The sequence below is a fragment of the Hibiscus syriacus genome, unplaced genomic scaffold (genome assembly GCF_006381635.1).
Source record: "Hibiscus syriacus cultivar Baekdansim isolate YM2019G1 unplaced genomic scaffold, ASM638163v2 tig00111105_pilon, whole genome shotgun sequence".
NCBI classification, from domain to species: Eukaryota; Viridiplantae; Streptophyta; class Magnoliopsida; order Malvales; family Malvaceae; genus Hibiscus; species Hibiscus syriacus.
The window spans coordinates 4190287-4262375 of NW_024062987.1; the positions used below are offsets into that span (position 1 = coordinate 4190287).

Below are 72089 nucleotides of genomic sequence, written 5' to 3' on the forward strand. Positions count from 1 at the left end.
AAATGTTAATGGTGAGCTTGATAAAATGGGAAAGGAAAGCTGAATACGTTCATAATAAAAGGAACAAATTAAATAGGTGGTATTAAAAGCTGGATGGATTTTATCTTGGGGTTTTGTTTCTCATCTTTTGCTTTTTCTGGTTGTTAATGTTTCCATCCTTAAGTTTGTAAAACTGTTTGATCGAATAAAGTAAATGTGAGTAATTGATCCTTCTAGTTGAAGAATGTGGTATAAATTGTAAAATGGAAGTATCATTTCATTTGGAGGCTGAAACAACTAGTTTGCTTAGGTAAATGGGAAACTACATTTGCTGAAACCTCCCCCTCTGAGATCCAAACAATGTAATTTTCTCTCTTAAACAAATATGGCTTCATTTACTTTGCAAAATTACTGACTAGATTCTTTGTAATTTGGGAGCTCTTGTTACTATCTAATAGTTATTGAGTGGTATGCAGGGGCATAGCTTGGGAAAGGGGTGGGTGGGTGGGCTGGCAATTGCTCTGGCCCGTCCAATCTTATAATTTCATCAATTTTTTATCTCTCCTTACCCCACTATAAGATTTCTTGCTCTCATCCCCAGTTGTATGATTTCTAGTTGGCTTAGTTGATGATTGATACTTGCTGAGGTTGTTCATGATTCCACAGGCAAACTCGGCTTCAGGAATGGATGTGCATGATGATTGTAAGTTGAGGTTTTTAGAACTGAAGGCTAAAAGGACCAACCGCTTCATAGTTTTCAGGATCGAGGAAAAGCAAAAGCAAGTCGTTGTGGAGAAGCTTGGTGAACCTACTGATAGCTATGAAGATTTCACTGCTAGCCTTCCAGCTGATGAGTATGTTAAAAGTTTCAAAGTTTGGCAACCAACTTTGGAAAATGTTTTTTCAAAGTTTGGTAAATGTTTCTTTGAAAAATGTTTTTCAAAGTTTGGTAAAATTTTGGTAGATGTTTGTTGAAAATAGGAATGGGTAAATTCACTTTAGTCATTGCACTTTAAGGTATTTTCAAGGATTAGTCCCTAAGTTTCTACTATAAATACCCTTACCCATTTAGCTTCAAAATCATCCCAAAACATTTCTTTCTTCCTATACTAGAGAGCTTTCTTGTGAGTAGTGAGTGTTTTGTAAACACCTGTAAATTTTCTCTCTTAGTAAAAGATCTGCAGCAGCCCGAAGACGTAAGCACAATTGGCTGAACTCCGTTATCAATTTTCGGGTATTATTTTTCTGCTTTTATTTCGCATTCTCACTAATCTGGTTATAGGGAAATTACTTGTACTCGGTTTATTTTCCTAACAACTTGTATCAGAGCTTTTGGTTGTGAATTGTGTCAAATTTTCTGCGAGGTTACTATTCATTACTATTCACGTGAATAGTGAATTTTGTGAATAGTGAAATTCGGTCGGCGATACGAGTTTGTCGACGGTGGTGTTCTAATATACGGTGATTCGCAAGAATTGTCAGAAACGATCCAAACGAAGCCAGATTCGAGTGGGAGCGATGGCTACAGACGAAGGGAATGTGAAAATTGAAAAGTTCGATGGTGCGGACTTTGGCTCTTGGAAGATGCAGATTGAAGATTTTTTGTACCAGAAAAATCTATATCAACCTCTCTCAGGAAAGCAACCAGAGGGCATGAAGGATGAAGATTGGGCTCTTCTCGACAGACAAGCCCTCGGAGTTATCCGACTGACGTTATCCCGCAATGTTGCTTTTAACATAGCAAAGGAAAAGACCACGACGGGTCTTATGGCAGCTCTCTCCAGTATGTACGAGAAGCCATCGGCCTCAAACAAAGTTCATTTGATGAGGCGATTATTCAATTTGCGGATGGCGGAAGGGGCATCGGTGGCACAACACCTAAATGAACTCAACACAATCACAACCCAGTTGAGTTCAGTGGAAATTGAGTTCGATGATGAAGTTCGAGCTTTAATTCTCTTATCATCTCTACCAGACAGTTGGAATGCTACTGTTACAGCAGTCAGCAGTTCGTCGGGAAACAACAAATTAAAATTCGACGATGCTCGGGATCTGGTATTGAGTGAAGAAATTCGACGAAGAGAATCGGGTGAAGCATCAACCTCCTCAGCCTTGCACACGGAGTCTAGAGGGAGAACTTCAGAAAGAATATCAAATCGTGGCAGATCAAAATCCAGAAGGGGCAAATCAAGAACAGGAAATAAAGATTTTACCTGTTATAATTGCGGCAAGAAGGGTCACTTCAAAAGAGATTGCCGAGCACCGAAGAAAAATACCGGCGCACAGGAATCTGCCAACATGACGGAGGAGATAGGTGATGCCATGATTTTAAGCGTCAACAGTCCGATTGAATCATGGATCTTGGATTCAGGGGCATCTTTCCACTCCACCCCATACCGAGAAATCATGGAGAACTATGTCAGTGGTGATTTTGGGAAGGTTCATCTAGCTGATGATGAAACCTTGAAGATCGTCGGAAAAGGAGACATCCGACTAAAGCTACCAAACCAGACCACCTGGAAGCTGACAGGAGTGAGACATATTTCTGGCCTCAAAAGAAATCTGATTTCTGTTAGACAGCTTGATGGAGAAGGATATAGTACAACTTTTTCAGGCTGTGAAAGGAAGATTACCAAAGGAGCACTCGTCATTGCTCGTGGTAAGAAGACCGATACTCTCTATGTAACCTCAAATTTAGAGAATATCATTACAGTAGCAGATGCTGATGGAAAATCAAACCTATGGCACCAAAGGCTCGGCCATATGAGCGAGAAAGGAATGAAGATACTTCTGTCAAAAGGGAAGCTGCCGGATCTAAAGAATGTAGATGTCGGACTATGCGAGGATTGCATCTTTGGAAAACAAAAGAAAGTCAGTTTTACAAAGATTGGCAAGACTCCCAAGGCATAAAGGTTAGAATTGGTTCATACTGATGTATGGGGACCATCCCCTGCTCCATCTCTTGCAAGCTCACTATATTATGTCACCTTCATCGATGATTCAACAAGGAAGGTGTGGGTTTATTTTCTGAAGAAGAAATCAGAAGTCTTTGATACCTTCATAAAATGGAAGGCCATGGTGGAAAATGAGACTGGTTTGAAAGTCAAGCGGTTGAGGTCTGATAATGGAGGAGAGTACAGAGACAGTAGTTTCAGAGATTTTTGTGCAAACAATGGGATCAAGATGGAGACAACAGTTCCCATAACACCGCAGCAGAATGGCGTAGCAGAGCGCATGAACAGAACTCTGAATGAACGTGCCAGAAGCATGAGGATACATGCCGGATTGCCCAAATTTCTATGGGCTGAAGCTATCAACACTGCAGCTTACTTGATCAACCGTGGGCCCTCAGTTCCTTTAGATGGCGGAATACCAGAGGAAGCTTGGAGCAAGAAAGAAATAAACCTTTCACACTTAAGAGTGTTTGGTTGTATTTCTTATGTACACATAAACTCTGCTGAAAGAAGTAAACTTGATGCCAAGTCCAACAAATACGTCTTTGTTGGTTACGGTGGTGATGAGTTCGGTTACCGGTTTTGGGACTACGAAAATCGAAAGATCATCAGAAGCAGAGACGTCATTTTCAATGAAAATGTGATGTACAAAGATAGGTCAACCGCAGAATCAAGTAATACCGAAGCTGAAACAAAGGAATTTGCTGAGTTCGAGGAGATTTCTGGAAATGATGTTCAGATCAATCCTGAAATAGTTCAAGAAGAACCACACACACCAGAACTGAGACGCTCCTCCAGAATTCCTAAACCAACCCAACAGTATTCGCCTTCTTTGCACTATTTGTTGCTGACTGACAATGGTGAACCAGAGTGCTATGATGAAGCAATGCAGGTGGAGGATTCAGTCAAGTGGGAGTCTTCCATGAAAGATGAGATGGACTCGCTTATGTCAAATCAGACGTGGGAATTAGCTGAATTACCACCAGGCAAGAAAGCGCTCCATAACAAGTGGATTTACAGGATCAAAGAAGAACATGATGGGAGAAAACGCTACAAAGCAAGATTAGTTGTCAAAGGTTTTCAGCAAAAAGAAGGTATTGACTACAATGAAATTTTCTCTCCAGTCGTAAAACTGTCTACAATCAGACTGGTGTTGAAAATTGTAGCTGCGGAGAATTTACATCTTGAGCAGTTAGATGTAAAGACAGCTTTCCTTCATGGTGATTTGGAGGAAGAGATCTATATGAGGCAGCCAGAAGGCTTCATAGAGGCAGGCAAGAAAAACCTGGTATGCAGGTTGAAGAAGAGCTTGTATGGTTTAAAACAAGCTCCTAGACAGTGGTACAAGAAGTTCGATAGTTTCATGAGTAGCAGTGGTTTTACCAGATGCCAAGCAGATCATTGTTGCTACATCAAGAGGTTTGACAATAGTTTCATTATTTTATTGTTGTACGTTGATGACATGCTCGTTGCAGGCTCAAACATGCAAGAGATCATAAACTTGAAGCAAAAATTGTCGAAGCAGTTTGCTATGAAGGATCTGGGCGCTGCAAAGCAGATTCTTGGGATGAGGATCAAGAGAGACACAAAGTCGGGGACTTTGATGTTATCACAGGCTGAGTACATCAACAAAGTACTCTCCAGGTTCAACATGCAAGATGCTAAACCAGTAAGTACACCTTTAGGTGTTCATTTCAGACTCTCCAAAGACCAATCACCAAAGACGGAGGAAGAACGTGCACACATGGTGAAGGTGCCGTATGCCTCAGCAATTGGAAGTTTGATGTATGCCATGGTTTGTACCATACCAGATATTGCTCATGCAGTGGGAGCTGTTAGCAGGTACATGAATAATCCGGGCAAGGTGCACTGGGAAGCAGTCAAATGGATCCTCAGATATCTTCGGGGTACCACAAACAAAGCACTTTGTTTCAAAGGTGGAGATATGATACTGACAGGCTATGTAGATGCTGACTTAGCCGGAAATGTCGACATCAGAAGGAGCACTACAGGGTATGTCTATACTCTAGGAGGAACTGCAGTGAGTTGGGTTTCTCAACTACAGAAGATAGTTGCTCTCTCCACAACTAAAGCAGAATATGTCGTTGTTACGGAAGCCAGCAATGAGATGGTTTGGCTCCAAAGTTTCTTGGAAGAGTTAGGCAAAAAACAAGAAAACAATATCTTGTATTGCGACAGTCAAAGTGCTATCCATCTAGCAAAGAATCCGTCTTTTCATTCCAGGACAAAGCACATACAATTGAGATATCATTTTATCCGGTCTCTTCTGGAAGATGGCATGCTAGAATAACAAGACCAGACATGTTGCTTCATTGATCGAGGTGTGAAGACATATTAAAATCAGTCTTCAAGTGGGAGATTGTTAAAAATTTCAAAGTTTGGCAACCAACTTTGGAAAATGTTTTTTCAAAGTTTGGTAAATGTTTATTTGAAAAATGTTTTTCAAAGTTTGGTAAAATTTTGGTAGATGTTTGTTGAAAATAGGAATGGGTAAATTCACTTTAGTCATTGCACTTTAGGGTATTTTCAAAGATTAGTCCCTAAGTTTCTACTATAAATACCCTTACCCATTTAGCTTCAAAATCATCTCAAAACATTTCTTTCTTCCTATACTAGAGAGCTTTCTTGTGAGTAGTGAGTGTTTTGTAAACATCTGTAAATTTTCTCTCTTAGTAAAAGATCTGCAGCAGCCCGGAGACGTAAGCACAATTGGCTGAACTCCGTTATCAATTTTCGGGTATTATTTTTCCGCTTTTATTTCGCATTCTCACTAATCTGGTTATAGGGAAATTACTTGTACTCGGTTTATTTTCCTAACAGAGTATGATTTCAACCGCTATGAAGATATGCTGTGTATGACTTCGATTTTGTGACCAACGAGAACTGCCAGAAGAGCAGGATATTTTTCATTGCTTGGTAACACTAAGTTTTTATCTTTGTGACGTGTTCTTTTCATGGATTTATCCCGAATTGCTTCACTTCTATGTTAACATTTTGTACATGAAGGTCTCCTGATACATCAAAAGTAAGAAGCAAGATGATTTATGCCAGCTCAAAGGACAGGTTCAAAAGGGAATTGGACGGTATCCAGGTAGAGTTGCAAGCTACCGATCCTACTGAGAGGGGTCTCGATGTTATACGGAGCCGCGCCAATTAATAATGTATCGTCTACTTTGAAATGCGACTTTATACTACCTGGTTCACATAAATGTAATGTCTATAGCAACTTTGGATATTGGAATTTGGAATTTGGTTTGATATTGGGTTGCTCTTATATCTGTGGATTCATCTGGGGTCGGTGTACCCCCTTTGGTGTCATACTTGCTGACCAATATATGATGGTTTGTTGGGGTACCAATTTCTTCACAATGACTACTTCTTGCCTCTACCTGTATTGCATAAAACATCAGCTGCAATTATGTATTCTCTGTCCTTGTAATTTTGTTACATATTAATTGGTAAGAACATTCGGAAGTTATCACCCAAAGAGTGGAAATGATAAAATTACTTTTAAAACATAGAAGACTTATATTTTAGGAGACTGAAGGGTAGAAAAAGACGATTTGAATAGAACAATTAAAAAAATAAAAATGATAAATAATTGGTATGAAAGGAATATTAGTGATACATAAACTTTTATATTACCTGCATTTGAACCATCCCAAATGAATTATGTCCTTGAGATAGGGCATCCTTGACTAGATGGGACAGCTTTTGATGGTGCCTTGACTAAATGGGAGAGTTATTGATAGCATAGGTATATTGCATTGTGTACGTGTCAAACTTATAAAATCAAATTTAAGAATTTCCAGGGAAAAAAAAGATAGTATAACCCATCATTTTTCAGTTTGTTGGGAATGGAACAATGCAAAACCGGTCGAACCAATCCTGTCCAGCCATGTAAATCAGTGTATTTAAGTTGGGGTCGGTAAACCGTCAAAGCTTTTGCTTTCTTTTGGGTAGTCAGCATAGAATGTCTGTAGAAGAAAATCATGCAGTGGTTTTTCAGTTTAAACTCTTCAGTGAACACTTTTGTTTTTTGATTCAAAACAAGGTTTATTAATCTTTTCTTGTATTACATCAATTATAAATGGTTAGTAGCAATTATCAAACGGGCCAAGGGAGGAACAAATTATGAATCATCATCACGTAAGGGAAACCAATAAGGGGAGTAGAAAATGTTAAATGGAATGTAGGACCCAACCGAGTTCAAACCGGAGATCTCTTGATCTGCAGTCCAATGCTCTACCAGAGGGTTATGGACCCATTTGATCTTAATTGGCAAAAATCAGAAACTAATACCCAAAGAGCATAAAAGGAGATAGAAAAAAAATATGAATGATCACACAGAGAAGAAATAAGGGAAGAAAATTAAAATTGAAACAAAAGCTCCAACTGGGTTCAAAATGGTGATCAGGAGTTAGATAGACCAATTTAACGTTTATTAACTAAAGAAAGGTCAGAGAATTGGAAAAATATGAATTATCAAGTATGGGGAAAAAAGAGGGGAATAGAAAACTAAAGGGCCCATCCAGACTCGAACCGGTGACCTCTAAATCTGCAGTCAAATGCTCTACCACTGAGCTATGGCCCCATCTGGCATTGCAAAAACGTGTAGTAATAAACTTTAAGTATAAAAAGGAGTTAGAAAAATAATTAACAAGGTCCAAATGACGTCTTTAATTGCAGTCCCATGCTCTGTACCAGAGAGCCTTTCGCTTTCCATCAACAGAAAGGTAAATCTATATATAGTAATGGCGTGGCGGAGGCACAATGCCTAAGTATACAACCAGGATGGAACCCAAACCTGATATTGAGGGCAGGGAATATTTAAACGTTAAAATTGGGAAGACAAAGGTTAAATTGATTAATATTTGAAAAACTAGTAATTTCATGAAGTTTATGCTCATATGTTTAGAATCTTTCGACCAAAAGCAAAGGCTATTTATATATTAAAAGAGGATAATGTTACACTTTTAAGAACCCTAAAAGAACGAGAGGCTGTAGCAGATGGCTCACATTGCAATCTTTACCTAAGAGCAGTGCCCCGGTATTTGCTTCCAAAATCGTTTGAATCCAGATGTTTTGCCGGGACCGATTGGTTTCCAAAAAGGAGTTGTGTGACATGCTGCAACAGAATCAGAGTGTCGAAAAACACACAGCCAGAGCAAAACCATCTATCTGCCATCAGAGTATTCGATCAGACCTCACCATCCCATCAATATTCTTCTTACTCTGTCCACAAGCTGATTTCGAGCTCGATTGCTTGTTAATGGAAATTCATGGCTGTCGTCCAAAAGAAATCTGTAGACTTCCTGTAGACATTTGTTTTTTACCGGATTTTATATTTTTATTTTTATTGTATTATTTATTTTTTTATTTATTTTTTTTTTTATTATTATTAATATTTTTATTTTTATTTTTTGTAGGCCCCATATACTACCCCACCATTACCTCACTCACTCAAACAATACCCAGCAACCATGTTTAACCCCCAACGTATCACAACTATACCACTACACCACTACACCACTAAAAAATCTGACCATAATCCCTGGCCATTACATACCACTTCATTTCCCCTATATATTCAACAAACATGCTGCTTTAAAAGGGGGGAAGACACAGACGAAAAGGGGTGGAGGTAAGGTAGTTTCGTTGGGTGGGGGGAGGCATGCACGTGTTCTTCATTTTCTTTTCCCCTTAATTTCTTTGCTCAAGCCCACTGCTCTCAACTTTTCCACACTCCACTATCTCTGCTTCCATTCCGTTTTTTGTACTATTTTTTGAATTAAGAAGAAAAAGGCTGATATTTTCATGTTAATAGTTTGGTGGTTTTAGTTGTTGGTGGTGATGGTGGATATCTGGTGCGGAGTTATGAGCGAAGGCGAAGCATCATCACCACCGTGCGAACCCAGTTCACGCTAAGTCAGGAGATGTATAATGGCATTTAGAAGGTTTAAACTCATTGATTTTGCACCTTCCGAGGCCGAGAATAGCCGGAAACGCCACAAGTTCCAAGCTTGCTGCCGCGTATATTCTAGACCGTGGAAACGATGGAGATAATTCTTCCAGCTCCGATGTAGAAAAATGAAAATGACTCCGCCACCGTTGGCTTCCACTATTTTGGTGTCTACGACGGTCACGGTTGCTTTCACATGGCGATACGGTGCAGAGAGCGTTTGCATGGACTGATGAAAAAAGAGTTGGAGAGTGAAGACAAAGAGTGGAAAGGAGCGATGGAGCGTAGCTTCAGGCGCATGGATAGGGAATGGATAAAGTTGAAAGAAAGTATGGCGGCCGGAGCTAACTGCCGATGCGAGTTACATTCTCCGGAGTGCAATGCCGTTGGATCCACCGTCATTGTTGCCGTGGTAACGCCTAATAAGATTGTTGTTTCTAACTGCGGCGATTCCAAAGTTGTTTTGTGTCGTAACGGCATCCCCGTTGTTTTAACGTCCGATCACAAGTTGATAGATCTATCTCTGGTGTTAGTTTGAGGTTCAAGTTGCAACTTCACAAGCTTGAGTATACTGGTGGAAACCATCGAAAAGCCATCACGTTGTTGATGGCATCAAGTACTCGGACAGATGCCGCAATGTCGAGCATGTTTAACAACAATCTGGGCAGCAACACTTTTCTTTACTTTTATATTTCTTTGCTCTCCCTGCATTTTTACTTTTACACTTTCTTTAATTTTACTTTTACAATTCCTTGCATTTTTACATTTCGTTATGCAAATTTGATATGGCAATGGGACGTGTTTTTTACATTTTCATTTGGTTTTTTTTCTTTTGGTTTTTAAATTTAATTTTTTATTTTAATATTTATTTATTATTTCTTATTTAACATTTTTGACTTTTTAGGGATACTTTCAATCGATCAAAGGTAAGTAATTGGAATCAAGTTTTTAAATTTTAATTTTAATTTTCGCAATTAAAGACAACCGACAAATTAATTGGTACCGAAAGGGCGGTTCAAGGGTGCTAATCCTTCCTTGACCGTAACCGACTCCCGAACCAGACACATTTCTGGTATAACGTAGATTAGGTAAGATGGTGCCTGACCCACCTAAATGTTCTTAAAATGGTCGGTGGCGACTCCTAACCCAAACCATTTAATTTAAGTCGAAGCCCAATTCCGGGCACAACCGAAAAACGGTTCCGACAGCTTGGCGACTCTACTGGGACAAGTAAGTGAGTCAGGCCGAAATTAATTTTCGGTTGTCTTTTTAGCGAAAATGGTAAATTTAAATTTAAATTTATTTATTCGATTCCAATTATTTACCTTTGATTATTTTTCAAATAAATAGTTGTACTAACATTGTTTCAATGATTTCAGATTTTCAAAGTTTCCATCTAAGGCTCTATACCCGAGCTCCGAACCCTATTTAAGTGAGGGTAAAAGTGACACATTCGTGTGAATTTATTCACCGCACAGGCCTAGCAAGTAGCCTTCGGGATTCATATACCTTATGTCTTCGTGTGAATTTATTATCCGCATAGACATAAGGGAATGTGTTCTCTCGAGTTTAACTTGGTCCATACAAGCCTGTGATGAGTTTAGGACTAAGGGTCTGGCAAGCCCAAGGGGGCACCAGCAAGGAGAACTCGGGTACCGTTTTTTAGAACCTAAACCGGGAGACTATGGAGAATTAGAGCCTACCCCAAAACCTCATTCAAAACCCTAGGCTACTTTATTTTCTGCTTTACTTTTTGTTCAAAGCATGTGAACTAGATATCATGCGGTTAGGATTAATTTTTTGTAAATACATCTTTGTGGGTAGAAAACATGTTTGGGTAGGATTACTATCTAATAAAAGCATGCTCGGGTAGATATCATGTGGGGTAGGACTTTTATTTTTCATGATTATTTTTTTATTATTTTTACCTCACTAACTCTTTTTATTTTTTCTCTTTCATTTTATTTTCATCATTCACATCATTTAAAAGAGGTGTTGATCCACCAAAAACGTGTTAGTTAAGCATGAATAATCTGCATTAATTGACAAAGGGGTTGTAATATAAGAGATGAAAATGCAGAGGACAGTCTACAAGGCGACTATGTGTCATATTCAATCCAGAAGACGTGGTGCCCACAATTGAAAAGTATATAACTCTATTGCATTATAAAGGACTCATAATGAACTAGATCTACATCAAGTACAATGAAAGTCTATATTTGAAGAACTGATTGGCAAAGGTTACAGGGGCAAGACGAGAAAAAGGTTATTGACCCGGAAGCTCCTTTCGAAAACTACGAGAACAAGATGGCGAAACCCTAGCTGAGCTGAATGCCATTGCTCACGAATTCAAGAAGCAAGCTTCGGATAGTTTCTATCGATGGAAGGCTCCAATGGTGTTGCCGTTAGGGAACAGACTCAACAAAGAGTAGAAGTCGGAGGTGCAGTCCTTTGAGACTTTTGTTTGGGGTAAACAACTCTTCATTTGTACGGTTTATCCAGAGAAGCCAGAGTGGTTCGACAGGTTATTCAACCGATGACAGACGAAGGCAGAAGACTAGTCAACATGTCAGAAGCTGTCAGGATATTTTTGTCTCTTAAAAGATAAAACATTTTTGTCCCCAATAAAAATTATTTCTAATAACAGACACATTTTTTGGATCAATGCCTCGAACATTGCATGCATCATCCATTCCTGCATATTTTGCATTAATTTTCTATTTTTTTTTTACATTCACATGTCTCATAAAAAATGAGAACATTTCGATGTTATGACATATAAGGAGCTTTACCAACATTTGTTTGACGCACATGTGGTGTCACCATATCCAGAAAAGTCCATGAAACCCCCGTACCCCAGGTAGCATGATGAGAACGCTCATTGCGAATATCATAGCAGTGTCCCAGGGCGCACTATCGAGAACTACTCCACATTCAAGAGAATCGCACAGAAAATACATAACAAGAATTGGATCAACTTCAAACTCGGGGGCATCCAAGTGAGGCAGATCATTTCATCATTTAAGGCATTATGTTTGAATTTGTTTTTTCATTTTTTTCTCAAGATTTTGTAAGGACTTTTAATCAAATTTATGTTACTTTAATGATGATGAGTAATGAATCACATTTACAAACTTGCAATTCTTTGAATATCAACTGAATTAAGAAGCTTTGTAAATGGTTCAAAGTTAAGAATCTCTGACAAAGTAACATGATTTAAAACAAGGACTTTGACATTACCCAAAATATGCACTTAAACATCGTACCCTGCTCTTGCAATTAACCAATATAACCATTTCCTTTCTTATGATGCGGACAACATGGGGCATCCTTTTGCATATGACATTACAATGCTTTTTATTTAAGACGTACAGTGATGATAATGATCTTCACATATGGAATAGTCGAGTAAGAAAATCTAGTTTAGGTCAGTTGCTTGGAAATTGAACTCTAAAGATGAGATTCCTTGACTTTTAACAACACATAGGCTATAACAGGTTCTTCTTGACAATCTTAAGAAATTAAATCCGTAAAAACTGAGCTATTCCGCTAAGGCAATTGGTTATAGAGGAAACTCAAAAGCCTTGGCTTTATGAATATATTACGTTTAAACCATGACATTGCTCGGACACTTGGCAACTCGGTGTTTGCTCCACTGCTATTGTCAGGATGAAGACTTTGTGATGAGATGAACCCTTCAATTAACCTGATAAAAGTGATTATAATATTAAGTTATCCCTCTAAAGCAATTGGTTAAACGCCCCGGCTTTATGGATTCAGCTAGTCAGATAATGACAAATTAAATCAAATTTATCTAAGCAAGAAATTTTCGGTAAAAATAGACTAAGGGAGTTAAGGAACACCTGTTATAGTCAATTTCACACGAGCACTCAAGAATTTCATTTTTAGACCGATATTTATGCACTGCCATTGTTAGAGGAGCCTACGAAGCTTGAACAAATGGAAGATTTAATAAGACTTAAATAGAAGGTCTAGTAATTGATCATGCTAGTTGCGTCATTTTTTTCGCACCCAATTAAAATGCCAAACAAAAAACATGTTGCAAAAAATGACATTTTGGGTGACTGAAACCTTAGAGAGGAGGCCAATCTAAAGCCAACTCATCCATTTGAACATTTGTCAAAGAGCTGTAACTCTGAAAGCATTAAAAAGAGCTATTGATTCATTTGATATACTTTGAACCCATGTTTACAGTTTAATTCAATTGCGAACAATATTTTTACAACATTTTTATCATTTTCTCTCCTAAAACAAGAAAAATGAGAAAAACATTTTCAAACAGAACAGTCTCAGATATGACAGGTCTGTAAAGCCAAAGCTCAGAAAAGAGAATGGGGCACGATCGATTCCAGGGACCATTTTGGCAGACAAAACACGGGACTCCAGTCCAAGAGATAAAACATAATTCATTCATGTTGCATGCATCTTAGACATACTTAGGTGCAGCACATTTATCATTTTAGCATACAAGATTTTTACAGCTTTTAGAGTCAAATTTTAACTTCAGGATGAAGGATACTCGATTTGCAAGCGCCTTTAAATAACGATGGTGGTTGCTTAACTCAACAGTGAGAAGCTACACCTCAACCGACTTGACATATCTACAGATATCAGAACCAATTCAGATCAAATCCAGTTCAACTCAAACTCAACCATGAGCAGCATGTTTCCAGTTAACACTTTCAAGCCAGATTTCAATTCCACGACGGAAGATATCCGGCTGACAAAATTTGGCGAAAGGGGCCATCATTCATTTAAAGGAAATTTACATCACAACTTAAGTCAAGAAAAGTTGTCTGTCAATAAACAACCTTCCAATTTCATTCAGAGTCTATTTCAACTTCGCAGCGAAGGAAATTGGACTCGAAACAACACAATTTGCTCGAGAGTAGATTTCAACTTCACGATGAAGGATGTCTAGCTCAAAGTCAAACTTCACAATAAAGGGGTCATCCACGGTTTCAACTTCACGACGAAGGGAATCGTGTCCACCCAACATACAATACTTGGATTTCAACTTCACGGTGAAGAATATTCAAGTCAAGGCTCAACTTCACGACGAAGGGGCCATCCGCGATTTTAACTCCACGACAGAGGATATCGTACCCACACATCCACAATTTAAACTCCACGACGGAGGATATTGTGCTATTCGGGGGCTTAACTTCACGACGAAGGGGCTTCCCAATTTCAGAGCCAATTTCAACTTCACAACGAAGGATATTGGACTCAAGACAGCACAAGCTCAACTTCACAGCGAAGGGGCGGCTGACTGTCAACAAACAATTTCCCCAATTCTAGAGACAATTTCAACTTCACGGCGGAGGATATTGGACTCGGAGCAATACAACTTACTTGGATTTCAACTTCACGACGAAGGATATCCAATTACCAGTCTCAACTCCACGACGGAGGGGCTATCCACGGTTTCAACTTCACGACGAAGGGAATCGTGCACACAAGCAGTATCCATCTCCATATTTGGATTTCAACTTCACGATGAAGGATATCCAACTCAAAGAATGAGTGTCTGTCAATAAACTTTCCAATTTCAGATCCAATTTCAACTTCACGACAAAGGATATTGGACTCGAAACAACACAACTTTTATTGGATTTCAACTTCACGACGAAGGATATCCAATTCAAGGCTCAACTTCACAATGAAGGGGCCATCCACGGTTTCGACTTCACAACGAAGGGAATCGTACCCACCAGCAATATTCATCTTCAGGAACAAGCAGATTATCGATCGCCTTTAAGATCGTTTCTCTCGAAACAAAGGGTCGTCTCGCTTGAGACTAATGTACTCAAAACAAAGTTTTGTCTCTCTTGAGACAGTTTCCCTTGAAACAAAATCTTTGAACAAATTTCGTCTCCCTTGAGACAATTTCTTTTAGAACAAAGTTTTGTCTCTCTTGAGACAGTTTCCCTTGAAACACCAATCTTTGAATATATTTCTCTTGAAACAAAATTTTGCCTCCCTTGAGACAGTTTCTCTTGAAACACAAAAAAAAACCTTTGAAAATGTTTCTCTTGAAACACCAAACCTTCGAGTTCGGCTACGCTCAGCTCCAAGACACATCATTTGCAGCATAGCTTAAGTCAAGAAGAGCTATCTGCCAACCAAAGACATGACGAGTTCGACCTCATTCAGCTCGATGACAGCGATGAACTACTTTCTGGAAGAATTTTCAAGCCGAAATCTTTAAACCGAGAAGAAGACAACGGTCCAATTCCAGGAAGATCAATCACGTTTGAGAAGACCGGACAAAAACTTGTTGTCTTTTTCGTCTTTGCCCTATTCTTGTTAACACAAGAATGTGCAAAGAGGGGCAGCTGTAGACACCTGTTTTTTGACCGGGTTTTATATTTTTATTTTTATTGTATTATTTATTTATTTATTTATTTTATTATTATTATTATTATTTTTATTTTTATTTTTTGTAGGCCCCATATACTACCCCATCATTACCTCACTCACTCAAACAATACCCAACAACCATGTTTAACCCCCCACGTATCACAACTATACCACTACACCCCTAAAAATCTGACCATAATCCTTGGCCATTACATACCACTTCCTTTCCCCTATATATTCAACAAACATGCTGCTTTAAAAGGGGGAAGACACAGACGAAAAGGGGTGGAGGTAAGGCAGTTTCGTTGGGTGGGGGAGGCATGCACGTGTCCTTCATTTTCTTTTCCCCTTGATTTCTTTGCTCAAGCCCACTGCTCTCAACTTTTCCACACTCCACTATCTCTGCTTCCATTCCGTTTTTTGTACTATTTTTTTGAACTAAGAAGAAAAAGGTTGATATTTTCATGTTAATAGTTTGGTGGTTTTAGTTGTTGGTGGTGATGGTGGATATCTGCTGCAGAGTTATGAGCGAAGGCGAAGCATCAGCACCACCGTGCGAACCCAGTTCACGCCAAGTCAGGAGATGTAGAATGGCATTTAGAAGGTTTAAATTCGTTGATTTTGCACCTTCCGAGGCCGAGAATAGCCGGAAACGCCACAAATTCCAAGCTTGCTGCTGCGTATGTTCTAGACCGTGGAAACGATGGAGATAATTCTTCCAGCTCCGATGTAGAAAAATGAAAAGGACTCCGCCACCGTTGGCTTCCACTATTTTGGTGTCTACGACGGTCACGGTTGCTTTCACGTGGCGATACGGTGCAGAGAGCGTTTGCATGGACTGATGAAAAAAGAGTTGGAGAGTGAAGACGAAGAGTGGAAAGGAGCGATGCAGCTTAGCTTCAGGCGCATGGATAGGGAAGGGATAAAGTTGAAAGAAAGTATGGCGGCCGGAGCTAACTGCCGGTACGAGTTACATTCTCCGGAGTGCAATGCCGTTGGATCCACCGTCGTTGTTGCCGTGGTAACGCCTAATAAGATTGTTGTTTCTAACTGCGGCGATTCCAAAGCTGTTTTGTGTCGTAACGGCATCCCCGTTGTTTTAACGTCCGATCACAAGTTGATAGATCTATCTCTGGTGTTAGTTTGAAGTTCAAGTTGCAACTTCACAAGCTTGAGTATACTGGTGGAAACCATCGAAAAGCCATCACGTTGTTGATGGCATCAAGTACTCGGACAGATGCCGCAATGTCGAGCATGTTTAACAACAATCTGGGCAGCAACACTTTTCTTTACTTTTATATTTCTTTGCTCTCCCTGCATTTTTACTTTTACACTTTCATTAATTTTACTTTTACAATTCCTTGCATTTTTACATTTCGTTATGCAACTTTGATATGGCAATGGGACGTGTTTTTTACATTTTCATTTGGTTTTTTTCTCTTTTCGTTTTTAAATTTATTTTTTTATTTTAATATTTATTTATTATTTCTTATTTAACATTTTTGACTTTTTATGGATACCTTCAATTGATCAAAGGTAAGTAATTGAAATTAAGTTTTTAAATTTTAATTTTAATTTTCGCAATTAAAGACAACCGACAAATTAATTGGTACTGAAAGGGCGGTTCAAGAGTGCTAATCCTTCCTTGACCGTAACCGACTCCCGAACCCGACACATTTCTGGTACAACGTAGATAAAGTAAGATGGTGCCCGACCCACCTAAATGTTTTTAAAATGGTCGGTGGCGACTCCTAACCCAAACTATTTCATTTAAGTCGAAGCCCAATTCCGGACCCAACCGAAAAACGGTTCCGACACTTCCCAATGGCGATCACTAGCTGAATGTCTTCCAATTTCAGCCTACGGCAACAGTAAAGAAAACACGTTCACACATGCTAACGTATATATATATATTCAACCTTGATATGAGAAAAGCCAGAACAAAAACAATAAATCCCAAATGTAAATCCTTTAAACGAGAAAATGCGTATCCCTAGCATTTTAAGAGCCAATGTAACATCGTAAAAAACTCGTGGCCTTCCCTTTCCAGATGACTCGACAGGGTTAGCAACCAAGTGTTCGGTATCAGGGCCTCGGTTAACAATAATCACTCGGAACGGATGAAGCATCCTCCTTTAAACGAGAACATAAAACATTTTGATGCTTGGGGTCCACAATCTTTTTTCCATTTGCTTGCCGAATGAAAAGGTCCAAATTCCGGTAGCCTTTCACGCTTGAAGAGAATCTACCATGAGCGATCTACATGATAAACAACAACCAAGTATTGGTAAAATGCAAGCACTGCCAGACAATAAAGCCAAAAAATGTGTATCAAAGTTACATTATTATCAAAAGAAATACTAGTGATTCAGTCCGAATAAATTTAGGGAAATAAAAACATCCCATTTTCATGGCTTTCCAAACAAAAGAACCACGATAACAAAGGCACAATAGAGATATACAGGAGAGTCCAGAATCTAGAGATTGATTAATACTAACTTGATTCCAAATATATTAAGCATGTCACAACGAGAAGGTCGATACTTTTCATCTTAAAAAGTAACTCTAAAGAAGCTGAATAACAGCAATCTCATGACTGTTACCTGAAAATCAAAGTCTTTTGACATCCTCAGAATGTCGTAAAAGAGTCCTTTCTGATCAACACATTGTATTTGAAGCAATGTATGAGCAGGGCTCAAACAATTATCTACAGTGTCACTGGCCTTCTTCGGTGTCATCAGATCAGATTTGAGCACCTTTGAGCTAGCTTCTTTTCTAGCCAACTCATAAGTAAATAAATCTTCTTCAACTGCTGGAGATAGAGACGGCAACGCCTTCAGGCTCTCATATTCAGGCCCTGCCAACTGAAGCTCGAAGCTGATACAATAATTCCCCAAAACAGCAATCAGATGCTCCTCGGTGTCTTCTCGTCTCTTTTTTGTATCTAAAAGTTCCCTGTAATGAAACAGTTATGCATAAACAACGGGTAATAAAAAATTTCCACCAGGTTAAGCAGACCTGACTCAGGAGACAAGGCACATCAATTGCTTAGCCATATGGTTAATAAGCAACCTTTTTAGTCCAAACTATAACTTATTGAATTGTTGGGCCTAGTTAATTAATTTGTCTAAAATAAAAAGGAATGCCTATTTTCTGAAAGTTAGACCATATAACAAGTACAACGTATTACTCCGTTTTGATCGTGTATATACGAATCTCTACAGCACAACATCTTCATCTCGATGTCGGCTAAAAATTTACAAGATCACACATCTTAATCTACCAAAATTGACCAATCTAAAAACAACATTCATAGAGGTCCAAAAGAGAAATTAAGCAGTAAAAAAAGAAATTAAACAACAAATTATCATATCGAGTCATCATAATGACATCAAAGCTTTGTTTGGTAGAGTGAAAATTGGAAGGATGAAAAATTACAGAGGTAGAAAATTGGTGTGTTTGGTAGGAAGGATGGAAAAACTGAAAGAAAATTACATTTTCTTTCCATTTATTGCTTGGTAAGGAAGAAAAGTGAGAGTACAGATAATTAAGCTTTGAAAACTACATATTTTGAACTGACTCCCATCCCTCTCACATTTTCTCATATTTTCCTTCCAAATTGGAAAGAAATTTGGAATGATTTGTTTTTACTCATGAAAGTGGAAAATGGTCATCCTCGTTTTCTTTCCTCTCACTTTTCTTTCTTACCACGCACACTCAAAATTTATTTTCTTCCCATTTTTTCACTATCTCCTTCTATCCTTCCCTTTTTCCACCCAACCAAGCAAAGCCTAAGAGTTTGTTATGCATCGCCGGTTAACATGTGCCGACTCAAAACAAGGTCACATCCCATCCGTGATGAAAAACAAGTCAATTACTCTTCCATCCGGCGTTGTCATAACTTCCACTCTTTGAATTGAAAACTCGAGGTCTGAAAGTATCCTGGCAACATCTATACATACGAAATAAATAACATCAGTTACCTACTTATATAAACAAACATAGTGAAAGGATCATTCAAAAAACAGCAACAAAAACTAAAAGAATTCTTGCTCCCTAACCGTGGAGTAATTCCTTGCGGTTCAAGCAACAGAGTTTCAACAAATAAACGGAAGAAGAATATAATATTAAGGTAATGAATCAGCTGCCGACAACACTTGTCGTTTTAAGAATACAATATTCTCTTTTTTATTATAAAGATAACATATAATACTCCAACCATCTTAACTTTAGTGTTATTTTTGCTTTTGCATGAAATAAAATGATTTAGACAATTAATTTTTTAAAGGAAATAGACCTCTTTAAAAACCACCTCTAAACTTAAATAGGAGGAGGAAAAGGGTGCCCATAATATATATTACTATTAATAGAGAATATCCAATAACCACTTTCAAATGTTAACTAGAACTAATCCCAAAAAAACGCCCCACCTTGCAACCTATCAAAAGAAAAATAACAATACCATGCAATAGACCATAACATTCACCTCACAAGAATAATTATCCAATACCAGCCTTGGCAAGAGAATCAGCTAACATATTGCAACTGCGTCCCGCCGGCGGAGATTCTACCACTTCTGCAAGCTGAGACTGGTTCCGCCGAGTCCAAGCCGGCAAATGTGATTTAGTTTTGTATTTTAGTTAATAACCTCTGTTACTCTCTTTGTATTAAAAAAATATGTTTAAAAGATGATTGAAAATTAAACTGTTGTTATAGAGTAAATAATTTATATTATTTAAATACTAATTGACTTTACATTCAATGGTAGTCTGGCATATTAAAAAATATTTTTTTAGGCCGAGTACACATATAAGTAGGGTGTGTAAAACTACCCGACCCGGTTGACCCGACCCGTCAACCCGGACCTAAAAAACCGGATAATTTTCTAAAATAAATTACTCGGCCGGGTCAGGTACCCGACCTGACATTTCCCGGGTTGGGCCCAGGTCACAATATCTAGTTTTTCCGGGTATTCGGTTACCCGAGTACCCGGTTAGTTTTTGTTTTTGTTTTGTTTATATATATATATATAATGATTATTTATATTATGAATTATTAGATTTTGTATTTCGAACTTTTAAATTTTATGTTCGGATATTAGAGTATGTAATTCGAAGTTTCGAACATTTAAATTTGTGTATATTTTTTAAATTAATAATTTGAAAATAAAAAAGGGTATCGGGTACCCGATTACCGGGTACCCAATTATTGGATACCCGTAATATTTGGGTCGGGACACGGGCCGAGAAATCACCGACCCGGACCGACTACCCGGATTTGCACGCCCCTACATATATGTACTAACCACAAAAATTATTTATTCAAAATGGATACAAATAAAATTTTAAAGTGAACACATCAATAAAACAGACAATTACCTTAAGAAAATTTAAATTTTAAAGTAAACACGTACCGATCTTACACTCTGAGTGGATCCACCACTTATTAAATCAAATATTCAAATAGTAAACAATTTCTTTTTATCAAAAACTATTTATAATCTGAATTTGATATCAATTATTTAAATTTGATTTTAGTGTTTAAGAAATTACTTTTTTATTCCAATTAATTATCTATATATTCTTTACTTAAAGAACAAGAGTCAAATGTTTTTTATAGAATTAATTTTATTCAAAATAGGAAATATTCCAAATTATAATAAAAATTTATAATCACAATCGTAAATTAAGCACGTAATTAGGAAAACTTTCTATAATCATTGAAACAAAACTGACAACCTAAAATCACGTAAGGACCATACAAGGAAATATTAAATTTAACTAAGAAACTCGAACAAAGATAGATACAAACAGATCTGATCGTATTAGCAAACGAACCACAAAAGATAATCAAGTTATTGAAAGACTACCGATAAACCTCAAATCAAACTTGATAAATCATCTATATATCCGATTACACCATTTAAATTAATCTGAGTGAAGTATCAATCTATTAAGTGCTATGCAAAGTCAATTAAAAAGTAAATCAGTTATAAATGTTACTTGGCGGGGTTTCATCGTTCTGTGGCCGTGGAGACCTGGGCTCGAATCCCGCAGCCACATACTTTTTATTTTTTCTCTTTTCTTTCAGAACATAGCTCCCAACGTCGTCGTTTAACTTCCGAAGATCTTTCAACTAGAATACACAGGACAGGACTTGGCCCCTTGCATAGATTTGTTGGCTCATTGCCCGCTGTCATGGAAGCTCAAACGAGTTTTCGACCGATAAAGCAGTTTTTAATAGAAGACCAACTATTTAAATCTTTATCTTATTTACAAATTAAAAGATAATATGTATTTCTTTCAATACACAAAAGTGGAATAACAAATAGCCAAAGATGAGGAAGCAGCAGTTTGTAGGATTAACCAAATTAAGACGGAATCCACTAATTATTTTGTTAACATCTTCTGTTCAAATTAAGCTATAATTTTTTAAAAGACTACTCCATATTAGATGGTGTATTTTGAAAACAGATATGAAGTTTATTTGACAGAATTTCTATTGGTCTATCATAAAATTTTATTGTTTAAGACGTAGATTTCTTATCAACCAAACAGAGATATAATGAGATTGTTTTAAAAGATAAATATTGATGATAAAAGATCCAATTTCCTTAATAATTTTATTCTACTACGCCGAATCTTATCTTATGGAGTATAGTAAGAACTTTTTACAATATATCTTGTTTGGAAAGGAACATTCGATCAAGTAATTCATAGGACAGAATCTACCACAACTAAAGAGACATAAACTTGCATATCAAGTCCTACAAAGAATGAATGATGTCTATTTAAAAGTTACTTGTGTCTAGGGTCAGTTAATACTTTTATTGCATTATTTTATATATTGGTTATTAATATATTATTTTTGTCGAGGAACTTTGTGAGCGTGTCATAGTGAATTTTATTAGTTGGGTTTACAAATAAGTGTTAAATAATCAATGAAGATTATTTATCGACACTATTGAAAGAATGTAGTGGTAAAATAGAGTGTTATTCTTCTTATAATTTTTAGATTCGAGTAATTAGGTCTATAGGGTGTGCATGAATTTTTAATGGCCGAAAAAGATTTTAAACAAATATTATTTTATAATTAATTTATACTATTAAAAATTTAATGTTGTTCATGGAGTACCTCTAACTACTATTTTATTAGGGTGAAATTTATATATTAGTATTGAGAATTTTACATTGTAATTCTATTTAAGTTAGTCTTCACAAAAATAAAAATAGTTAATTAATCTAAATTATATAAACAAACTCTTTTTTTCTTATTTATGTCTTGGTTTTTTCAATAATTCACCCCACATCGCATGGTACAATTAACATAATATTTAACTAACTATTTATTTTTGAAGTTTACAAACTATTAAATTTGGTCATTGTGAAATTGTTTGGAATTTATAGTAAACAGATAATTTTATTCCCAAAACAAGTCAAACATTAATTACACGAGTGCCTAAAAGAACTTAGGGTAAATTGTGTTTAGTACTTAAACTATCAGTTTCGGTCCGTTTTAATATTTAAACTTTAATTTTTTTTCAAAATCATACATAAAGTTTAGTTTTTGTTTTATTGTAGTACTCTCGTTCAAAATTTAATGTTAAGTTTATGAAAAAGAATGAAAATTTAGGTACTAAAATGAACTATAACATATAGTTTAGGTACTAAATGCGTTAAATTTTTAACAACGATACTAAAATGAAACAAAAACTAAATTTTATGTATGATTTTGAAAAAATGAAAGTTTAAGTATTAAAAATGATCAAAACTGATAATTTAGGTACTAAATGTATAATTTACCAAATAAATTAGATGTAAATTATTTTTACAATATTTTAAGATCCATTTTTTATTAAGCTAAGGTGATTACAAACTAATATATGTTATAAATCCTTTTAACTATTTAATAATGAACACTCAATCAACCTACTGCAATCGCTGGTGCTCAAACCTGTGATATCTAGAAACAACAACGATTCTGTAGTTGATTTGTGCATTTTAAGATCCATTTATAATTCCCAAATTAGCCTTGTTCAAAATCTAAAACTCAACTAAAGTGTGAAAAAAACATAAAGTAATAAGAAATGAAAGGCAGTGAGACATCACTGTCCTTTTTATTTGTGAATTTGTGATCCCATCCATGTGACTGTTATGTTTCCCTCCTCGAATCTAGCGACCTATCAACCATAAAATATAAACCCTTCTAATTTCTCATTTTAATTGTAATTTCTTTGAACCACAAAAAATAATTATTTATAATTTTATTCTACCAAAAGAAATTCTAGAAATATATATTTTCATAATATATCATTCAATATATACATGATAATATAAATGATAAGTTTTTAATATAATAAAAAAATGAATTGTTAGATTAAAAAAGCATTATGCAGTTTTTACTTCAAAAAATTAATATCAATCTTACAATTTTTATTCTAAATCATTTTATTAATTAGAAAATAATTTAATGTAATTCATAATTAAAAAAAACAACCCTTTTTATGGATACATCCTCGGTTTGATTGTAATTTGCAAGGAATAGATTTTGAAGATTCCAGATTTTGGATTCAAATATAATTACATTTGTGTTCGTTTTATATTTAATTTAATTTAAAATGTATTATATATGAATTTTATATCTATTTATCTAGTCATATATTATATATTTTTTTTTTGAAAAGGGTAGTTTTGTATGTTATTATATATTGTAATGATTTATATTATAATTTACTTGAAACATAAAAAAATTCCTTTTAAGACTTTTTTTTACTACTCTTTGTCCACAGAAGTGGTTTTATAAATAAAACTTTATAGTTACCAACAGGTGCATGATTTTTTATTTTCTATAAACTATAAATATTTTGAATTTATTTATTTAACGATTTAGATAATAATTAGTTTTATCAAATTAGATAAAATTGAAGAATAATAAAATTCTCCCATTACGTATTTGAAATTATTGTTGGAAATTCAAACTCAACATGACAATTTGGAAGTGCACTAGCACATGTCAGTAAGAAGAGTTTAGAAATCTTAAATGTGGCAACAAATAAAACAATAAAAAATAGGTAACTTGGCAAATGATAAATCATAGTGTCGGCAAGTCATATTTTTGAGAATTGAATTGAAAGCAAATCAAGACAAGCAAGAATAAGGCGGCAGAGAAAAATTGAGAAGCATCCAGAGCATAATATGTCGGTTTATTACAACTATATATATGTATGGATGCCATATGAAAAATACAAGCGAGAAGTGAGGAAAAGAGAGTAACGAGAAAAAAATTAGAGAGAATTTAAAAAAAAGCTTAGCAAAGCTTGTAAACTAGCAGAAGCTAGTGTCATAGTATTGTAATATTGAGGTAGTGTCATTGTAAAATATTTTGTTTCATATCAATAAAAAGTTTTAGTGTTATAAATTACCGAGTGCCCATTTACGCTTCCAACAAGTGGCCTCAAAGCTTGGTTCAAGTTTAACATAGTGGAGAAGATGGCCAACATGATTCAACCTTAAATCCCGAGATTGAAAAAAACAAATTACGGCAATTGGAGCATTCAAATAAAGGCGTTACTAGGCTCTCAAGATTGTTGGGATATCATCGAGGATGGTTACACGAGCCTGAAAATAAAAATGAAAAATACATAAAACATCGATGATTATATTAACCGTGTGAAAGCGGTCATAAATGAAATGAAAAGAAATGGCGAATCACTCGATGATGTTAGAGTGATGGAAAAAATTTTGCAGTCATTGACAAGAAAATTCGATTATGTGGTGGTGGCAATCGAAGAATCGAAAGATTTATCTCATATATCGATCGATGAGCTTGTGGGTTCACTTCAAGCCCATGAGCAGAAAATAAAACAAAATGAAGATTCTGAAAATCTGGAGCAAGCTCTACAAAGCAAGATGAATGTCAACGAAGGAGAAGCTAGCAGCAACTACACACGAGGTCGAGGAAATCGTGGTGGTTATCATGGAAGATACAGAGGAGGACGAGTTACTCGTGGACGTGGTGGTCGATCATATGGTACCAATCAAATGTGTGAAAGCAATCCAACATCAGGTCGTGGACGAGGATTCAGAGGCCGAGGTAGAGGCAGATATCAGCAGGGAAATAAATTCCAGGTACAATGTTATAATTGCAATAAGTATGATCATTACATTTATGACTGTAGATCTGCTCCTAAACAAGAAGAAAGAAATAACGTAGCAGCAGCTCAAGAAGAAAAAATTGAAAAATCTCTTGTATTCCTCACTTATAAGGAAATGAGGAATTCAAGAAAAATATTTGGTATCTTGATATTGTGCCAGCAACCATATGTGTGGTCAAAGGGAACTGTTTGTGAAATTAGATGAAACAGTCCATGGGCGAGTAACGTTCGGAGATGACTCGCACGCAGAACTAAAAGGAAAAGGCGAAGTCATGATTACTCGGAGAAATGGAGAAAAGAAATATATTTAAGATGTTTATTATGTATCTGCTTTGAAAAGCAATATCATCAGTCTTTGTCAACTCTTGGAAAAAGGATATGAAGTGCAGATGAAAAATCGCTCGCTTGCCATCAAAAATAAAGAAGGAGAATTGATAGCCCAAGCTGATATGACTCGAAATCATCTCTTTATAATTGATATCGAGTCGGGATAAGTCAAGTGCATGAAGACCGCAATCAAAGATGATTCATGCCTGTGGCATCTAAGATATGAACATCTTGGATTTTCTGGTTTGAAGCTGTTATCAAAAACAAACATGGTGAAAGGACTACCAGAGATCAACCCTCCAAATCAATTATGTGAGGCTTGCATCAAAGGAAAGCAACATAGACAAAGCTTTGAAGTTGGTAGATCCTGGCGTGCCCGAAGACCGCTGGAGATAGTACACACATATATAGCTGGTCATTTTGACATACCATCACTTGGAGGTAACAGATACTACCTAACTTTTATTGATGATTTATCAATTATGTGAGGCTTGCATCAAAGGAAAGCAACATAGACAAAGCTTTGAAGTTGGTAGATCCTGGCGTGCCCGAAGACCGCTGGAGATAGTACACACATATATAGCTGGTCATTTTGACATACCATCACTTGGAGGTAACAGATACTACCTAACTTTTATTGATGATTTTAGTAGGAAATGCTGAATTTACATCTTGAAAGAAAAGTCAGAAGCGCTGGAAAAATTGAAAGAATTTAAAGCAATGGCAGAAAAACAAAGCGGTAAATATTTGAAGACACTCAGATCAGATAGATGAGGTGAATATACATCAAAGTTATTTGAAGAATTTTGCGAGGAGCATGGCATCATCCATCAGCTAACAGTCAGATACACGCCACAACAAAATGGAGTTGCAGAAAAAAAGAATCGCACAATTCTTAACATGCAGTTTACCTATTGAACAGATGTCCAACAAAAAGTGTGAAGTATATGACGCCAAACGAAGCATGGAGTGGTCAGAAACGAGGAGTTGGACACCTCAAGATTTTTGGATGCATCGCATATGCCCACGTTCCTGAACAGACCAGAAAGAAGCTTGATGACATAGGAGAAAAATGTATTTTCATTGGCTATGATGAAAGAAGCAAAGCTTACATATTATATAATCCTCTTATCAAGAAGATAATTATTTCAAGAGATGTCGAGTTCTATGAAGCAGACTATTGGAGATGGAGCAAAGAGGAAAAGAAAGTTGAATGACTATTTTTTAAAGATGATAATCTTATCAATCAAGATGAACAAGCTGAACATCAAGGTCTTCAATAAAATGTATCATCGTCGTCAAGCAGCAGCAGCGATGCCAGCAACATAATAGAGGAATGCCAGAAAGGTACAACAATTATGAACTAAATAATGTTTCACTTTTTTGTTTACTTGTGAACAGTGATCCAATAACATACGAAGAAGCGGTTGAAGATGACAAATGGAGGAATGCAATGGATGAAGAAATTGCATCAATAGAAAGAAATGATACATGAGAGCTAACAAGACAACCAGAAGGCCATAACCCAATTGGAGTAAAATGGGTTTACAAGACAAAGACCAATAAAGAAGGAAAGGTCGAGAAGCACAAAGCGAGGCTAGTTGTCAAAGGCTATAAGCAAAGACAAGGAATAGACTATGATGAAGTATTTGCTCCAGTAGCAAGGATCGAGACCATCAGACTTCTCACAGTAGTCGTAGCACAAAAAGGATGGAAAATTTATCAAATGGATGTGAAGTCAGCATTTCTAAATGGCTACCTAGAAGAAGAAGTTTATATTGAGCAACCACCTAGATACATTAAAAAGGGACATGAAGACAAAGTTTACCGTTTGAAGAAAGATTTATATGGTCTGAAGTACCCCCGAGAGCATGGAACACGAGGATTGATGAATATTTCCAGAGAAATGGGTTCATTAAGAGTCCATACGAGCATGCCTTATACACAAAGAAAAATGAAGACGGTGATATCATGATCGTGTGCTTATATGTGGACGACATGATTTTCACAGGAAATAATCCAGGTATGTTCATGATTTAAGAAAACTATGACTAAAGAATTGAAATGACAGATATTGGAGAAATATCATACTTTCTTGGAGTTGAAGTGAAGCAAATGCAAGAAGGAATATTTATATCACAAAAGAAGTATGCAAAAGAAATTTTAAGAAAAATCAGAATGGAAGATTGTAAGCCGGTAGCCACTCCAGCAAAACCAGGAGTCAAATTAAGTGTGAATTCAACAAGAGAGCAAGTGAATCTGACGTTTTTAAAAGCATCGTTGGAAGTCTAAGGTATCTGACTATCACACGACCAGACATAACATACGCTGTGGGATTGGTAAGCAGATTCATGGAGAATCCGAAACAAGATCATTGGATTACAGCAAAAAGAATCCTCAGATATGTCAAAGGTACAACAGGTCATGGTTTGTTCTACACGCATTCAGAAAATTCGAAGTTGGTTGGTTATTCTGATAGTGATTATGGGGGAGACTTAGACGATCGGAAAATCACAACCGGATATCTCTTTCATATCGGCTCTGTATTATTTTCATGGTCATCAAAGAAGCAACAAACTGTAGCTCTTTCAACATGTGAAGCAGAATACATAGCCGCAGCAGCGTGCACTTGCCAAACAATGTGGTTAAACAATATTTTGCACGAGCTAAATTTGGCACAAGAAGAACCAATTAAAATCTATGTTGACAACAAGTCTACAATTTCCCTTGCCAAGAATCCAGTCTCTCATAGCCGAAGCAACCATATCGATAAAAAGTATCACTTTATACGAGAGCAGGTGATGAACAAAAATATGGAGCTAATTTACTACAGAACTGAAGATCAAATAACATATATTTTTACAAAACCATTGAGAGCAGATATATTCAACCGACTCAAAGAAAAGCTCAGAATGGAATGTCGAGTTTGAGGGGGAGTGTTGGAAATTCAAACTCAACGTGGCAATGTGGCAATGCACTAGCACATGTCGGTAAAAAGAGTTTAGAAATCTTAAATGTGGCAGCAAATAAAACAATAAAAAATAGGCAACTTGGCAAATGATAAATCATAGTGTCGGCAAGCCATATATTTGAGAATTGAAATGAAAGCAAATCAAGACAAGCAAGAATAAGGCGGCAAAGAAAAATTGAGAAGCATCCAGAGCAGTGTATTAAATAACGTTCCGAAAACGTGATAGCGACCGTGATATTACGGTCGCGCCACCGTCTGAAACCGTTATTTATGGTTTTCGCGGTGGGTCACGGATTCACGCTGATCGCGGTCGATTACGCCCATAATTTAACGGGAAACGGATGATTGCGTCGAAAACGGGACGCAATCACCGTTATTCAACCGTGATTTCAATTTTCAACCGTAATTTTTTTTTGTTTCAAAAAATGAAAGGTCGGTAGGAGGAAGGGGGAGTTAGAGTGAAATCAGATTTTTGTTTTGTTTCAAACAATAAAATCGGGGAGGAAGGGGAAGAGGATAAGAAAGATTGACGAATCTGAGGAAGTGGTTGGAAGGAAAGCAATTGAGCTAGACTGCTGATCTTCTTGATTAATCTTCCCCTGAAAAGTATATTGTAATCGCCGGCGAAAATAAACATGCATGAGGAAGGGGGAGGAGGAAGGGGGAGAGTAAAAGCATAAAGATGAAGGGGAGGAGGAAGGGGATGGTTAAAGCAAAAATATCGGGGAAAGAGGAGCTTCATTTCCTTTTTTAATAATTTTTAAAATGTAATTTTAAAGGATATATTAATTTAACATCCCTCCAACTTTTAGAATTTATAATTTAATCCCTAATTTAAAATGTAAACTTTAATTTTTATTTAATTTAGTCTTAATCTTAGTAATCTAAATTTCTACCATTTAAATTTTACAATTTTATTTTAATTATATTTAATTTAGTTATTTTAGGGTAAGTTGTGCGATATTTAAAAAAATTCACGACTGTGATACCCACAATGACATCCGTTATGTCCGCTACCGTGATAAACGCGACGCGACTGAAAACGCGACCGCGAACGCTATTTAAAACCATGATCCAGAGCATAATATGTCGGTTTATTACAACTATATATGTATATATGTATGGAAGCCATATGAAACATACAAACGAGAAGTGAGGAAAAGATAGTAACAAAAAGTGTCGTAGTATTGTAATATTGAGATAGTGTCATTGTAAAATATTTTGTTTCATATCAATAAAAAATTTGAGTGTTATAAATTATCGAGTGTCTATCTACGCTTCCAACAATTATCACATTCTTAAAGGAGTCGAATTCGATATGATTTTCATTTTAATGGTACTCTAATGCATATGATTTCCGCTAATATATATATACTAATTTCGAAAAAAAATGGGTTTTTTTTTCCTTTTTCATAACCATGCTTAATGATGAAAATAGTGTGATATTCACAGAAAAGAGAGCTTTTGAGGTTTTTTTTAGCACTAGGGTTTTAGGCCACTGTTAATTATTATTATTTATTCTTTTTGCAGGTAAAGCTGAAGGGGGCAATGTTAAAGCTTGGGAGAGAGAGAGAGAGAGAGAGAGAGAGAAGAAGCTTCATATAATAAACTCAGTAATGGCGATGGGGTGAGATTCTAGTCAAACTTAAAAGACCTGGGTTTTTGCAATGCTTCCTGGGCTCTTATTTTTGTGTTTTGTGAAGATTGAGACTTCTCAGTAATCTTTTGATTCTTCCTTTTTCTCCTTGGTTCTTTCACTTGTTTCTTGTACTGAATGAATGGATATTTTCAACTTATTACCACCTTTTCTCCTCCCTTATTAAAAGATAAAGCAGTGTATTTTTTTTTAGGGAAAGTTGAAGAATTTTCTACTTTTGTTTTGTGATGTAAAATTAGAAGAGGCAAAGAGAGTAAAATTTGATTGAGAGGGGGGGGGGAAATGAAATCTTTGAGTAGTGTAGGACTTGGTTTAAGCATAGTTTTTGGTTCTCTTATGTTAGCTTTGGTAGCTGAGTTATATTATTTGATATGGTGGAAGAAGAGATTGACAAGCAAAAGGGACTTCTTTTACATGTTTTGTTTGAAGCCCTCATCGTCTTCATCAACATCAACTTCTTCAATGGCTCACTCAGCTTTGAATCTTCAAGAAATCAGAATAACGATGGATGAATCACAACAAGAACAGTCTCATCTGTTCCATCACCTGCAATCAAAGCTGAAACCTTTTGATAGGCCACCTAGGTTTCTCTTCACCATTGTTGAAGAAACAATGGAGGATTTGGATCAGTGTGAGGAAGAAAAGTCCAAGGCAAAATTTGGGTCAATGATTCTGAGTGTTGAAACCCCATACTTAACCCCTATCGCTTCACCTCCATTTTTTACTCCTCCCCATACTCCTCCATTGAACCCTTTGTTTGAATCTGCAAGTGATGCTCATTTCAATAGATCAATAAGATCATCACCATCATCATCACCTCCCCTAAAGTTGAAGTTCTTGAAAGAGGCGGAGGAGAAGCTTCATAAAAGGATGTTAATGGAAGAAATGGCCGCTGATGATGATGATGACATTAATAGTGGATTTGACGGTGGTGAAGAGAGTGGGGACATGACACCTCCTTCAAAGTACCTCAAAGATGAAGAAGACGAATCTTTTATCACAATCAATGTTGATAGGAGCAAAGGAGGGTTTGTTAATCAACAACAGCAATTTCATTCAGGTTATGCTTCTCTGGTACTTCCTCTAAGTTCTTCACCTTCAACACTGAACTCGCCAGACATCTAACAAAAAATTAACAACAAAAAAAAAAGATTTAGGGTTTGATTTAATTATTTCATCTTCTTTTTTACTTGATGTGCCATGTAATGTGAGTGGTCTAAAGCTTGTGGGAGTGTGGGGGTTACATGTTTTCTATTTCAATCTCCATTCTATGAGTGAATTTCATTTTACTAATGTTCTTTCTTCTGCAAATTCTTTTGATTTGGAACTAAAATTTGTGATGGAATTCCAAATGTATCTTTCTATTGAAAACTAACAAAAAATTTTAGTAAGGAGTTACTGAGGTTAGAATGGTGGGTGATTATTGATTACGAGCGGTGATTAATATTTTTGGAACGTCGCATAAACACCTGACAAAGGTGGGGTTCTCGGTGGCCCAAGAAGATAGGCTGTAGCTTTACTTTATATAAACTTTGGGGTAAATTATACCATTATTAACTCTTTCCTACTTTGATCAATAAACCCCCCTTTTTTTCTTGCCAAATATTATGTCTTTTTTTTAGATTGATCATCGGTTTTTTTTAAAGGTGATGGTGACATAGTTTTTTTTTTAATTTTATGTTGTTTTTTCTCTCGTAATCAGTAATTTATGTGCCATTTTTAATATTTTTATTCAAACTAATTTAAGTGGTTACATATGTTAATACTTTGTTGATCTGATTAAAATCAAAGAAAATAATGTTTGCTATAGAGACTAGAGAGTAGAATAGAACTGAATCCAAGACCCCTTTTCTCTTTTCTACTAAACAATCCACGCAAGAACCAAACGTCAGGATTACGAGTTTCTAATATTAAACGTTGAGAGTTATTTTTGAATTAACATTATTTATATTTATCTCATATTAATAAAAATACTTAACAGTCCTCGTGTTTATTTTGATCATCGTCTTTCTTAGTTCAGATTCATTCTAACATGCATGTTTATTATTTTTAATTATTTTTGTATTTCAGACTTAACTTTTATTTTCATTTTCCATTAATTTCATCATCTATCATCAAAATCGTCACCGCCTATTGATGATTCTAACAACAGTATCAATAATTGTAGTTGAATTTATCATAATTTCTTAAATTTGACACAACAATTTTATCAAAATTATCAACATCTGATGATGACTTTAAAAATTATTATAAAAACATTCTAATTTCCTAGATAATTTTCTACCAACACCGTTTCTTTATTTTTTAATCAATTGCTCCCTTAAATTCACCTAGGATGGCATACAAATATAATTTCGTGGATTTCGCACTGCATTCGTTTCAATTAGGGCAAGGATAGATGTAAATTTAGCGGGTAGTAGACGAGTGTGAATGTAAAAAGTCATACCCCTCGTGGGTAGTGTGTAAGTGATAGGTTAAGACCAGGGATGGACCTAGATGGGGGCAAGCGCCCCTAAAAATTTAAAAATATTATATATTTTTGATTTTTTCTATATATTTTCTATTGAAAATTTACTTTCGGCTCCCTAAAATTTTATATGTTCAAGTTCGCCCCTAACATAAAATATTATGTCCGTCCGTGGTTAAGACCTTACCCACTCCACATCAAACCCGTGCTGCATTCGCCCACCCTACATCCGCCCGCCCACTAATTACCCACCATATAAATTTTTGACTATTTTGAATTTAGGTATAATTTCATAGAATATTCAACAAAACTTAAGAATTTATAGGACATGACTTATAATTTAACCAAATGTTAGGGTATAAACTCAAATAATCATTGATTTATTTTAATATGCTTCTTAATGGATGTCTTTGTTTTTTATTTTGTTACTTATGTAATATGTGAGGTTGCTTCCAAGTGAGAATAGGCTAGTACATGCGAGTACGGGATTGATGGTGAGAATGCACCCACGTGGGCAGGTGTGATTTAAAAATTTTACTCGTCTTGTGTGATAGATAAATGATATATACAAAAATATTATGTAGGTATAAAGATGAAGGAAGGAATATATGCATCTGCCTCGCGCATTTGCCATCATGTTAATCACCCACTCGATCCAATTATACCTATTCAATTTTTGTTAGTGTTTTACATGATTAGGGTTCAAACTCCATAATCCCCTTTCCAATATTTATAGTGGTCCCACAAAGAAAAAAAGTTGTATGAGTATGGAGAAATATCATAAGATGTGATCAAATGCAAATATTAATTATGAAAAAGGAGAAAGTAGATAATAATGTTCCAAGAAAATGACAAAACTGGGAAACAAAAGAGAAAAGGGAAAGTGATGACTATAAGATGCTTTTTAGGCTTTTTCGAAAGGAACGAAGAGATGTCCATTACGCTTGAAATCCTCTAATTGGGTTACACAGTGCTCAAGAGCTACGGTTTTATTCACATGCATACATGCATACATACATACATGCATACATCACATCTCGCTAATAAACTCTTGATAAATTCAGTAAAGTCTTTGAATATTTATGTTCGAGTTTTTACATTTTAAAATTTTATATACAAAATTTCCGTTAAAATTTATTTTTGATTTTAATCATATTTTATACAAATTAAGTTTAAATATCAATTCATCTGTTTTTATATTATAAATTTATTTATACATTCTTTTTTTTTGTTACAATTTATACATTCTTTATATTTATAAGTTATATATATCAAATCTGAAATTATTTTATCCAAATATATTACCTTTCTACTAAGTTTGGATGGAATTTTAAAATAAATAAATAAAAGTATTGCTAAAATAGGGATTTAGTAAAGAACATGGTTATAAAAATCGAGGATTGAAAAATAAAATATAAAAAAGTAGGGAAATATTAAAAAAGAAATAAGATGCTTACCATGCAAAAGGATCACGTTTTTGGATTTTAAGAAAAATATAATTTCATCGTTTTTTTTAATTCCATATAATTTTTATTATTATTTTCATTCAATTCTCTAATTTTTTGAATTAATTTATGTGATTAAACCTTTAAATCCTTCAATTTTTAATTTAATTAATTGAACTGATTCGATTTTTAAATCCACGGTGAGGAGATAAGGTAAGTCGGTGTCCATGTATTCACCCCTGGCCTTGTGAACATAGGTCATCCAAACCCAATAATGTCATTAGAAACTAGTTGCTTGTTTTCCAATACTTGGGTTCAGACCCATTATTGAAGTTTCCCTTTTTGGGTTCGGTATCAATAATTAAGGGGTTTTTGGGCCCTTCATTTTAAAATTATTTCCCATTTTTAACAATAAAATAAAAATAAAATGCATTAACGTTAAATAGTTGGTAAATAACATGTTTAACAGATAATAAAAAATTAGATGTTAAACATAATTTATAAAGCATATATTAGTTTCATAATTACTATCAAAATTTTTGTTGATTGGTACTTTAAATTAAAGACTTGGTATGTTTTATCCATTGCAAATTGCGATCATATGCGCATTACTTTATGGTGAATGGAGTAAATTAGATTTGAAAGATCTTTTTCATAATAAATATTTAAAGTATTTGATAATCAATAAATTAAATATGTGTGTAATTTAAAAACAATAATATAAAAATAATTCAAATGCAACATAAATATTATAAAAAGTTAATATGAATGTAAAAGTTTGTAACAGGTCAAACTATATAAATTTATAATATTTTAAATAAATTATTACTAATATTGATACAAATGTAAACTATATCTTACATGATTGATGTATTTATTTATTTACTTTAAACTCACACCCTATTTGTAGGTATATTAATTTTTATTTCTACTACCGTCATTTTCAGTGGACAATCTGTAAATTTCTATATAAATTTCAATTAGGTCTTGGAAATACATTTGTCCTAAGATATGTCTTTCTTTTTCAGCCTTTTGAATGCAAATGTTTCGTCCATTTTAATTAATTATGTAAAAATTAATATGTCCATTACCACAATCTTTTTATTTTTAATGTTGGGGTATAGAACAATGTTACCATATGACATTAAAGTTGAAGCGGACTAGCACTACCTTTTCCATGCCACAATGTTCAGCTGGTCCAAAAAGAAGACAACTGTTGAAGCATGCGATTCTGAATTGTACCTTGGATTTTTCTTTATTCACGGTACAACTGGTCCACAAAGGAAGTATAGGATTCTCATGAATTGACACGATATTGAGTAGTGTGGTGTTGTTGGGGCATTTTATATAACATCGAGGCACAACAACGTAGTTAGTATCTGAAATACATTAAAACTGACGTACAAATGTTGATTGAGAAATATGTGGACTGATTAATGGTGAGGAATCAACGATATGATTATATACTTGATCACCAAATTAATTTTAATCTCGTTATGACATTTTATAGGAATAATGTAACATCCTTAATACCGAGTTAGTGACCAAAGTGTGAAATTTTAAAATTCAATGATCAGATTAAATAAATTGAAAAGTGAAGGATTTAATTGAAAGATGTTGATGTAGGATTAATTAGCAAATGAAGGAGAATTAAAAGGATAAAATGGTCATTGAACAAGTGAATGAATAAAATATTGTTTGGGTTATCTTATAACCCACGTGGAGCATAATTGTGGGAAACAAAAGTTTCCAGACAATTCATTCATCTCCATCTTCTTCTTCTATTCTCCCAAACGTGAAGCATCCAAGCTTAAGTTAAGTTTGATTTCTTTTGGTTAATCCTTCAAATTAAAGTAGGGTTTTGATTCATGAAGCTTTAGGAAAGATGAAGGAGATGAAAAAGATCATAGAAACTCAAAGATTTGTAAGTTATGGAGGATTTAAGATAGGAAGTGGATAAGTGAAATTTTGAATAAGGATGTATAAATGGATTTAGAAGTTGAATTTGATTTATCATGGGTGTGAATAATAAGTCATAAGTGTTAGAAATAAGTTTGGATTACATGGAAATTTTGGTATGATTCTTAGTTTTAAGAATTTTATGGAGATATGGGAAATTCTAAAGGGTTGAAATGATAAGAGTTAGTTAAAATGGTTGTAGTTGAGTTTAGTAGTATGAAAGGAGTTTTATATGAGGAAATTTAATGAAAAGTTATGGAATTTTCGGGTAAAACCAGTTTATTATTGACAGGTGCATCGATGCACTAAGAACAAGCACCGATGCACTAAGACCAAATTTGAGTATGCATCGATGCATTAAGGGATGCATCGATGCATGGGACTTTCGAACCTAATTTGTGCACCGATGCATTCATAGTGCATCGGTACACCCCTAAAGAAAAATTGAATTTTGGGTTCATTAAATTAGTTCAAGTTATTAGTATTGAATTGTAAGGTTTAGGCTTCTTATAATGGTCTTGAAAATTATAATTCTATAGATATCGAGCCTAAACAAGTTCCAGAACAAGTGACAAGTAAGATCGATCGAGGAAAAGGCAAAGAGATATAGGTGAGTGCATATGCATAGCATGAATATAATAGTATATTCAGTTCTAGACTTGTGATAAGTCTAGATTCAATATTTTGACACATGATCATATTCCATATTATGATACATGACATGAATTCATATTATATGTATTATGTGACATGAATATGCAGGAAAAGTTATATGAGCTATGTGATAAAGGTATGGAAATGATGTGTCTATGTGATAAAAGTATGGAAATAATATGTCTACGCGATATGAACTATGTGAACTGTGAAAGCCCATGTTATGTATATGAGAACTATAGGTATAGTTGGCATGCCAAGAGTAGAGGGTCTACGCGGTCCTTCAGGACAAAATTCTACGTGGTCATTCGAGACATATATGTATTCTTTGGAACATGTATGAGGTCTTTTGAGACACCTATTTGATCCTTGGTATATATATATGATTCTTAAGGAATTTCTATGTGGTCCTTAGGGACATATTATATGGCATTACGGTGCAATTCTACGTGGCACTTCAGTGCATTTCTATGCGGTCCTTCGGGACAAATTCTACGTGGCACTTCGGTGCATATTTATACGAGCTGTGGTGATAGTATAGTGCACAACCTCACAACACCCACATACCTTGGGTTCTCAGTATTGTATCATGGGCTATTGAACCTATTGAATCTATTGAACTTATTATATGAATTCATGATGATTAATTTGATCAGATAATGGGTAAGATACATGATTATGCAAATTGCATAGATTGAATATATAATTTCATGATATTGCATTTCATTATGACATTTTCATTATATTTTATTGTCATTATTATTATGCCTCACTAAGTCTATGACTTAGCGTGTAAGTGTTTTACACGTAGGTATCGAAAAACAGAGAGATCCATTATAAGCTCAACAGAACAACATAACTCCACTGGAAGGTCAGATCAGAAGTAGATTAAATAATATGTCCTATTATGTGAAAATAGGTTGGCATGTAAACAAAGTCGGTAAATTAAGTAGTTATGCTCTGATCGAGTTTTGTAATGTTTTAAACGTATTTATGTAAAAATAAATGCAAAGTAATGAACGGTTAAATTTTACGAGTTTTATGTAAGTTTTAAGAAATCACTGTAGTAGTACTGTAGCAGTACTATAGCAGTGCGTAGCATGTTATTGTTTATACCATATTTTATTGTTCATAAAACGTATATTTTCTTAAATTGGTTATAACGAACACAATTCAACAATATATGATCGTATTTTATTAATATAAGTTCAAATGTTTTGAAATTTTGTAAGAATATGGTTTTAAAAAGTTTATGTGACATCTCGGATTCGTATCCGGGTCGGGTACGGGTTGGAGTGTTACAAATAAATGGAGTTCATAGCGCGGGTGACGGTGGGTCAGCGTTAGTGGAACAGTGGAGTGTGCAACAAGCTCAACAGTTTCCATATTTAACTGGTTTGGAGGTATATCCGTTTGAAAGTGAAGGTGTGTTGGCACTAATTAAGCTATGATCAGTTTCATTTCGTCTTGAAAGTTATCTGCTGTTGTTTCATTTCTTGTTTCTAGTATTAATGTGATGTATAGTTGATGAGCAAAGCATGATGAACAAATTATTATATGTAAAAAAATGTAGTCTCCTTCTATTTGAATATTTCTCGCTAATATGAGCAGAGTCCAGGTATATCTGAAACTTTGAAATTAAATGGCCATCATGGCCTCGAGCAATCGTTGTGAATGTAAAATCAATTCATGCTTCTAAATGTTCCGATATACGAATGGGATCAAGGAGAGGAAGTTGTTTCACTTGTTTCACCATGCTTTATTTTGAGAAAGAGTAGGGTTTGATTTTGGTCCATTTCTTTTGTTTTGCTCTTCAATAAATTGATGGGTTTTCTTCTTCTTTCCATATCTGATTTCTGCTGAAGCTCATTCGTTCTGCCATTTCTAATATTGTATGTTGAGGTGGACGATGAAACTGAACCAAATCTGCATTCAACATTCATGGATTGCCAAGCCCTACATAACAAACAACGTATCATTGGATACCATTTTTTTAAAACCCGGGATTGGTGGCTCTGATGGGTGGTTTTGAAATGCCTTTTTACCCGTTGAAATTTGAATATCTATTTGCTTGGCTGCCTAGCAAAAATCCCATGGGGAAGTTGCAAAATTCAAGTGGTAAGTCCTCCAGATATTTTGATCAGAAGAGAACGATCCCTCTGCTCTGCAAGTAAAAAAGAGCATAGACAGGAAAATTCTGGGCGATTTTCTCGATATATCACCGGTGACCGATAATATTATCGATCTAACACCGGTCAGATTATATTTCTCGATCTAACACCCTTATCAGTAAAGCGCTCCCCCTGCACCGCTCTATACAATGATTTGGCACCACGTGGGGTATAACGCACCCCCTGCACCGCGCTATACGGTGAGCTGGCGCCACGTGGGTATAGCGCGGCCCCTGCAGCGTGCTATACCTGTATATCTGACACGTGGGGTATAGCGCAGTGCAGGGGGCGCGCTATACCCCTAATTACTCACGTCCACATCCTCCCTATAAATACCCCAATCCTTAATCACTTTTATCACACCAAATTTTCTCAAATTCTCTAAATTTCACTCAAATACTCTCTTTTAAGGTATATTTTATAATATTTTTACTATTATATTTTTACTTTATTTAATATTTTACTAATATAATTCTTTTGCAGATATATAATGGAAAGCAATCTACTTCGCTCGGATGGAAATCATATATCTCTATATTTTGCTGATACGATAACATTTTAATGTTTTAATTTAATTTAAATTATTAGTAATATTTAGTTATTTATTTAATGCATGATTATTAGATTAAGAATTAAATATCTCGACACTTTGCTGATACGGTAACATTTTAACGTTTTAATTTAATTTAAATTATTAGTAATAATTAGTTAATTCATTTAATGCATGATTATTAGATTAAGAATTAATTTTTGTAATTATTTATTTTTAGGAGAAGGACCGTGTATTAGATCCTTTTATTAGGAATCTTAAGTTAGTGATATCCAGCCTTGTCTTGCCGTATTTAGTAGAGGCTGGATTCGGTTACATAGGTAGATATCAGGGTCACTGTAAGATAGAGCCAGACCTGATTTCTACCTTAGTAGAGCGGTGGAGGCCGGAGACCCACACATTCCATCTTCCGTGCGGAGAGTGCACAATCACGCTTGAGGATGTTTCTTGTTTCTATGCACCTGGGGCTTCCGGTGGATGGAGATGTGATATCGGTGATAGCTTTCGGTTCTTGGACTGCTTTGTGTTGGGATAGTCTAGGACGTGTCCCGGAAAATTTTATCGGAGGTAGGATACCGTTAAATTGGTTAGATGTCAATTTTCGGGAGTTGAGCGCAGACGCCTCTGAGGATGAGGTTAAGATGTATGCACGGGCATGCATACTACAACTGATAGGAGGGTTGCTGATGCCGGACAAATCGTGCAACCTAGTTCACTGCATGTGGTTGCGACATCTTAGCGACTTTCGTCTCGCTGGATCATTCAGTTGGGGCTCGGCAATTTTGGCTTTGCTGTACAAGGAGATGTGTGGAGCCACTGACTACAGGCGTAATGCTATCGGCGGATGTCTCCTGCTGCTGCAGTCTTGGGCATGGTATCGATTGCCCTTTTTATGTCCCGTTGTGAAGAACCCATTCATATTTCCATTACTTCTGAGGTAATTATAAAACTGATTTTGTATATTAATAATTTTATACAGCGTATAACAAATTTTTTCCTTGAATAGGTGGTCTACTGATAGGAAAATTCATCAGGAGCTACCTGATGATTTAGAAAATATTAGGGTGCTAATCGATCAGAAGGCTGGCACACAGGTATGAATTTTAATGTTTAAAAATCGATTTTAGATTATAATTATATAATTAGATTATTATTTTGATAAAAAATATATATTATTTGTTTTAGTTTGAATGGGTGTCATATTCTACTGATGATGTGAGGGCGGTGATCTCACCTGAGTTGAGGAGTCCATTAGATGTTTAGATGGCGATGGTCCCTCTGATCTGTTATGCGACCGTCTTGTGGCACTCCACTGATCGCGTGCTCCGACAGTTTGGCTGTTTTCAACCAATTCCGGAAGCATCTCACAATATGGACGAGTTGCATAGCTTAGACAGACGTGACATGACAGACACAGATTGGCTGGTTAGGCATCATGGGTGGGTCGTGTTGTGGGAGGATCGACATCGGCGCCTTCCCCATAGAGAGCCCATTTTTGATGTCCTCTTAATGTATGTTGAGGATTATTATGAGTGGTTCAACAGTAACGGGAAACCGTTTCTACTTCCCAAGGATCGATAGATTTTGTTTTTTATTATATTTGTATTTACTTTATTTTGTTAAATTGTAATTTTTTTTTATTTCTCATTTAATACTTACTTTATTTTGTTAAATTTGTTGGACTTTTTTAATGTATTTCAGTTTGTTTTTTTATTACCATTTAATATTAGTTATTGTAATTTGGTTATCATTTACCATTTAATACTTATTGTTATTAGTTTGTTAAAATTTAATGATTGTGTTTGTTTTTTTAATCTTCATCGGTGATTATCAAATGACATTAACTTGAAGTAAATGCAAATTAAAGTAGAAGAATTATTATTTGACAATAAAATACATCATTTCCTCATCAATTGTTACTTGATGATAACAGAAGTGGACATGTTTTTCTAGTGTGTCCTGGGTTTCTATAATGCCCACATCTTCTGTCTTGTCTAGATCTTTCTCTAATATCCATATCGTAATGAATTCGATTGGATTTTGGACGACCACGCTCCCTCAATAAACTCGGATTTGGTACAATCGGAAGCCAATCTTGAACCTCATCATGGTCTTTGTCATTACCTATGGGGGAAACTCAAATTCGTATACCTTAAAAACTTCTGATAGTAGGTATACGAGATTCACAAAATGGTTATAGTCTTGACGTGTATGCGAGCAAGCTGCTATCACATGAGAGCATGGATACTTCAGAGCTTAAAAAAACCCGCAGTCGCACGTTCTGTCCCTTAGATTTACTCTTAACGACACAACTTCAATCCCTTGAAGAGGTTGCGGCAACTCTGTGACACGAAACATTTCATGCCTTCTAGAGAAGCTTGTTACAGACATTCCATTTGATGCAACAATTTTTTTCTGTAGATCTGCAACTAATTTAGGGTGATAGACATGACCGTCTTGCATCCAGGTTTGAGCTTGTCCCCCGAGCTTCGCAAAAAGCGCCCCAAACAAAAATATGTAGTCTTTACCAAAGCCGCTACTGGTAAGTGACGTGCACCCTTTAAGGTTGAATTGATTGCCTCTGCCAAGTTGGTCGTCATGTGTCCATATCGATATCCACCATCATATGCGTTCGTCCACATTTCTTTATCGATGAGGCTGATGTAATTATATCCTTCCTCGTTCTTCGCCTGCAACTCTTGAAACATTGATTCAAACGTTCGAGGAAGTAGTTCGTAACCTGATCAAAAAATGTATAACTTACTAACTTGATGTCTTTGCAAAATTAAAACGATCGAAAGAAAACAAACTTGCTAAGTTTCACTTACCCATGCGCACAATTAATTGACGCTCATCATTCTTCTTGTACCTTCCATGGTAGTTCGCGGCAATATGTCGAAGACAATATCTATGTTGGACAAAAGGTGGTTTCCACATTGGACCCAAAGACTCCATTGCTGCTTTGATCCCAGCTCCGTGATCTGAAATGACACAGATGTTTTCCCTCGTGATAACATGTGCCCGTAAATTTCGGAGGAAAAAAGCCCAAGAAGTTGTATCTTCTCCTTCGACAAGAGCAAAAGCAACTGGAAGAATGTTGCGATTGCCATCTTGGACAACTGCCAATAATAAAATTTGCTTGTATTTTCCATTCAAGAAAGTCCCGTCGATCTGGACCACAGGCTTGCAGTATTTGACAACATTAACGCACTGTGGGTAACTCCAAAAAACCCGGTAGAATTGGCATCAATCGCGAAGAACTCGATCATTATGGTATGCATAGGAGGTTTCGAAGTCCACAATTGTCCCAGGATTCAACGTTCGCACCAGCCTAAACCAACCTGGAAGTTCGTTGTAAGATGCATCCCATTCGCCATGAAGTTTGACAATGGCATTTTGTTTTGCCAACCAAGCTCTTTTATAGGAGACAGTGTACACATACTGCGATTGTATAGCTGAAATCAACACTGCAACAGTTATATGAGAGCTTGCTTTGACCATGGGCATGATGGCTTGGCATATCACTTTAGAGTCCAAGTTGGGATGATCTTGGTTGACCCCTCCAGCACAATATGTGTGAGGACCGTTGTATACTGTTAGTTCCCATATGTTGTTTTTCTTCTTCCTCTTCGATACGCGAACCATCCAATTGCATCCGTTTTCGCGCTGGGCACAGTAGCATACATATTTTTTGGTCGTGGAGCGGTCTACTCTGGACTGAACAAAATTACGGATATTATAATTTTTGATAGCCATCATCACTTCTTCTTTGCTTGAAAACTCCATGCCTAAAGATAACTCACCATTATTTATTGATGAGTAATACCCATAGTCACCGAGATGAGGCATATCCGCAAATTATGGCCCGTACATTGCACCATAATCAGCTTCATACATGTGTGCAGTTTGTGCCACATTTCCTGGAACTTCATCATCATCGGAGTTGAATTGTGGTGATTCTGGGTCAATAAATAGTCCAGTCTCAGCACCATCCGCACCAGGCCCACGAAGCGGTTCTTCTGGTGGAGATGATGGTTCCTCCATGCTCTCCACATTTAGGTCGAAGAACCTACTACTTGCACGTCTTCCCCTTGAACTGGAAGGCATATCGACATTGAGATCGAAAAAGCTCGCAGTCGAATGCCTCCCACTAGAGCTTGAAGCCATCGCGTCAAATGGAAACTGCACAAATGGTTGCGTCGATGGCATCACCATATTAAGGTCAAAGGGATTTGCAGATGAATGCCTTCCCCTTAAACTGGACGCGATGTTGCAATACGGATTGTTCGTGAACCTACCTCGGTACATATCGTAAGGAGTTACGGATGAATGTCTCCTCATTATGGCATTAAAATCATTACACATTACTGTCGTCGAGCTGTCAACTTGATTAACTTGTTCAATCAGCCCATAGTGAGAGCTTAATGATTGACCCCGAACTTGAACAAAATGTGCATACATCTCAATAGCGGCGTCTGAATAATTACTTTGAGCTTCAACCATCATTTCAACATAATCATTGTTCGAAAGTTCAAACGCTGTATAAGTTAATGGCAACAATGATGTTGGAAATCTATACTGCAACGACGACACTCTTCTACTACTTCCAACATGAATCTTCCTCGAAATCTTCGTTATCAGCTCTTCAAGAGTTATGTTTCTCTTGAATGATATTTTAACACGCTCATTTGATACGAAAACAACGCCGGTTTCATCTTCTCGAATTTCACCATCATAATAAACAATAACTGAAAGTCGCGCCATTATTTAAGTTTAAAAGTGCAGCACTATTAAATCTGCAAAAAAAATAAATGAAACAAACCTGATTTAATAAATTATATATGAACGAACATATAACACAATAAAAATTTTACACATCAACGTAAATAAATTAAATAATATAATTTAATATTATTACCTGCACCGTAAAACTATTTCGACGTATGCTCCCGCTTTCCAATTTTACAAACACAAAAATTAATTGAAAATAATTAGTATAATATTTTTTTCAAATAATCATAATAAACAATAAATATAATAAAAAATTATAACAAAATTACCTTATAACAAAAAATCGCACGAACTTCTAAATAAAATATGAGAAGATTGCCAGAATTATTGACTCGTTGACGGAATTGTTGTATTAATTTATAAGTTGAGAGGAGAAATGTGAGAAATTAACTGGCGGAGAATGGTATTTATAGCGAGAAAAGTTATACAAAACGCGGTACCTGATCCGCGCTATATAAAATTATATTTAAAGGTATGTCGCGGTACCTGCCCCGCGCTGTATAAAATTATGTCAGGAGTAAAGGTATAGCGCGGTACATGATCCGCGCTATACCCCTACGTGGCGTATAGCGCGCTGCAGGGGCCGCGCTATACCCACGTGACGCCATCGTATAGCGCGGTGCAGGGGGCGCGCTATATCTCACGTGACGCCAAATCATCGTATAACGCGATGCAGGGGGCGCGCTTTACTGCTAAAGGTGTTAGATCGGGAAATATAGTCTGATAGGTGTTAGATCGGTGATATTACCGGTCACCGATGATATATCGAGAAAATCGCCAAAATTCTGATATCAATATTTTAAAATTATTATTTTAATCAAATATTAAAATTTGAGACGTGATATTATTGTTGTTGAATACATTAAATTACTGTCGACTACTTCAGATTTAGTTATGAGAAAAATTAAAGATCATCAAAATATTCTATGTTTTAATTATATACAGTTGAATGAATTTTTAATTATAACCGGAAATGGATTCCTTTAGTGGCAGCATGATTAATCCCACGAGAGAAAGAGCAAAAGAAAAAGCAACTTCTTTTATTTGACTTTTTAGACCATAATCAGAGCCTGTCTTTGGGTCCCCATTTCTGCTTCCATCATCACATTCATGATTCATTCAACATCTTCAATTTCAAGCTCTATTACTTGTCTTTGAATATGATCACAACAATTAATTCCTTTAAGCGGCTCTAACTCATTATTAGAGTTATTTAAATTACCTCAACATAATAATAATTCAATTCAAACAAATTAATTCGTGTTTACGCTCTTGCTAATTATTATCACTGAATTAATATTGAGATGGTATAAAAATGATTTAGATGATTAAAAAATAAAAGAAAAAGGGCATAAATTGATATAATTACCTCAGCATCAGAACAAGAAACATGCTACTGCTGCGAGTTTCACTGAAATTTCTGATCATAAAACTGTGAATTAAAAAAGAAAGACTTACGGACAGGTTTATTCATACTACAAGATACACATTTGTTGAAAGAGAAATTAATAGCAACAACATAATCATCCAATAAATAAACCAATCACCCAATCATATAAAACAAAACTATATTTAAAAGCCTAAAATTAAACAAAGAGAAACAAGAATAATTATAAAGATTAGTGAGCCATGGCAAGCGGAGGGGAATAGTTAAGGCTTCTCTGGTTCGGCAATGCAAGCATGGCAGTATGATCCAAGAAATCCTTGAGCTCCACAACCGATTGTAAAACACTTTTCAAATCATCAGCACAGGAGAAGCCCAGGGTTCCCGCTCCTCTCACCGCATACACATAGAAAGTAATGCACCCTTTTCTGAACTTAAACCTCGCCATTTCGAACCCTTTTAGCCCCCTTATCAGCTTCTTGTTAACTTCTCCCAGGGGTATCTCCGGCGGCCAGATTCTGTCCACCGCTACCTTCATGGCTTCCGATTCGAAAACGAATAGAACCACTTTGGATTTCTTGGTGCCGAAGCCTAGGGTCAGCGTGTGCCACGCATGGTGAGCTAAGATGGTGAAATTTGTGGGTAAGAAGGCGGTTGTGGTGGGGAACGGGAGCTTGTTGTTGGTGGTGTTGGATTTGTTGAACAATGGTGCGAAATCGAGTAGTTTAAGTAGCTCCAGTGGCCTTGCTCGCCTGATCGTGAAGGATTTCACGATGAACTGCCCGCCGAATCTTAGACCCTTTACCTCGTTGCTTGGCTTGAAAGAGAAACCCGATGATGGTGCTGGTGGTTTCGTTGTTTGATCATTGGGGTGTTGATGCTTTTGCTTCTTGTTCTTCTTCTTCTCCATTGCTTTTGTGCTTAGTTGAGCGAAGGTTTTTGTTTTGGCGTGATGGCAAACCAATCAAAGGCTTTTTGTTGGCTTCCTTGACCACTTTTGCATAAACGTCATATCTTTTTCTTTAATAAAAATATTTATCTTTTAAGTTATCATTTTCAATGCTTGTTAACTATGTTCTCACATTAATTTATTGTCTTTTAAAATAACCTCTCAATAAATAAAAATAACAAATTGTTATCTAAGTTTTTTAAATTTAAAATAATGTAAACTATTTATCATTAAATCAATAAAATCTTAACTACCGAGTGTTACAAAAATAACATTTTTAATTGTATTTTTGTTGCTTTTGTAATATATGAAGTGATGTGAATCTATTGTATAAAGTGGGTTATTGAGTTGGAGTAGGCTGGAGTTAATGAGTACAGCCATATATATCATATGTGAAGCTCATGATTATTTATCAATGGGATTAAGGTGAAATTTATTGTAACTGTATTTCAATCTTATTATTATTATTTTATCAAATGTAGTGAAGGCAATGTAAATATATCATTTGCATTAACATAATGTTCAATAACTTAAAAAAATAAGAATTTTAATATGTTTTGAAGAAATAAAATGAAAAAGAAGTGGGTACATTTGATTGGGAGTGCAGATTGCAGGGATAAGGGTGGCTCACCCCATTCATTAAAGTTGATTGGCTGTACTCACAGTGAAGAAATTCCAATTAGACCAACCCCATAAATGGCTCTCGCTTATTGGGCCACCCATGGGATCCTAATTACCCTGCCAGCCTTCTTGTCCCCTCCATTTTATATATTTTACAATATATTTATCATTTTAAAATTTAAAATCATATCAAGTTTCAATTTAGTTATTATTTAAATGTACACAACTTTCGTTTCCAACTTCGATGACTGAATCTGAATATGATAAATTTATAAAATTTGTATTTTGTTTGGTGGATGTAATTTCAAAAATTGCCATAACATTCCTAATAACTTTCTCATAGTTTTGATAAGCATTTCCCATTTATTCAATTCTATTTTCTAAAAATCATATTTGACTAAAATTTCAACAAGAAAAATTACCCAAACTTGTCTTAATTCTTTGAAAAATTCTCTAAGTTTCAATTTCAAGCAACAGGTTTTAAATTCAAGATTATTAAAATATTAAAAAATCATCAGTTTACAGCATTAGTTTTTAAAAATATTTAATTATTAATTGCGGAAAATATATTTAATGTGCCGTGCCTTAATTTAAAATTTTATTTATTTTATGGACATTAACTTATAATTCAGTTAATGTATTGTGAAAGTTCCTCTGCATTAAAACCACGGTCCACCGACATTGCCCAAAACCCATGGCAAAGCAACAAAAGTCAACAATAATTTAAGATCTGTGAGAAATTTTATCTCTTTTTTAAAATACGTAAAAAAAAATCAATAATTTTCAGTTATTTTATCCTTTAATTTTAAAATGTATTTTCAATTCCGTTCGTATCATGATTTAAACCGGGTATTTTTTTAAAACAAATAATTTCTTTAAATTGTACTTGATTACAAATACACAATTAAAATCTTAGTAATGAAACATTTTGGAATTAGTTAATTACATAAGTCCTTAAAATTATATATGAGAAAAAGACAACATAATGAAAGGAATTGATGATAAAAGAACTAAAATAATTTTATGTATTTTACGTGCTTCGTACATAATTAATATTTTTATTATTAATAATATATATCTCCAATAAAGCAACTTGGTGAAGATATTTGTTTGCGCCTAGGTTCAAACTCTCTTACGCTATTTATGGATAAACAATTATAAAGAAAAAATAAGGAAGATTTATTTGGATAAACAATTATAAAAATAATAAATATTTAAAACAATATTGGTATTTATTTAAGGTTTAACGCTTCTTGAGATCCTCGAACTTTTATAAAAAACAATATGATTACTTACTTTTTTTTACCTTTAATATGACCCTTAAATCTAAGAAATATTAAATGTCACTTTTTTTATTGTAATACCCCAAAATTTTGGTTAGTGATCAAATGAATAAATTGAAAGTTCGATGGCCAAATTATAAACTTGGTAAAAGTTTTGGAGCTAAATTGCAATTATCAAAAGTTATGTATTTTAGTCTCGTAAATGAGTAGTTTACCCCAAGAGTGATGGTTTCGTGTTACCCGAATTTTTCGTACAGAGTTTGTATTAAAGGAGGTAAAGCGTTAAAGTTCAAGAAAAATTTGAATAATCAGATCGAATCGAATAATTAATATATTTTATTAGATGATAAGACAAGGTTAATAATATCATTTTTGTGCCTTAAAGTGATAAGATTTAATATGGGCCATTGAATTTAAGTTGATTTTCCATGTTAAATCTAAATCGTTGGGTGAAAATGACAAGATTGCAATTTTGGGATTTTCAAGGTCATAGTTGGTATCTACTATTTCATGGGATTAATTAGAGCCCTTAGATGAATATTTTGAAATGTGGAAAGATGATGAGTATTGGATTTTAAGGGCAAAATGATCATTTTGCAATTTAAGTCATTTTAGCATAAAAGATGACAAGTGGTCTTAATTGAAAGAATAGAAAAATCAAGAGATTTCTAGTCTTTTCTTCTTCTTGCTGTGAGCTTCATAAGGTAAGGGAAAACTTTTCTTTTGATTTTCAAGTCATTTTATTAGGAATTTTGATGAAATCATGAAATACAAAATTGATCTGCATGAAATTCTTTATCATTTGGTACTATTAGTCCATATTTTCATGCTTAAAACCCTAAGTTCATTACTAGGGTAAATGAAGGGGATGTTAGAAATTGATGTTATAAAGCTTGATTATGATGCAGTTGTTGTTGAATTATTTTCATGTTTGAAAGATGATGAAAAACATTTGGAAATGGTATATATAGGATTCGACCACATAGGGTTTATATTGAAATTGAAAATTTGAATTGGTTTTGATATTGGATTGATTGATAATGCTTAAATATGATGTTTAGAAGTAGAAATCATGCTTGAATCAAGTTGGAGATCATTCCCAAGTCACTATTCGACCATAAGGGAATAATTAGGAATTTTTTTTAAAAAAATATTTAAGGTTAGACGTGAAGAGTGGATGATTGTACAAGCTTTAAAATATTGTTTGGATCAATTTGGAAGTATGTAAAGGTTAAGGGACCATTTTGACATGTGTAAGAATAATGGGTTTGATGTGGAAATTGATTTGAAATTGATGTAGAATGTTTAAATGAATTGTTGGAAGCTTGAGTTCAAGTTAAATAGAAATGAACCATTTTGAATATTATGGAAATATTGGGATGAATTCCATTTTTTTTTTTTTGATGATTAGGTTGTGAATTTTTAAATGGTTACTTTAATTATTCTTTGATTTGGATATTGAGAGATTTGAAGTTATAATGCAAAGTGATAATGGAATTTTGAAGTGTTAAGGTTAATATGAAATAGAATTAGTATCTAATAAGCATTGAAAGAATTTTTAGAAAATTATTTCTTATTATGTGCCTATTATGGAGAGGTACTAACATGTACTTTGAAATGTATGTGTTTTGTAAATGATGTACTCGTAGATTGTGATCGAAATTGAGATCAAAACAAGTTTAAAGCTAAGGAAAAAAGTGAAGGAGTAAGACTTATATCGCTAATAAAGGTTTGCTAGAAAAGTATATCGGGTGAGTGCATTCTTATCTATATTATTATATATGATATAAGGAAGGCTTAAATGAGACAACCTTGAATGCTATGGAAATAAAAATTGTAACGTCCTGATTTTTGGGTTGGTAGTTTCGAGTAGACCTGGGTGAGCTTTAACTAGGCCAAGGAACCTATTAAGAGCATTGAGCTAAAATATATTTTGACTGGTTTAGGCTTGAGCCATTTAGCCTTAAAAAAGGTGTCTTTGAAGAGAGCATAAAAGGAGAGAGACTAAGAGTGCAATTTACACTTAAATATTTCAATGAAAACATTTATGTTTGGTGAATTCACCCACGAAAAACACTAATCTCTTTTTCCTCCATTCAATGTCTTCTTTTTTTTATACAAACTCCTTCCACTCATCTTACTTATGACTAAGCAAAAATGGGAACTTGTTTCTTAATATCCTCATCCCGGATTAGTGAAGGTAAGTTTTGAAATCACCTCTTCTAGAGCTTCAAATCAAGCTCTCAACCTTAGAGTTTGGTTATGGTGTTCATAGTTGGGTTTAGGGAGAGTTGAGTTTTAAAGCTCGTGGGTGGCTTTAAAAAGTTCCTAAACCTTAGGAATTATTTTCTTAACGTTCTAAGCCTTTAGCCGAGTTTAATAACTCATTTCCATTGATTGTGATTAGTGCAAGAGGTGAGAGGGAGATCTAAGGGAAGAGGCAAGGAGAAACTTGTTCTTGGATAGTTGAAGGTGTTTTCCCAACCCTTAGCTGAAAGGCAACATATTTCTAACCTTTCTCTACCATTTGTAGATCAACATGTGTAGTTTTGTTGCTTGTTTATGTGTATGAGTCATTTGGTGCTCTTGGGGGTTTAAAATCATGAAAATGGGGATTTAATGTTATTCGTGCTTAAAATAATGACCTTTCATCTTCCTTTAACGACACATAAGCTTTAAACACTATTTGTGACCCTTGGGGTAACTTTAGGAATAATTTGTGAGAGTTTTCACGAGAGAAAACAGAGTTTTTGGGTCGAGGGTATTAGTACTGTAAGAACAATACTGATAATGCATGTTGGGAGAGGATAAAATTTAAGGTTTATGAGGAGAGTATCGATACCCCATCAAGGAGTATCGATACTGCTCGTATGGTATTGATAGTCAGTAGTTGGTATCGATACTCGAGACCCAAATCGGATTCTAGTAGCCAATTATGGTATCGGTACTCATGAGAGTATCGATATTCCCCATGGCGGTATCGATATTGAGGTATTTTTCGAAAACATTGAATGTAATTTTGGTATCGGTACTCAGAGGAGTATTGATACTACCATATGAGTATCGATACTGAGAATTATTTATGAACATCAAAGGAAATTTGGTACCGATACCCAAGGGAGTATCGGTACTATTAGAATGAGAGTATCAATACCTAAGGGGGAGTATCGTTAACAACGTGAAATGTTGGGTAATAAGGCTAGTTTGTGTTAGAGGAATGATGTTGGGATTTACTTATAGGGGATACTCTTATATAAGAATACAAGTGAAAACCTTAATAATTGTATGATAACATAAGGTCTTAATGAGGTAAGATTTCATAAGACTTATACATTTGTTTAATGCTCGAGAAATGACAAAGACACCCGAGTTACTTAAATGATGTTAGTGTGATAGTATAAGGATTATCCAGATACATTCAATCAAGTGTTAGTGTACTTTAAATGCTAGTTGGATGTTGCGATGATACTATGTGACCGGGGAAAAATCCCAAGTACTCTAGAGGAATAGACTAGCCGAGTGAGTTATCGATGCTATGTGACCCGGACTCAACTCGAAGTATAGGGAGAAGCTGATACTTTGTGACCCAGGTCTCGTATAAGGTTCTTAAGTAAGCAAAGAGGGGTATGAGTTTCGTGATGCTAAGTGACCCCGAGCTACACCATGATGCTTACTTTGGTTGTTGAGTTAGGTGGTGTTTGTTTTTGTAGAGGTAAAAGGTCTGCAGTCTGCGGACCACATCTACAGGCATCTGCAGTAGAAGAGGTGGACCAAAAGTCTGCAATCTGCAAGAAGAAGACTGTTTGTTTTTTAACGTCTGGAGACTGCTAAAATAAACTAAAATATAAATAAACTGGTTTTTTAAACTTAAAAGAGTTTTGCAATACTGAGATTTAAATAATTTTAATTTTACAATACTAAAATTTAAATAATTCATACAGCTACAATAATAATTTTTTTAGAAAAACAAACACCACCTTATTAATTCTATTATAAGTCTCACATAATCACATGTCTTATTAGTTTTATAAGTTTTATAGAATAAAATTTATAAATGATCATTAAATTATATGATTTTTTAAATATGCAATTATGTAAATACTTTTAATTTTTTTAAATATATATTCATAATTTATTTTTATAATTATATGATATTTTTAGAAAATATTTTTTAATTTATCAAATTATTTTATGATTATTTTTTATTTAATTGTGATTATATTTTAAAATTTTAAAAACATAATTTATAATTTTTTATATTTTAAAATCTTAATTATCAAACAATGAAATCATTTTTTATTAAGCAATGTGGTTTAAATACTTACATTTTGTATAAAAAGTTTAAATATAATTTAAAAATAACAAATCCAAAAAATTATTATATTTAAACTTAAATCAAAATAATTAAAATAAATATAAAATTTTAATAATATATAAAATAATTTATATGATATAAAATTAAATATCTATAATATAATATTAAAAATTAATATTTAATTTCTTTAAAAAATTAATATTAAAATTAATATATATAATATAATATTAAAAAATTATTATTTAATTTATTTAAAAAATTAATATTAAAATTAAAATCAAATATAATATAAAATTAAATATAAAACCTCTTTGAAGATGTTAGAAGACGTCTGCAGACATAAGACCACGTTTGCGCCGCGCAGACCACGCACAAACGTTAGAAGAGCTTCTGTCTTCTAAAAAACAAACGGTCTGCGAAGCCCAATGTCTTCGCGTGGTCTGCGCGACGCAGACATAAAAACTTTACAGACCTTACACAGTAAAAACAAACACCACCTTAGTGTATGTAAATGTTCATAATCATACTTATAGCATGCTCATATGTTGAATGCATGTAGTATGGTAGGGTTATTTGTGTGACACTGAGCTTGTGAGCTCAGTGTATGGAATGTGTTTCCGTGCGCAGGTTCTTAGGTGCCAGCTGAGGAGCTCATCGCTAAACTTGGATTCCAGACTCATCCTTCTGCAGATTAAGTCTCGACTATTTAGTGGGCATGTACTATCATAGATCATTTTTAAGTATTTGAGTAGTAAGCTCTGTTATTTTGTATTTAAACATTTGAAGACTGATGTTGGGAGCTTCCCTATATTTTGAATACTTATATTTTGTAAATGTTTTATATTATGATTTTATGTCATATGCAACTGTCAAATGATTTTAAGAAAAATGGTTAGTCACTTTGGTGATTTCGTGTGACATTCTAATCCACTGGATTTTGGGTCGGATCAGATTAAGGTGTTACAAAATGATTTGAATTTTATTTTGATATTTTCATAGTATTTTGTCAAATGGAATTTGAATGATTTTGGGTATAAACCGCCCGCTGCACTACTATATGATATCTTTTATATATCTATATATGTGGATATCTTTGATAAATGAATGATATATATGATTTGATGAAAATATCCATTGTATGGACATTGAGAGTCATTGGTATAATTGACATGTCAAGAGGTGGAGTAATATTAACTACATTATGCACATAGTAATGTGATTTTATTAATAATTTTTTATAATATTTTGTCAAATGGAATTTGAAAGATTTTGGGTATAAAACGCCCACTGTTCTACTATATGATATCTTTCATATATTTATATCTATGGATATCTTTGATAAATGAATGATATATGATTTGATGTAAATACTCATTTTGTATATATATTGAGTCTTTGGTATAATTGGCATGCCAAGAGGGGGAGTAATATTAGATGCATTATGCACATAGTAATGTGATATTGGTAATATGGTATTCCTGATTATCTGTATATATTTGTACATCATACGTGGCACTAAAAGTGTAATGCGCATACTCATGTGACTCGAATACCATGCATTCTCATTTATTATACATTGGGTTATGGTTTGAATGAAATTGAAAAATACAGGTTTGATCGATTCGACTAAAAGTAAATCTTTCATCGAATACTCTAGTTTGACATTAAATGATTTATATATGAATTGTTGAATTTCATGTTATCCTATGAGAAAATTACTTTGATTTAAGTCAATTTATATTATCATACATTACTATATGATATTCTCCATTTATGAAATATGTGATATTTTTAAATATTGATATAATTTACTTTGATTATAAAAAATGTCTCACTAAACGTATACTTAGTGTGTGATGGTTTCACACATAGGTAAAAGACATTACAAGGAATAAGGAGATATTTTGACATCATCTATCGAAGATTTACTCTCCAGTATCAGCAATGACATCTTACGATATTTTTGATTTTCTAGTTGGCATATATATATGTATATATGTGTTAATGGAGTTTGATATGACTATGTTTTGGATTTAGGTTTATAATGGTTTATATATGTTTGATTTTAAAGAATGATACTTGGGTTATATTAGTTTAAAGTAATGGTTTACCGGTAAATATTTTAGTAAACTAATTTAATTTTCTATCGAGATGAATTTTTGTTTAAACAATTATTAGACAGTTTTACTTACTTTATGATATGGAATTGAACTGTCATATTGCTGCTTGAAAATAAGTTTGATTTGTGTGTTAGAATATTTTATTTTGATTTTACGTAATTAAATAATTTGTGGTATATTGTTTTTAAAATGAATGAATTTTAAAGGAACAAAATTTTACTATTTTTGGTATAAAAATTGTTTTATAAAGTTTATGTGACATATTTGACTCGTGTTCGGTTACGAATACGAGAAGAGGGTGCTACATTTATTAATAAAAATAATGGTTAATCGTTACAGTGTCGACATGATGATTCATGAAGTTGATCGTTATAATTACGATAACAATAATTTTTTTATTTAAAATTGAATAAATATATAATTTTTATTTTTATAATTAAATTTAGGGTTAACTACATGATTAATGGCTTGTATTTGTGTTTTGTCTACTTTTCCTCACTAATTTCAATAAATTAATATATGATCACTTTCGTTTTTATTTAATTAAGATGTAGTCACCACGAGTTAATTGTCGTTCACAGTTAATAGATTAGGTGATGTGGGAGTTAAATATTTTGGTATAATCACAAATTCGATCTCTATTATTTACATATTCTCTCAATTTAGTCTTGCTTTTAATAAATTAAAATAAATTTATTCGTCCAATCGAATAATGTCACGTAACATTGGTGTTGCTTGTCTTGTCATGTGCCACCATTTGATTGGATGACTAATTTTATTATATATGAATAACATGGAGTATGTATAATAATAAGGACTAAATATGTGATTATACCAAAATATTTAATTGTCACGACGCCTAATCTGTTAACTATTAACGACAGTTAACCTGTGGTGACCACATCTTAATTAAATAAAAATGAAAGTGACAATGTCTTAATAAAAATAAAAATAAAAGTGACCATATATTATGTTTTTTGAAATCAGTGAGGAAAAATTGACAAAACAGAAACATAAGTGATCAATCAGTAATTAACTATTAAATTTAAAATATTATTTAGGCCAAATAATTGGATCTGCGGGTTAAAAATATAAATGAAAGCAGGAACCTGATAGGATTAGGTGGGCTAGTCCATAATAGGTGTATTTAGCATCAACGATTGCTTAGCCCATAAATAGGCATACTCTGCAAAAAGATGTTGCCTGGTGAGGGCATTGCTAGTTGAATATGATGGTTGCAGGATCGGCGGGGTAGGGTTTATTAATCGAGCTCTTTCCTTTTGTATGAGAAACAAATTCTGAATGGTTGTTAACACTTGAGAATGTTGTTCCTTTACTAAGCTAAATTCAATTAATTACCCTAAGGCTACATGTAAATGTTGAAATTGAGTTGTTCATTTATTTACAAGCACAACAAGTTGCCTTCCATACTCATCTCTAGGCGACAAGGGCTGCTAGTAAAGCCATGTGAATTCAGTCCACACATGTGGCTGAGCTGATATTGACATTTGATTTATGTTTTATTCATGTAAGATATTATTTGTTTTAGATATTCATGTTCATATTGTTTAGATTTTTTTTATTCGAAAGGATAAAGATAAGAGTATTTCCAAAAAATACATAAGATAATAGTTGATAAGCATAAAATCCCACCCCAAATATGCTTTCATTTGTTTGTGTTGCATCAAGAATGAATCTGTCACCATCCAACCAAAACTCAGGTAACAGCAGTGTAGGTTACTTCACCATTAATATTTTATCTAAATTCAATTCAAATTCAACCCAACTTGATTTAATTATAAAACATCAATAATTTAATTCAACGTCGAGTTTAAAATGAAACAATCCAATAAAAAAAATACGAAAATTTAAAATAATTTAAAAATTGAAATTGATTCAACTCAAACTTATTCTGTTGTAATCGTCATGTGTACGTATTGCATGCCAAAACACAAGTGATAGAAAGTACATGAATGCTATCCTAATTTTTGTCTCGGCCTTGGGTTGTCCAAAACAGATTTTCAATTGCAAATTACATGAGGAATCCAATGAGGCCTTTCGGCTATGAAAGAGAATGAAGAATCCTATCTTTTCTCCACAAAAGTTTTATGTCAACAATTTTTCTACTTTCCTAGTAGACGAAAGGCAACTTGTTAAAAAAAATCCCACGTCTTTCAAGACTTGTTTATACAAAGTAAATAAAGAAGAAGAAGAAATTTAGTCTGATAAAATAAAAGTCTATTTTTTTTTGGTACAAAAAAAGTTTAGGTCAATGGTGGCTCTCCCAGTCTAGGGTTAAGTCATACCTAAGACCCAATTGGGATTTACATAAGATCTTTACAGATTATCCATCAAGAGTGACGGTGGTGAAATTCGAACTTGGCCTTACACACTCAAATTCCTAAATCCCAACCACTTGTGCTAACACTCGTTGGCAAATAAAAATCTATTATGTTTTAACTTATTCAAAATAAAACTTTCTCATCCAGTTAAAAGTGTGTTTTAAAAAGCACGAACCAACTTATCTCAGCGGTTAAAATAATCGTTGTTGTTCTTAGAAGTCACGAGTTCGAACATCAACAGTTGCAGCAGGATGATTGAGCGATCGTTGTCAAATGGGTGAGAGTATTTAGAACAAGTACTGCTTTGTAATCACCTTAGCTTAATAAAAAATATGTTTCAAAACAATAAAATGTTTGACCGATGGTTTTAAAAAGTACAAAAAAAAAACTATTTAATACATCAATTATGTAAACTAAAATTTATATAAATACTATTTACTTGATGGTTTAAGATTTATAATTTAATATTTTAAACTATAAAATGTATGTATGTTGTATAGTTCTTTTTCACATATCAAATGTATTAAATAATGAATTAAAAATTAAATCTCTTATAAAAGTGCATATAAAAAGTTAAAACAATATCATCCATTGTAAAACTTTGAATTCTTATATAAATAATTTTTAATATCTTTACCATTTAATCATAAATAACACACTCTTTAGGTCTCACTAAATTTTTACATTTTGATTAAGAAAATTATCTCATTCAAAATGTCATATTAAAAAAATCAACAAATAAACACATTTATATTTTTAACCCTTATTTATCCAATTCTTTTACACATAAACCTGTCAAATGCATGTCGTTTTTTAGGATTAATTCTATTATTTTTCTTATTTTATATAACTTAAGATCAAATTATCTCTTAAAATTATATGGTTAGTCAATATAAAATCTAAAGTATACTATATAAGAAGAAATAAGTTAATAATGTTTACATAACAAATAAATGAGACCAACATCTGAGATAACAAGTAATGCAAACCCAATAAACATTAGAAAATCACACTTTGTTTCATTAAATTAAACATATAATAAAAAAAAGTATTAAAGCTGCGGGCTACAACTTCTTTCCAAGCCACATCAGCCCCCGTTACATTCAACTTTTTTTAACTTTGATACTCTCTATCTCACCCCTTCACCCAAGGAAGGAAAAAGTGAAAGCCCATTACATAAAGAAGTAACAACCCATTTTCACTCGCTGTCAAAACTCAAAACAATCTTAACCACACACTTTCCCTACTAAGTATTTAAGCCCCCACAGTTATAAAAATGTATATTTTAGACCCTGAAATTTTTACCCGTGAAAGTTTGACCAAACTGCCAATTAGAAGGGACGATGTTCCACGACGTAGAAGTTCTACGATCACTGCCGGTGACCCTAAATGAAAGAGATTGTCCGACCAAAACGGCGTTGGATTGCCAGTTCTGACCCCAGTTTCGGCTCAAGCTCATCCACCCTGTTTTCGAACCTTTAACGCTTGCCCTCACGATGTCACCGGAGCCAGCCACGTTGGTGATTAGAACCAAGTTGAAGTAACGGAAACCGTTGATCGAGAACCTTATTCCTCCCTTCTTCCGGCATGGCACCCTGACGAAGAAGAAGAAGAAAGGAAATTAGTTTAGAGTGATTCTTTTTCTGTTTGTTTCGCGGGGAAGGTCTTTACCTGCGATAAGAGACGGGGACAATGCCGGCACGGTACTCGGCAATCTTGAGGAACATGGGCATGGCGAGATCAAAGTGAGGGCGAGGAGGATTACACCATCCGCCATTATCGCTAGGAAGAGCATAATTCGGAGGGCAGAAGTTGGTTGCGGTGATGAAAATGGAAGGGCTACCGGAATGGCACCATTGTGGATCACTAGCGCATTTGATCTCAAAACAGGCACCGCAGCTGAACCCATTGTTGAAAAGAGCAGTGCTCAAAGCTGCTGTGTTCACTCCATACCCTTGGCTGTAAAGGTTTCCGTAGCCACAAGCTCCACCTAAAAATCACCAAAATAGATTTATCTTTAAAAAATATCAAAACAGGGTTTAAGAAATTAAATGGGGATAATTTGTGAAGTACCCATTGTCCCAGAAGCATCATTGCCACCGTAGAAAGTGGCATGGGCGCTTTGCCAAGCACCGCCGGAGTAAACACCGGGGATTCTGGCTTCAATAGCTTGGAAAATGAGGAGCAAAGGAATCAAGCCAGTAATTCCCCAGAATGCCATATTTGACTAAAAAGGATGAAGGATGAATTTGGGTGATGAAGAGAAGGTGAGAGTGTGAAGTCGTATTTAAGGTGTGTGAGAGAGAGAAAAAGGAGGGAACATGTAACATAAGTACATAACATTGCCAATAAAGTGGGAAATTTTGCACATCCCGAATTGCGATTATCTACTTAATTTGTGCACTTCTCTTCTCCTTATAATTATACCTATAGATCAGCACGGGCCAAGTTTTAGTTGGATTTCGATCAATTTGGTTTGATTTGAAAATTATACATTCTCCATTTGATTTGATCGACTCAAAAAAAATATATTTTCTATATGATCCGATTTTTTAAGATAAAACTCAAATCCGATCTGATCCGACTCGAAATAATATATTTATTAAAAAATATTATTTTTATTCAATAAAAATAGAGATTTAATTAAAAAAAGTATTGAGATTATTGTAATTACCTCTAAATATATAAGGTAAACTTATATTTTTTTGAGATTGGGTCAGGTGGGGTATTTTTCACATCAAACTTGAACTCTATCTGACTCGAACATAACCTCTAAAAATATTTAACCCGACATAAACCCAATTTTTTTATAAAAAAATCTGATTCTATCAGGTCGGATCGGATCAAAACCTGTAAGATTTGGTCCAATTTCTATCCCTAATCACACGGTTCAGATTTCCTCCCAATTTCTTTTTTTATTATTTCTGTTTCAAGTTTCATCTTGGCGGTAATCCCGTTCAAGTTCAATCACATTAGTATGTTAATTTTACAGTAGTATAGTCTAGAAACAAATATCACATTTTATTTTGTTTTTCATCTAGTAAATCCCAATAACTGTTCAACCATGATTCAGTTCGATTTCAATATCACAATTTTTTTTATTTCAATCTCTTACGGCAGTAAAAAAAATCTAACGAAATGATCAATTTATAATAAAGTGATTAAATCCAAAGTTTTTTCTTTCTTAATGACATAATTAACTAAATTGTGATATATGGGCATAAAAGAAGTTTGGTGGTTACCTGCCCGGTTGATATCGAATTGGCTTGCTTAAGTTACAAGTTGTGCCATCATTTACACTTCTTCCTTCCCTTTTTCTTTTATTCCATTCCCTCTCTTTTTAAAGCTTGTTTTGGAGGGAAAAGTGGGGTCAAAATATGCACCCACAGATTTGCTTCAATATTTTCCACCTATTCGCACTTTTTAATACAATTTTTTTTGGACAAGTTAAATTTTATTATCCAAAGGAGCAAAGTCATGCTACAACAAACGTCCCAAAAGGGAGTATAAATAGCTTACATACAACAAAAAATGGTTAGTCTATACCCCAATAGTTTCAAAGGTTAAAGTTAACATTATCAATTTTGTTAATGTTTCTGCCTCTTAGTTGAATTCGGACAAGCTCCTTGATGTTCTTCAAAAGTCGATTCACATTGCTAAACCCTCGTTGAAAAATTCTTCTATTTCTTTCCTCCCAAATCAAGTAGATGAATGCAGTCCATGTTATCTTCAGAATGGTGGAAATAAGAGATTTGCCCTTCCAATCTTTACAAGACCATTCTATCATTGCTTCCCAAGACATGTGAGGTTTGTGCAAGTGAGTAAGATGCAATATAGAATTCCACAGGAAATTAGCGAAGTTACAATCAGCAAACAAATGATTCCTAGTTTCAAGAGCCTCATTGCATAAGACACATAGACCATCAGTAGCAATTCCCATCCTAGAAAGCCTCTCCCGAGTTGGAAGTCTACATATTCGAGTTGGGATATGTAGAGGGAACCATATCACTTTGTGCCAAGGTACCTTATTTCTTTGATCTCTAATTTCTTCCCATATATCTTTAGTCTTCATAGCACATGCATTAAGTATGGGAAGAGCTTCAGTCCTTAGCTTCAAAAGTTTTTAATACAATTTATACATGTTGTAACAATAAAAATATTGATTTAGTTAATTTTTGAAAAAATATATATTATTTTCTATTGAAAAATATAAACAATTTTTGAAAGGATGGGGCATTCGTGCCCACCATCCGTCATCTAATGCAACATTTATTTGGAACAGAAAATATATTGATTTTATGAAGAAATTCATTACAGTGATTGGAAGAATTCCCCTCCATTGAATTGATCATGAGTATATATTAAACTATACTTAAAATTGTCTTCATTTAGTTTATGTTATAATTTTATAAATATTATTTATTATAATAGTAAAAGATTATTTATATAATAATTTGATATATTTATAAATATGTTGTTTTTCTATATTAATTTTTAAATATTATAAACATTAATTTTATACAATTATATATAATATAATTAATATAGAAAAATAACATGTTTATATAAAATTAATATATGCAAATATGATTCATCTTTCATTCTTCTCAACGTGTTGTGTTCAAGATCTACATCCTTGATATAGAAATTAGAAATGTGTTACAAAGCCATTTCTTAAATATGATCATATTGGTCAGGTTGGAGATGACAACTCAACTAAATTCTGGCAAGATATTTGAGTTGGAAATTGTCCCTTGGAAGAAAAAATTATCGTATTTTTGCCTTAAACCAAGGATCAAACAACTAGAATTTCGGACTTTAGTGCTAAAGGTATATCAGGTTGGACATGGAATATCAAGCTGAGACGTAAATGATTTGATTGAGAAGTGTACCAATGGGATGACGTGTGTAACTTTTTATTGGTTGTGATCTCGAAAGGGATTGAGTGAGATGGTTGGGATCAAATGATGGAAAATATTCGATGAAATCAATTGATTTATTGTTGATTTTCAACTCGTCTTATGATTTAAATTGAAAGAAAATAGTTTGGCTCGGCTTGCCTCCTCTCAAAGTTTAGGCTTTTGTATGATTGATTATTCATCAGCGTTTGTCGATGAAAGTCAGATTTTTCAAGTGATAATAGTTTTATCAATGGAATTAGATGGTAGTTCGGGAGGCATTGGGGGAATTCTTAGAGATGAGAAGGGCTGTCAATCATTTTCTTTTTCCTGTCTAATAGGGGGCAGGTTCACCGGTCTTGGCTGAAATCCTTATGATTCATCATGTTGTAAGTGTATAATTAGCTTCATATTGGTGAGGCAAACTCAATTTCGAAAAGTGATAGTTCGATTGTAGTGGGATGGATTCTGAACCCATCGAAATCTCCTCCATGTTTCTTTGATTTGGTTAGTAACTTGGCTGCTCAAGTTCTTAGAAGAGGTTGGTGTGTCGGACATAGTCCCAATATGTGTGATATTGAAGCTGATTCGTTGCCAAAGGGTGCTATTACTCGATATTCATTTGTCCTTTCTTCCTTCTGGTGATCGGCAATAGTATTGGAGTCTCAAAGGCTGGAGTTAGTCCCTAAAATTAGTTTTATTGTCTCCTATTGCTTTTTTTATAGGTTTCTTTTCTCATGCCATGGTTTAGGGAGTTTGTTGATTTTGGGATATATAGGTAGTCTTTCAAATTTGGTGATTTTGTAGGTGTTTGATGTATTAAGTTATCAATTTTCACTCATTTAATGATCTAAAAGATATATAAAACTTAAAATTTTCATATTGTGTCAATGGGTTCTCTCTCACTACTAATCTCTCCTCTGAACCATCAAATCAATTTTCTCATTTTTTTGATGAACAAAAAGATTAAAAATACAGAGGATTAAGCTTCTACTGACAACGTGTAATCTTCAGCTTCTCGTTGGACAATATCAATGACTTCCCATGGTGGGGTGGAAAAAAACAATATGAACTTCTCCTCTAGTCGCGGCAATCTTCGCTAGTCTATCCGCCACCTTGTTTGCATTCCTGCTTATGTGCTTTAAAACAACATTCCAATTCCTGTTAATCAACTCATTCACGCAGTCAATAAGAGTGAAAATCGATCATCTCTTTGTGTTCTTCTTTAACATTCGAACAACCTCCAAACTATATGTTTCCACCGTGATTAGCCGCTCTCCTAGATTCCAAGCATGAGAAAGACCTTCATGGATACCCCATAACTCCGCTTCAACTATAGAAAAAATTTTGATCGCTTTTGAGAAACCAAACATCCAACCACCATTTGAAGATCAAAGAACACCTCCACATGATGCAAATCCGCTTCCTATGTCACGGGACCCATCGGTATTAATCTTACACCAATTGTGAGGAGGCGCTTGCCAAACATCAGGCATAGTACATGAACGGTGAGAAAGCTGAATCGTTGATAAAGATGATTTCATTGCACGGTTCGCTTCGAGAGTGAGGCGCCTGCTCATCTCCAATACAGAGTCATTCTCAAAATAATCCGGATCAAAAATTCTGCTATTCCGATTCTTCCAGATTAACCAAAGGATTGAACCAAACCGTAAGTCCCAATCATTCTAATCACGTGCATAAAACCCCGGGGAAGCGATATTGATTTGCATCCAACTTCTGATATCCCTTGTACAAAAATCCTCTAACTTTTCAGTTTTAACTAATGTTGACCAAATAGCCATAGCCATGTAGCATTCGCGAAAAAGATGGTCTGATGATTCGCCCGTCTGTCCACAAATTCCACAATTGCTAGTTATGGCCATATGTCGTCGTACTCGCTCTGTATTAGTAAGAAGCCGATCATTCGCTAGCAACCATAAAAAAATTTTAATCCGCTGCAGTCCACGATACTTTGAAATCACCTCCCACACTTTATGCGTAACGTCATTTGAAATTCCACACCTCAACTCATAAGCTGATTTAACAGAGAAATTCCGATCAACGCTCCATTTCCAACCCAGAGCATCCATTCGACAGCTTTGTCGTGGGGGCATTGTTGCTGCCAGGCGTTGAACGATGGTGTTCGGCAGTTTATCAATGATGAATTCCCAACGCCATTGACCATTATGATCCACCATAGAAGACACCGACTGTCTTGGAAGGTTATCTCGCTCTGCTATATTAACAACAAAGCTCGCCAAAGTTCCCAAATCACAAAGCCAATCCTCCCTCCAAAAATCTACATTACAACCATTACCAATATTCCAAACAAAGCTTTGTCGTATCTCATTCCATACTTGAGCAATACCCTTCCAAACATGCTAGCTCCTCGTGCGATTAATGGATTCGGGGATCAATTCCACCCATTTATATTTAGAACGTAGCACTATAGCCCACAGCTGATCGGAATTAACCACTAGTTTGTAAGCTAGTTTCATGAGAAAAGCTTCATTCTGAACACTTAATTTCCACATACCCATGTCACCGTTAACAGTTGGTTTACAAATGTTTTCCCAATGCACAAGAGGTACTCCACCTCTATTTTCGGTACGACCCCAAATAAATCCATGAATTAACCATTCAATCTCTTCACATATCCCTTTGGGAAGCATCGTTGATTGCATTGAATAAGAATGAATTACCGAAAGTACTGTTTTTTCCAAAGTAATTCTCCCAGCCAAGGACAACGATTTTTTCTTCCACCTCGTGAGCTTATCACGAACTCTTGAAACAATATAACTATACGAAGCTTTCGTAATCCAAGAATGTAATAGAGGGACTCCCAGATACTTACCCAAATTTTGAACTTCTTGAAAGCCAAAAGAAGCACTAATGGAATTCTTCAAATCCAAATCCACATTCTTTGAGTAATAAATAGTAGTTTTCTGCATATTTATTTTTTGACCCGAGGATTTGCAAAATAGCTCCAAAATACCCCGTATAACATCACATTGCTCGATAGAAGCCTTAGCAAGGAGTACCAAGTCATCAGTGAAGAAAAGATGGGAGAGAGCAGGTCTATTACGGCACAATCGAATAGGTTTCCACCTACCATTGTTTACCGCTCCAGTTATTGCATGCCCCAACCGTTCTATGCACATTACAAACAAGTAAGGTGATAAAGGATCACCTTGATGAAGCACACGTGATGGATTAAAAGATGCAAACATAGCACCGTTCCAAAGTACCTGGGTCGAGACTGAAGAAACACAGCGCATGATAATCATCCTAAGCTTGTCCGGGATGCGAAGCTCTTTTAACGTATCATCAATGAAAGGCCATTCAAGACGATCATATACTTTCTCAAGATCAATTTTGATAGCCATATAACCAATCTTACCTTTCTTCAATCTCATGGAGTGGACTACCTCTTGCGCAATAATAATATTATCTGTTATCGATCTGTCAGGAACAAAACTTGTTTGAGTTTCAGAGATCCAATGACTCAGCAAAGGTTTTAGCCGATTCACAATAATCTTTGTGAGTAGCTTATAAAGGACTGAGCACAAACTAATAGGTCAAAAGTGACTAAACGACTCCGAAGATTTAATTTTTTGGATTAGCACCAAGAGAGTTCGATTGAGTTGATTATCAAAATTACCTCATGCAAATATGTTCTGAATCATCCGACACACACCATATTGTACTGTAGACCAATTTTTCTGATAGAAAAAAGCATGAAGTCCATCCACTCCAGGTGCCTTTAGCGGACTCATGCTAAATAACACATACCAAATTTCTTCCATAAATAACGGTCTCGTAAGCCCACACAAATCCGACTCAGGAGTTGTAGGAAAACAACCCTTAATCGGAAACATATTTCCGTCAACCATGTTGTTAGTGAATAAGTCCCTATAATAATTTACAGCCATCGAACAAAGAGCTTCTTGATCAGAAATCCAACCTCCATTCGTTGCCTTGAGAGCTCCTACGTAATTATGACGACGCCTAAGCATCGTACATGCATGAAAATATTTTGTATTTTTATCCCCATAGAGGATCCATTGGTTTCTTGATTTTTGAAGCCACAAACTCTCCTCTTGTTGCAGTACATTTTCAAGTTCATTTTTCAGCATATGTTGTAGATCAACCAATCTTTGAGAATAGCGAGAAATAAACGCTCTTTCAATACCTCGTAAACGGGCCAACAACTCTATTTTTTTCCTCCCTATATGGCCAAAAACCTTCAAGTTCCAATCAGTAGCTTTGATTTGAAAAGAATTAATGTTTTTTAAAACATCCAATTCATTATTCCAAACCTCCGACAGAAAACTCATAAACTAAGGATGGTCTTGCCATGCAGCAATAAAACGGAAAGGTCGATTACCCTGAACTCTCGTTGTGTTTTGTGTTTTAAGGAGTAGAGGACAATGATCCGAACCCACCCTATCAAGATGCAACACCATAGTACCTGAGAAAACATCCGCCCAACAACTATTCATAAGGCAACGATCCAAACGTTTACAAAGATTGCCTCTTCTCCACGTAAACTTCGTCCCTCGATAGTCTACTTCGAATAACCCCAGCTCAAACACAAACGCTGAAAATAAGTTGATAACTCCTGATCCACGACATGATCCTCCATCCCTTTCATCGAGGTGAAGGATGGAGTTAAAATCACCACCCAAAACCCAAACTTCATTCCCGCATGGATCGAGATTAATAAGATGCTTCCATACTAACTTGCGTTTCTCCACTTGAAGACTCGCGTAAACTACAGTAAAATATAATCATCTATTAACAGCATCGGACCAACATCTACTGTGAATAAACTGAGGCGAAATAATTAGTATTTCAACATTTAACTCAGCTTTCCAAAGGAGCCAAATACCACCACTAAAACCAAGAGCTTCAACTCTAAAAGAATTCTGAAAACCGAAAGTATGAATAGCCTTATCGGCAATATTACCACTAATCCGAGTTTCAAGTAACGCAACAATTCCGGGTCGATGTTCCGACAATGTTCCCAAAGATAACGTCTTAAAGATGGGCTACCAGCGCCCTGACAATTCCAAAAGAGAATATTAACCATAAAATATATAAAATTCAAGAGCACACCCTTACTGGGGTAGATTCGGGTTAGCATTCTCTCCATTCGGTATTATAACCTCCTCTGTAACTGCTTCCAACGCTTCCACTACAGGCCGATTTCCTTCCTCTCTTCCATTCTCATGCACAGAAAATGAACCCTCACCATGCATTATACTACTATCAAGATGTGTGTTGAATTTTGCATTCCGCAACCAATCTGTAAAACCTGTCGATGAGAGTTTAAAATCTTTATTTTTCTTCTTCACTTTCAGTCCTTTAGAACTATCCCCAACCTCTCATTTATTTCCTTTATTCCGAATGTTTTTGCTTGCAACATGAAGCCGACTATCCTCCAAAATGGTGACTGCCGAATGATTACCCACAACTCTAACATTGCGATGTTCCGTCACTTGAGGAATAACCCCGTCCTTCATGGCTATCACATTAATCTGTTGTAACGTTTGAATTGCTTCAGTTTTTCCGGATCGACTTGGATAACCCAGCCTACTAGCACCAGACTCCATTGACCCATTGCTTGGCCTTTCCTTATCCACCTGCTATAATGTCCGAATTTCTTTAGTTTTTTCCGTCGGACGAGTACCTTTTCCTTTTACTCGTGAGTCTATCCGAGAGGTGTTCGCCATACCTTCCTCCATGTTGGTTACATCCATTGCGACCTCCGGAATTACCGTGGAATCTTCATCAATGCCATTATTTCCCTCACCTAGAATTGCAAATCGAGAGCCCCTCGTATTATCACCACTTGTTTTCATATTCGAATCAGGATTTTTCTTCGAACATCTTCTACGCGTTTTAGTGATCATCCATGGTCCAAATCTCGACTCCTCACAACCTAATCCTTTATCCAAGTCAAAACTTGAACCACTGGTCGCTCCTCCCTTACTAGTATTCGCTTCAATAAAGCCACAAACATCTTTCAAATGCCCATATACTCCACATTGGAAACATATTTGTTGTAGTCCTTCATACTCAATCTTTTGCCAGAACCCGTCAATCTTTAGGCATGGAATTAATGGTTTATTAAGATTCACCAACACCGCCAAACGAGCAAAACGACCTCTCTCTCCCGAATTTGTACTATAGTCGATCTTCACCACCTGACCAATAACCATAGCAAATATGACGAAAAATCGCCTTTGAATAATATCTGTAAGGAAGCCCCAGTAATCTAACCCAGACGATTACATGCGATGGATGTTTTTCTGATGTGGTGAATGTACGACTCCATGGTTGAACAGTTAGATAGCATCCGAAAATCGTCCACGGCCCTTCCATCAAGACATGAATATAAACCTGTTCACTTTCAAACTTCACCAGAAAATAATCATTCTCTAAATCGATGACTTGGTACTGTCCTTGGAGCTGCCATAATAAACCAATCCGATTCAACAACGTCTTAAAACCAATGGCACGTCCCAAGAGCCGGACTATCACCGAGCGCCTCATGCTATAGTCAATTCTGTCATGAACTTGATCAACGAATTGAATCACAGGATACTGACCATTGATATCCACATACATTCCCATCCAGAACCACTACCTCATCCATAGCCTGAAGCAAACCACGTCCGTCGTGCTTCAATTGACTCGTGACAGCACTGGCGTAAGATCGCTTCTCCTGTTGTCGAGTTCCCTCTCCAATGCTATTAACAACCGATTACGTCTCCATACCACTCTGATCTTCCTCCATTCGATCAACATTCATCTCTTTATTACGAACTTTTTAGTACACGCTGATCCTCGTCGTGGGAAAGGGGAACCCGTCTCTCCAAAGGTGGAGATGATAGCACTTCAATCCCATGTTGATTTCCAGCGAGGTTACCGCATCGAGGAGAGGCCGGGGGAACAAAGACTCGTTGGTGGATTGCAGTACTCTCGTAAGGGAGGAAGGAAATATTCCTAGTGGGTGGGGAATATGAAAAAAAGATGAGCATCTTGGTCAACCCATCAAATATGATTGCTCAAATATGATATTCTTAAGTTATGATAAAGTTAGTTGTCATTATGATATCATGTTATATTATTTATGTTAATGTTGATGGTGTCTATTTTTCACCATCGATAATGATGTTTTTATTTTTATTTTTTGAATTGTTTGGTTTAAATTTTTAAACTATTTTCTTATATAATTTTATTCTTTAAAAACTAGCAATACAATTACAAAGTCAAACAATACACATTTGAATGATTATTAATTGAATTGAATATTATACCATGAATTTAAATAATATATAAATATAGTCTATACATGATAAGACGTAAATTAAAACAAAATTTAAACTAAAAAATATTATAATAGTTACCCATAAGATTTAAAAGTATGATTTTCAATATTCCTAATAATGTAAGGTTACCATCCAGCCTAAATCTCATTGGCGTAACTTACCTTCCATATAGATAACGATGAGTGATAGAGAGGAATATTGTAATGGACCGGTTATAAAATCTTGGTTTAAATGAATCTTTGGCACCTATCATTTTTTTAGATCATTGTAGTCCTTCAACTCGAAAAAAGAATATAATGTAGCCCTTTGACAAAAATTTTCTGTCATTGACTAAAATTATCTTAATTCCTTCGGTTATAAATAGGGTAAATTACACCATTCGTTACTCAATTATTTTCTTCTCTTCTATTTTGGTCACTAAACTCTAAAAGTTTTAAATTTCAAAAATCTTAAAGAATTCAGGAACTAAAGCTGTATTTAACCCATTTTACCCCATTTCTCTAACTTCTTCCCTCTCCTCCTCACCGACTGAAACTAAAAAAAATATATCAAACTTAAAGCTTGAATGAAAATCGGGTAGCTTGAACGAAAATAGAACTATTTTCTTCTCTTCTATTTTTGGTGAGTTGTGTGAAGATTCACATCAAATCTTTCATTTTTTTAATATATTTTCTTTATTTCGGGTAGCTTTCAGTTCGGATGAAATCGATTCGAGTGATCGGGTCTATTCGGTTCGCTTGAAAATCGGTTCGGATCCTTTCGGTTCGATTGAAAATCGGATCGGGTTCATATCATTCAACTAAAAATGAGGTCTGTTTCGGGTTACTATTTTTTCATTAACGCTTTCAGTTCAATTTTTTTTTTCCAGTTTCAGTCGGTGTCGAGGAGAGGGAAGAAGTTAGAGAAATGGGGTAAAATGGGTTCAATACAGCCGTAGTCCCTGAAGTCTTTAGGAAATTTGAAATTAAAAACTTTTAGAGTTTAGTGACCAAAATAAAAGAGAATAAAATAGTTGAGTGATGAATGATGTAATTTAACCAATTTATAACAGCAGGAATTAACAAAATTTTTGTCAATGTCGAAAAATGTTGGTCAAAGAGTTAAATTGAATTATTTTTTTTGAGTTGGAGAGTCATATTGATAAAAAAAAATGATAAGGGCCATATTAGTTTTTTATAAACTTTAGGGGTCAAAGATACATTTAAGCCTAAAATCTTTTGGTCGCGGGTATCAATTAAAACCAATCAATTGCGCTAAGAAATCAATTAGATATTACAAATACTCTCTCAGTCCTCCATATCTATAACTTCTTTAATTCTTGTAAATGGTTCAAACTTTTTCTCAATGAAAATTTTGCGTGTTAATAATTGTTATTTGGACGAAAATTATGTGAATTGAAGCAAGATAAGTATAGATTATTAGCTCGGTTTACGAAGTGAAGTATTTACATATATTTTAAGTTAATAAGAGATCAAGGCAAAGGTTTTGGTATAATTACTGCTCTCTTTCTACTTAATCCGTTGCTTACACCTCAAGTATTTGTATGATTTAATGGGTACTTTTTAGAATTAAATTAGAGTCATTATTTATTAAAGAGTTAAATTAGACAAATCATTGAAACAAGTAGAGACCCAGAAAGGAATATTTCAAGGAAAAATAATATGCAAAGTGCTAATGGGTGCGGAAGGCAATTCAGTTGGTGCAGAGTAGTTGACAGTTAAAGATAAAGGACTTGTCCTAAATTTTCTTTACATGTATGAAATATCATTCAAGCGTTTAAGGAAAACTTTGTTAAAGGCCTACCGTTTTTCTTTTGAGGAAGAACCACCATAGATTTAACAAATCATTTCGAATCATGTATATAAAAGAATGGACTATATCATTCAAAAGGGCCAATGGCCCTAAACAAATCTCTCATCTTCTGTGCATAAACATAGTGCATGATTTGGTGAAGACAATGGGTGGTTCTTTTAGCAGACCAGTTGGTTGGATGAAGGGGCCATTTCCAAAATTGTGTCTCTTCTTTACAAGAACAAAACATGTTCCAATACGTTTTCCTGAGCTGAAAATGGTTCCTAGTTTCTTCGGCAAGCAAAATTGGAATCATATCTTCAACTTTCTTCTTTGCTCTGTTCCATGCAATATAATTCAACACACATTCTTTCTTTCTTTTTCCTCTGTCTTTGCCTTCTCCTTTAACTTTTCAAATGTTTGTTAATCTCTATTAGGTTGAGTCACAATCAATGTTTAAAATCTTAACTTCAAATCATATAAATTAGAAAAATACAAGTGTTGAGAAAACTTACTTCTAAAATAATTATATTTTAATTTTAATTAAGACCGTTATGATTAACAAACACGAGAAATTCTTCTATCAAAATAAAATTGAAATATT

At 34.8% G+C, this 72089-nt stretch overlaps 3 protein-coding genes and 1 pseudogene across 3 annotated transcripts; 1 reads left to right on the forward strand and 3 right to left on the reverse strand.

The window, feature by feature from the left end:
- The first annotated feature begins 489 nt into the window (after window positions 1–489).
- Window positions 490–6344, forward strand: LOC120153775 (actin-depolymerizing factor 1-like). Its single transcript, XM_039165658.1, has 4 exons — window positions 490–833; window positions 2992–2997; window positions 5799–5870; window positions 5961–6344. The coding sequence occupies exons 1-4, from the start codon at window positions 634–636 to the stop codon at window positions 6109–6111; spliced, it is 429 nt and encodes a 142-aa protein (XP_039021589.1). The 5' UTR covers window positions 490–633; the 3' UTR covers window positions 6112–6344.
- A 1755-nt stretch (window positions 6345–8099) lies between these two features.
- Window positions 8100–20228, reverse strand: LOC120153742 (annotated as a pseudogene).
- A 25659-nt stretch (window positions 20229–45887) lies between these two features.
- Window positions 45888–46773, reverse strand: LOC120153939. The gene has a single exon (XM_039165799.1). It carries the CDS (start codon window positions 46737–46739, stop codon window positions 46065–46067), a length of 675 nt encoding a protein of 224 aa, XP_039021730.1. The 5' UTR covers window positions 46740–46773; the 3' UTR covers window positions 45888–46064.
- Window positions 46774–58476: 11703 nt separating this feature from the next.
- Window positions 58477–59702, reverse strand: LOC120153888 (expansin-A4). Its single transcript, XM_039165751.1, has 3 exons — window positions 59533–59702; window positions 59131–59449; window positions 58477–59054 (listed from the first exon to the last, which is right to left on the reverse strand). The coding sequence occupies exons 1-3, from the start codon at window positions 59678–59680 to the stop codon at window positions 58745–58747; spliced, it is 777 nt and encodes a 258-aa protein (XP_039021682.1). The 5' UTR covers window positions 59681–59702; the 3' UTR covers window positions 58477–58744.
- Window positions 59703–72089: the final 12387 nt, after the last annotated feature.

Bases quoted from the DNA above. Each gene is read 5' to 3' on its own strand.
- LOC120153775 (XM_039165658.1), top strand. From the start codon at position 634: ATGATTCCACAGGCAAACTCGGCTTCAGGAATGGATGTGCATGATGAT. The intron at 5,871-5,960 runs GTAACACTAAGT...TTGTACATGAAG, and splicing joins AGGATATTTTTCATTGCTTG to GTCTCCTGATACATCAAAAG.
- LOC120153939 (XM_039165799.1), bottom strand. From the start codon at position 46,739: ATGGAGAAGAAGAAGAACAAGAAGCAAAAGCATCAACACCCCAATGAT.
- LOC120153888 (XM_039165751.1), bottom strand. From the start codon at position 59,680: ATGGCATTCTGGGGAATTACTGGCTTGATTCCTTTGCTCCTCATTTTC. The intron at 59,450-59,532 runs GTACTTCACAAA...GGTGATTTTTAG, and splicing joins TGATGCTTCTGGGACAATGG to GTGGAGCTTGTGGCTACGGA. The intron at 59,055-59,130 runs GTAAAGACCTTC...CTTCTTCGTCAG, and splicing joins GTCCCCGTCTCTTATCGCAG to GGTGCCATGCCGGAAGAAGG.